The sequence below is a fragment of the Clinocottus analis genome, unplaced genomic scaffold (assembly GCF_023055335.1).
Source record: "Clinocottus analis isolate CAN_PGR_092001 unplaced genomic scaffold, fCliAna1.0.p SCAF_18, whole genome shotgun sequence".
Taxonomy (NCBI): Eukaryota; Metazoa; Chordata; class Actinopteri; order Perciformes; family Cottidae; genus Clinocottus; species Clinocottus analis.
The window spans coordinates 6799357-6862500 of NW_027175909.1; the positions used below are offsets into that span (position 1 = coordinate 6799357).

A 63144-nucleotide genomic window follows, 5' to 3' on the forward strand; every position below is an offset into this window, starting at 1 on the left:
CTTGTCATCCTGCATCTTTTAAATCTATTCACCGCTTCAAAACAACACAGGCAGACAGCAGGGCACGCAGAGGAAAAAAGAGAGGAGAGGAAGAAAAAAAAAAGATACAAATATTCACACTTTACAGACAGTATTATGTTTGCCGTTTGGGTTGTCTAGCATCAAAGAAATGCTGTCTTCTCTTCGATTTGTGAGCGGTAAAGGAGTGGTGAGAGTGCTGTCTTTAAGGCCAAGCTCCCATTTGATGAAATGCAGCTGTTCTCTAAAGTTTTAAGATAAATATGTTTTGACTTGAGTGTCGAGAGATACATTAGCTTGACAAGTCGGTGCTATGTTTTATTTAGCGGCGTGATAAACAGTGAAGCCCAAAAGCCTGAAAGTTGTATGTTGTCAAAAAGTAAAGATACATTGCTGCTTTATGATTGTGTTAGGTGTGAACACAAGGGAAGCTTTTTTGTTGTTGTTGTTGTTGTTGTTGTTTTTGTGATGGAGCACACGTTGACATGCCATCATCTTTACTGACCGCTGTGAGTGACAGATTCAGACAGGCAGGTTGACAATGGAGCGCTTATAGAACAGAGTATGTAATCAAAGACAGACCTTAGCTTTCTGCAAAGATAACAGGCAATTAGTGTTGCCACAGCCATGGAGCTTTGCTATTCAGCGCATGCATTTGACAATTCATTTCAACATCAGTTGTGATTGTTTTATCCTTCGGAACAGCGTTTGAGCCATTAACGTGGCGCTGAATGTACCTTGTTTTTGCGTTCTGTATTTATCTTTAATTGTTGCATCTGTTTTATGCCTCCTCTCCGGTGTTCAAACATTTTTAGCGAATACTTGATCGAAATGAGACAGAAAAAAGACTCGGCGACTGCACGCGAGGGTGCTCACCCTCGAGTAACTCTCTGTGTATGTGCGTGCACTCATGCTCACAGTGGTGCGTGTGCATGATTCGGAGTATGTATAGTGAACCTTGCCCCTCTCGCGAAGCTATTTAAAGCAGTAAAGCTGGAAAATCATCTTTGTGTAACATTAAGGGCCCCTGCACATTCCCAGGGATTTGCATACAGCGAGAAAGGGCTTCTTCACTCATTACTGTCTCTGTTCTATGATGTAAGAGGGCGAAAGTCCCCAGGATTATGGTTCGCTTCGAGCAGTCTGCACGACTGACCAGTGCGAGAAACACTGCAGCACTTAATACAAAAATGCTAATGCAAGCAGTTACTCCTATTTGTTCTCCATTTTTCTATGCAAAAAAAACTGTTTTGCAATTGATGATTGTCCCAAAGAATAATTAGACAGGTTTGCATCTTTCATGAGATTAATTCATGGGTTTCTAATGTGCGTTTTGTAACCTCGCACTGCATATATTCCGTGCCATATTAACATATTTGAAATATGTATGATCTTTAAGGAATATGCCATATGTTAGTAGCAGGCCCCGCACCGTGGGTTTAACCATGTGAAAGCAGAATGCAAATTGCCAAGTTTGTTTTGTAATATTAATATGAGAAGCTTTGGAGAAGAGTTGCGATGGAATTCTCACATGGACTTGTCTGTTCACGTTCATCATGAGCAGATCATATTCACAACAACATCCACTGCCAAAATCTGTACACGAACACGCATACATTATGAATATAGGTGCAAGCACACTCAACTTTCTTTAAAATTGCATGTCTATTAGGTGTGAATCTTCACCATTCGTATGCATGTGAGTTCGTGTGTGTTCGCATTTGAGCACACAGGCGTGTTTACGTTGGTGTGCGTCCGTATTTGCACACGAACCTAGTGTGTGTAGTTTGTCTGTGTACTTGTGAACAGTCACAAACAAGGAGGTGGAGTGTGCGGTGAAAGGGGAGAAGTGCTGAAGGACGAGGTGTTGGTAGGAGCTGCGACGTTGACGATGATATCGAGTCGTCCGCCTCTCCTCCTCCAGTGCCACCCAAATGAGAGGAATGTAGCAGAGAGGCTACGTGTGTTTCATATGGGCTGCAAGTGGCCTGCTGCCAGAAGCTCTGCATTTCCTCTCAGGGCTTATTCATCACCTCCTTCTCTCCCCTACTCGACTCCAGGGGTGCGAGTTCTCCAGGAGTTCTACTGGGATGGACCAATGCACGAGTGTCCGGTGGTACACGGCATGGCACTGACACCTGTCTTCGTTCAGTTTGTTGAATTTGATTAAAAGTAGCAAGAATTAGCTTTTAAGCTCCAAATTGTATTTCCTTAGAAAGTAACATTGAATGCTAGACTCCAACATTTTAGTTTAATCTGCAATATTTGGTTACAGTACATCAATTCCATGTTTAATTAACACTTTGCACGTCCGTCCCCAGTAACAAATAATAAATACAGGATGTACAGTCTCGAGAAACAGCATCTGCATTTTCATTAACACTCCATTAAGTCAATTTATGAAATGAAAACCCGGTGTATAAAAACCTTTAAACTGTCAAGTAATCAGACCTGAGGCATCTTTTGTAGCAAAGCAGCTGGAACATACTTTCTCACAGTGTGGAGGGAGTCTTTATAACCAAGTATGTGATGAATACGAAAAAAAAACTGTAATCTAAGGTATCTGATTTCACCTCCGGGGCAGGAGGTGGGGGAGCAGTTCTGTGGAGGTACAATATTTTAATGCTTTAGAAATTACCACTCACTATTTGTCGACTTGTTTGGGCAGTGAACAAACACTCGTGGCAAATATACCTCCTAGCCCCACCCCTCTCCTGCACCCACAGCTGCAACCACCACCCCCGATCGTTTTGATCTAATTTCCTATTTTTTTTTTCTTCTTCCTTTACCTTTCCTGCTGAAATTGATTTCTGCTTGTTTGGTTTGGCAGTAATAAGATCAACAGTAGGATCATGTTTCAATGGCATACTACCTTGAACCCCAGGCAAATGATTTGTCCAAACTTAATAATGGAAATACTTAGGATGTATTGGGAGATGTAAACAGTAGTTGTAATAAAACAGTGCCGGAAGGTAAGGGCTCCTTTAAGTTGCAAAGCCTTTCCACTTATGTTGGCCGTACACACCTCGGGCTCTCCCCAAACACTACGAATAAAGCGTATCCCCATTTAGCCTGGCGAAAAGTCACCCAATAAAAGCTATTTAACTGGAGTGCGGTCTGCAGCGTGGCATGTTCAGCCCACTGCAAAGTTTGACCGCCAATGACAAAGCTGTCAACACAACAGGAAACAGCTAATGGTTCACTACACTGACAATTAGTTTAAGCCTGTCAAACACACATATAGACACTTTATACTCGCTATAATGCTGCAGTGCTGTATTTCCTCTCCCAAAAGAGTTTTGTTTTTCTTTCCGCAAGAGGAGTCCAAAAGGAAAAAAAGGAGATTTGTACTAGTAGCATTTGTTGCAACTCTCAAGATTGATGTTTTTCCTCTTTGTAAACTGTTACACCTGTAAGGAACATTACAACGAGACAACGCATGGACATTTTTGGAGCAACTAGAGCAAAATTGTTCTCTCTTGCCTCAGTGTGAATGCTGGTGTACGAGTCCATCAGTCAACACGCCTTGTTCAGGACCGCAAGACCTATTGTAGTGTTAAGACCTGTCTCAACCCTCAAAGACTTTACAGTACAATCTCAGCCATTTGCTAAAGTAGCCAAGGTAGTAATGTTAGGTTATTTTTTGCTTTTCAAAAGGTATATTTTACGTGTGTCAGTTTCTAATTAAACCCTTGGAGAGTTTTGTTTACAGGCTGTCGCCTCACACCTTGTATGCATTGGCCCACTTACATTCCTCAAAGTGAATTAGATTAGTTTCACTCCACGCTGGATGGCAGAGTTACTCCCTGTCTTCTGCCGTAACCTGAGAATGTTTCCAGGAAACGCTCCCTCTCCTTTCCCACAGGTTTCTCCTCCATGTATAGAAGAGGAAAAAGATACCTTGGACATTCAAACGTAACCTAAAATGTAAATGTGCCTTGACTCTCGACGCCAATGACACTATCCTCAACTGTGCAGAGTGTGAGCAGATGTGAGTGGGGAGTGTTCAGGCCTTCTCTTTGTGGCTCTATTAACCCAAAATGGAGCGACTCATGCTGTGTCATACCCACTGTTGTCTGCCGCATGGAGTCTTGTGACCAGGCCACAGAATCAAGATATCAACGGCGGCAAAGACTTCTCGATAAGCTCTCTCGCTCCAACACACAAATCATTCTGCTCAGAGAAACACACATTCAAACACAGATGGCTTAAAAATGTGCAAATCAAACACACATTTAAAAAACTCAAGCTCATGTGGACAAAAAGGAAAATACATTTAAAAAAAATCAATGCTCAAACATACTGTATAAGTGCAACTGCAGTTGCCAATCGATTCTCCCAGTGTTTTTTCCTTCTAAAACACACACACACACACACGCACACACACACACACACACACACACACACACACACACAAAGACCCCAATGAACCAGAAGCCTTTCCCAGCCCACTAACATCCCTTCACCTTTGTCTGCCTGCTGCTTGCCGTTGTCCCGTGCATGTTCTTGCTCTCTTGCTGCTGCTGGTTTTGTCTTTCTGCTCGTATATCTTGTTGTTGTATTGCCCGATGCTGCTGTCTGCTCGCTACCTGCCCGATGCTTGTGTGCGAGACTGCGAGACATTTCCAAAATGCGTGTTGTCACTTGTAATGCTTGTTGTGTTTGTGGGTTTGACCTTGGTGTGTTGGAAATGTTTGGATGTGTGCTGCGTTTTTTGTTTACTTTTGGATATTTTTTTCCCCCTCAAGAGGCTTTGCCTTTTGCCAGGCCGCAAGTTGTTTCTAAGGACATGCCTGGTTATATAAAGGTTAAATAAAAGTACAAAAACTCCTGCAGTTGAGTTTCATGCCATGTGTGCCCTTCATGGCAGTTTTAATGCAGCTGCAGTTCTTGCAGCACTAATTCTTCTGATTAAAAGCGGCTCAGTCAGTGATGACAAAGAAAATAGTCATCATTCAGCTGCAAACGGACCAGTGTTTTTTTTATTATTTTTTCTCTCATCTTATATATGAGACCAAACCATGTGATTTGGAGCTGTCATCTCACCCGTTTAAATGTGTTGAACCCTTGGTCGGGAGTCAAAATGGAAGTTGGTGGAAATAAACAGCAGGCGGACTCATAAAACACCTGTTTGCAGTATGGAGGCCTGAAAGCAGGAGTTGTTAATAGCCAGCCATAAATCGCTCACTCCATTGTTCTGTCACCAAGTTGCAGGCCTGCATCTCTCTGTGGGATTCATGAGCCGAAACTTTGTTGAAAGTATAACGCCTCCTCCCCCCCTCGTTTGCTACTTTGACATCAAACATTTTAAAGCATCAATCGCTGGGCACGCCATGCAAACCTTTGAAACCGGAAAATACAAACTCCTGAGCCGTGAGCTTTCAAAAAACATGCAAATTGCCTTTTGAATTTCAACGTCTTTGCAAGTCATTTGGTTCCCTTCACATAATCTACGTTAAAAAAAAAAAAAAAAACATTTAATGAATTTGAATTAAAAAATTGCTGCCTTCTTTTGTGCAATACCATTTGACTCTACTGTAAATTAGTCACAGCTATTTAACAAGCGCTTTTTGGTGGAATGCTGATATTGTGATTAATGTTTGCACAGAAGAAGAAAAAACACGCTGATTTATCAGAATTTAGCTGCTGTTGACCTTTTGTGAGGGCTTGAGAGCGCCAGCAGAGAGGGGCCTTTTTTCCTAATCAGTCTTTTGACAACAAACACAAGCTGTTTGGCCCACAGAAAGCATTGAATGTGTGTGTGACGAGTGCATTCATGTCTGTGTCACCTGGACAGCCTGAGTAAATCCCCCACCCCTTTTATTTTAAAAATAAACCTGTGGACGCTTCGGTCCTCTCATTGATGCAACGCACATGTCTGACGAACAAAGGAGGAGGCAGAGGAATTGCATTAGGGGTAGGATGGGGGGTCAAAAAGAGCAATCGCCACGGACAAGTCTGGTCAGGACAAGAGGGAGACCCCTGGCCTTGCATCGGTCCTCCCTTGGAGTCTCCTTGGACGGGGGCGGCTCAGCTCACTGTAACAAGCTGCAAAAAAAAAAAAAAAAAGACAGCAGGAGGAGCAGAGGGGGAGAGCTGAACACCTGAGATCAGATCTGCTGATGGCTTGCCTGCAGTAAAGGGGTCATCTCTGCATCCATTCTCCTTTTTACGGAGCCGAGTCTCCATTGTGAGGGAACTACATCAAGGGTTTAAAGAAAATAGAGAAAGAGATGCACGGTGTCTCACATGCTATCATGTTGTTGTTTTTAGTTCTTGGTTGCAGTTTCGGAGAAGGGAAATTTTTCCGTCGCTGTTAGACTTTTGAATAAAGTGGCACCTGTCTATTTGATTTACTATAGATCCCATTTTAAAAGTGTGAAGACAGTGAGACCACCTCGAGCCCTGCTAAATGCTAGGTCTAGTATACTTCTGCTTTAAATGGCGAGTAAAACCGAAAAGACGAGGGCCACACCAGCCTTTCTACATTCTCTGTCTAGTTAATGTCGGGAGGCTCTAATAAAAAGCCACCATGTGCCAATTGAGCGCCTACAATTAACAGATTAGAGTGATAAAGAGGTTGCAGGGCTGCAAGGCATGGGGCCGCCTCCGCGGGCCCTCGGGGCTCCACGATGGGCAGGAGCAGGAGGAGGAGGGGGCTGAACCGCTGATGAAGGGCCCAGATAATCTCTTCCTCCCTCCCTCTCTCACCCCCCCCTCCCCTCCTCGCCGCCGACCCACCCCACCCCAATCCCTCGCTCTCTCCGTGCCCTGGAGCACCTTTCGCAAATACCTGCTCAATATTCTAGTTGGGGGTGCAGCGGTGGTGGTGGTGGTGGTGGTGGTGGTGGCGGGGCATGTGGTGTGTCTGCAGAGGGGAGATACAACACACACAAAAAGCCGCTTGAAACAAAAAGCGGAACATCTGCTAAAGCGATTGCGAGGTAAATATGTTTGACAATTATTGTTTACAGTGACAGTGGTAACAGTTTCAACACCCAAATCAAAACCCCACCATTTCTCTATTTGCAGTGAAACAGATGGGCCTACAGCGATCCATTAGCAACCTGTCAAACGCTTTATTCTCAACTTACTTTTATGTCTTTGCTTCTTTGCTGTGTGACTGAGGAGAGGCACTATTCGGGCATAATGATTATTATCTATTTGCCCAGCATAAATCAGATACCTACAGCTCATTTGTGTATATTCTTTTCTATTTTTTTTGTCTTGCTCTTTCTTTACTTTCTTCTCCTGCTTGAATCCACATTTGTTTCTCCCTCCTCACATATTATTGTATTATTGATGGCGATACACTCCGCGTTGCACTTGAAAAGAACCTGCGTAACGATTTCCCACTGCTTGTTGTTTTTGTTTGTTCGCTGCAGCAGTTAAATCTAATACATTTGGGGCATTTCTCATTTGTGTGAGTGAGATTATTCAACGGTACAAATTATTAACAAGCCGCCTTTTTTAAAAAAAAATCCTGCTGTCTGTATTCTCGCGCTACCTTGAGAGATCAACGCGAGCCGTTGTGAGCGAGGACTTTGAATGAAGTGAGGATGCTAATCAAATCCCTTGGCAGAGAGTTTGGATCAAGGACGTCGCAACCGGAGACCCCTTCCACCATTTTGATATTGTTTTACACACAAGCACTACTGTACGACACAGAGTCAAATTAGGAACACTTCATGCTACAGGAGGAGGCAGGAAGTTACTCCAGCTGCTTAGGAACAGGATTTTAAAAGTGTGCGTGTGTGTGTGTGTGTGCACGTCTGTCACTGTCTGTAAGTGTACATCAACACAGACGGAGGCGTTATCTACTGCTACCCCTCTCACCATGCTCCCCTTGCACTGTACTGCTCTAAATACGCTCAATCAAATAATGTGTTGGGAATAATTAACCCCAGAGCCCCCATTGGTTCTAATTGGCACCTATTAGAGAGCTGTATGATTCCTTGATAAACACCGAGGAGAGAGAGCGAATGGCAGCAGTGGTGGTGGGCGGAGGTTTGATTGGTAAGCAAAGTGCGGGAGCGATGCATACCGGGGGTAACCAACATTTAATTATCAATGAGGTTTTCGCAACACTTTAGAGAGGCCCCGGGCATCGTTTCCTTCAGTAGTAGTAATGGGCTCTTTTTAATGGAACTTGTGTTAAACACGGTGCTGCCACTGCAAAGCTTTGGCGTTCAGCCCTTAGTTGTGGCTGCTTTAATTTAGGTGACTACTGAAAGAAGACAGAGCTCATTTGGGTTGCACACTTTTGAAAGTGTGTACCAGGGCCATGGACGGAGATAAAGAGGGCGCCCATGGTGAATTCACATATAGGCTTCATTTACATTTTCTCATTTGTATCTGCTGTGCGAATTCTCGGGGACGAGGGTTATGGGAATGATTCATCTCTTTCCAGATTGCTTCGAAGAGCAGAAGATGCTTGTCCTTGTGTTAAAGAAAATACCATATTTTGCACTCAAATCAAACTATTACAAATTGTCGGATAACTTTTGTAACTTTCAAGCCACATCGCTGGAGCCGCGCTGTTTTAAATTACTGGTGGTTGAATGTCGCTCTGATGTCGAACTCCACCCGCTGTCACCACAGTCATTAATGTGGTTTCCCAATAAGACCAGTGAGAACTTTATGTCATTTGATTTCTCCACCGCACAAACTCGCCTCTATCCTATATTTGACCAATTTGTTTACCCTATCGTGTCAAAGATAGTTGTTTTTTTTCCTTTCCTTTTGAACGTGTGTTTTATAAACACTTTGGCTGGTCGTGAACAATATTATAGGAATAAACACACTGACAGTTTATTGTTTCATTTATTTAAAATCCAACTGCAGCTTCTTTAGAATAAGTGTGGACTGTATGAAGAACCATAAGAAACACACTTCACACTTAATGTCTTGTTTCAAGCTATTGCCTATACACTGAATAAGGACCAAGCAGTCACTGCTTCTAACCAAAGGTGACTTTAATTCTTGTATCTGCGTTTGAGAAGACTATACCTTATGATTCTGATTTGAAAAGGAGAACGGTCTACAGGATTGGAGTCCAAGTCAGTATCTGGCTTGGACTCCGGCCTCCGTTTGAGGCCTCGGGCTGGATCCTCCTCTTCCACAGCACTTGCATCGGGACTAACGCTGGGGTGAAGGGGCTCGGGGCAGCGCCAAGCCCAAGTCTGACCCAGTTTTTGGGGGTTCCTGGTAGCAGACGGCTGGCAGTCTGAGGGTGAGCCTCCATCAACACCAGCTCCTGTAATCCGGCCTAGCATGTGCCAATCAAGCCGAACGCCATGACAAGCTCGCGATGACACGGCCATCGTCCTCTCTCTTCTCTTTGCTGCCTGGACATCTCAAACGCAGGAAAACATCCCAGTGATTATGGCATTTCAGTGTCAACTGGCATGTTGAGTTTGGCCAGAATCTTGAGATTGACAATGGAGAGACAACATGTTTGTGAGCTTTGCAAAGTTTATTGGGAGAGGTTGAGGTTTTTGGCACACAAGTGTTCAATGGTATTAGATGAAACTTGTTTGTGGAAGCAAACCATCAGATCACATTTACATCCATTAAGCTTCCAAAAACCATGAACCATGAGGGGGAAAATACTTCCTCGCAAATTTAAAAAAATATATATATATATATATATATATATATATATATATATATATATATATATATATATATATAATCTCGACCGAAAAAGTAAACACACATAAGAACTGGAACACAAACTTCTACCAGATTTGAATATCAGCCGGAAAAAGCTTTCATAATAAGAAAGCCTCATGCAAGTTTATACTTTTTTTTCCCCTCCATTTTGAAAATGCTCTTTTTCATTTTCCAGCTGTCAGTAGGGAATCCTTTTTCTGGACACTCACATGTAAGCATACTGGGAAAGAGAGAGAGAGAGAGAGATAGTGAGTGTGAGACACAGAGGGAGAGAGAGCAGCACATCTGACAATCCACTGGCATGAAAGTGAGCCCCTCAAGCTAACAAATTCAGAGGGAAAATTACAGTTTTGTGCGTTTGTGTCAATATGCATGTCAAAAGGTAATTGGGAAATTGTTCTGCAATGTCAAGTCCTGTTGGCAGTGTTTAGCCTGTGGTAAGATCAAAACCATTTCTTCACAGGCTCCAAGAGGCCAGACCGAGCTCTCTAACTCTCTCAACCATATACGAGACTCTCCTTTAAGCTAATAACGTGGCTGTTTATCACAAAGTATCCGACATTACTATCAGCTGCTCACAGAATCTGCTGAAAATGACACAAAAAAACTGTATTGTGTTTCTGCACTGCATGAACAGTGCATATGTGAGATTAAGTTAAGCTAACAAGCAATACACATGGACTCAGTGCAGAATAGTCTTTTTCGTTCAGAGAACTCACACAGAGGATCCGGTGACGCTGCAATACTCTGGTGATCTGCCACGTTGTGTTCAAGGTTACATATGCACAGTTACAGTTTCAACAGCTATGGGCTTAGCAGAATAGATAAAAACGGTGAGAAAAGGATTCTCAAAGAATGGAAATTATTAAAGTGTATCTAATTCTGATGAATGATAGTGTGTCGCCCGAAATGGCAGATAAAAATGAACGACATAGATGTCATGTTCTTTTTTTTTCTAGCAATAGGATAATAAAAAAGGACTGTTATTCATTCAGTTCCAAATGCTGATTCATTATAAGATAATAAAAGGTATCTATCACCGTGTGAGTGCATGAGGGTCACTTCCTTTGAACAATATCTAAATGCTGTTTCGCAGGGTTATCCACTCTATTATGCGTGGAGCTAAACAATGGGAGCATCTTTAGCATGACAGGAAGTAGAAAGACATGGAAGACAGGCAGAAGAAATACAGCTGAGAAGAAAAATAAAGGGTAATGATTCGGTTATGGTCCCGCCTGTTTAGTCACACTTCTTCATGCTTAGATAAATGATTGTCATTTGTTGTCATACATAAATAAGTCAAAGTGTAGAGCAGCAACCCCACATGGAGAACATCTTCTCCATCGGTCTTCGGGAGTTTGTTTCACATTATTCAGAGTGTTTAGTGGACCAGGAATTTTGATATGTCATCTTTTTATCAAGCTTTAAGAACCAAAGGATAAAAAAAGGGAAGACATTATTTTTTTTCCAGATAATACATACTGGTATTTGTGGGAATTTAGCACCCATCATCACTTTACTGACCCTTTGCATTGAAGAATAAACTGCATAAGCGTTTCTCTCCTTGATGAAGCTGAAAGTGTCTGACCTGAAGGCAGAGCATCCCCATATGGACAGAATGGGCCCTATCACCTGGCATTAGAGTTTTAGGACCCCATCAACCTGGAAGCTGCAGGGGAAGAGGTCCACATTATGTTCAGTGTGTCCCGTTTCCTTATGAATTTCTTCCACTTCTTTTATTATTTCTGGGAAACAGATAGACATTTGTGTAGGAACAAAAACAAAAATATACTTGTCCTTGGATTCTGAGAACAGACATTTAGTGGCTAAGTTTTCCTCCTAAAATCGGTTTTGTTTCTGAGCAGCTGGATGGAAAAGTGCGTCCAACAAAATGCGTAGGAGGCAGAAAGTAAGAAAAAAATAGAAAATAGCCGTTCTGAATAACAACTTCGGGTGAGTAAAGTGACCTTATATATATATATATATATATATATATATATATATATATATATATATATATATATATATATATATATATATATATATATATACAGTATGACAGTGGATGATTTTTGCAGATTGTGTTTGATAATTATTTTTTTATATAGTATATGATCACTTTATCTCTCTCTATGTATATGTAAACAATACGACTTCTATTAGTATATAATAATATCAATAATATGTATTATTGTTATTATTATATGGTAATAACAGTGTTATTAATACAGTTTAGTTTGAGGCGTAAGGGTAAATAAATGTCCAACAAAATGTGCAGTTAGCCAGAGAGAGAGAGAAAGAAAAGGGAGACAGAAAGAGAAAAAAGAGAGGGATGGAGAAAGAGAGACAGGGAGGTGGGGGGTGTATACCAATCGTTAAAGGGCCAAGCCAGTGAGTTGATTAGGTTCGGGAGAGAGAGAAGCTGCTGCGGCTTTCTTTGCGCACAGACAGAGTATAAGTCCTTTATCATGGGGAGGCACCGGCGTGGCCCCGAGCTATTGCTGGCCCGAAGCAAAGTACCAGAGAGAAGGAAAAGAGAGAGAGAGAGAGGGGGGAAAAAAAGAAAGGAAGGGTGGGGGTCTATCATCAAACTTCATAATAACGCTTGGGCTTTGCCACAGCTGCGCAGTGACCCTTTTATTTTGCTGTGATGGAACAGATAGCTCACTATGAAATAGTGTGAAATTATCACGTCTATTAATTCAGTCAGACATCCACGGCTCTCCGCTGCTATCTCCCCCCCCCCTCCCCCAACTCTGTCTCTCAGTCTCATTCCGTCCCTTATCCGTGGAAATATGTGATTTCCTGGCAAATGCTCCATTTTACTAGAGTGAATTTTCCATCGTCGATTCACAGAAAATAAGGCGAAAGATGTCACGGGGTGTCAAAGCACCGGGTGTCTGTTTGTGCGGCGCACAGCAGCACAGGCCGGCGTGCACGCGCATCTGGCTGCTTCCCACACGTGCAGGAACAACTTTGTGTGTTTGGAAAATCATCAGAAACAGACAATTTTGTTTCCTGACCGAATCACTTTTTTTAATATAATGAAGCCAAACATTTAAAGTCAGATAGAATAACACTTGGCACTGTGGGGCGGAATGACGGGAGCTTGTCTCAGATGTCCCAAATGTTGCATTCATGTGCACTTATTCAGTCAAGGTAAATTCAGAAGTGTCTTTTTTGTTTTCTTATTTATTCTTTTGTAGTCTTGTTTCATCCTGGTTTTATTCTTTTTTTTCTTTTTGAATATATTTTATTATTTGGTTTACTTCTTCTACGTTTTATGATTATGATTATGATTATGATTATGATTATGATTATTATTATTATTATTATTATTATTATTATTATCATTATTATCATTATTATTATTATTATTATTCGTATTATTATTCGTATTATTTTTACTATTCTCCCTCTTTTCATTATTGTTATTGTAATTAGCAGTAGTATTATTATTCGTATTATTCATAATATTATTCGTATTATTATTATTATTATTATTATTATAACTGTTGTTAATATTATGACTGTTGTTATATCCTAATGCTTTTGCTAATTTACTACTGCAGAGTACAGCTTACTTTAAATTGGCCTCCAGCATTGTAGATTCCATCCAACCGCCTCGAGGTTTCAGTAACATCTGTGAAACTCCGCATGTCGTGTCATTTGTCACTCCATTCTTGTCTGTCTCTGACGCCACATCACGGCCACTGCTCTCAGTAAACAATGCACGTTATAATCAGCTGTGTCAACTTGGTGGGATGACCACGTATTTAAGGCTTCTTGCCTGAATAATGCTGGTCCAAAATAGTCACCAATATGTTTCATTTCCAATCCTAGTCATTGCTCATGCGACCGTTTTGCCAATAAGGCCTGCCAACGTGGTGCACTGTCAATATTAATGAAGATGGCGCTCCAAATGAGATGACCTGACAGCACCAACAACAAGAGGGAGAAATACTAATAAAAAAACCGCTATGTGGCTGTGTGTTATGAAGCGTGAGGGTCTGGTTTGATAAAAGGTCTGGGGTTTGATACAGAGAGAGAAAGCAAGAGACAGAGAGAGAGAGAGAGTTGATTGAAATGGCGTGTGCCTGGCTGACGGGAGCCAGTGAGGGACAAAGCCCCTGCGAAGCCACGGCCACTCGAGCAATTATTCCTCCACGCTGCATTTGGATTAGTGCAATGGAAAGAAGCATATGTTTGGCCCGGGGCGACACTCCCCCCCTGGCTGACTGCAGAGGATGCAGGGAGAGAGACACAGAGAGTGACACACAGTGAGAGAGAGAGCGACGGAAACTAGAATATAAAACTGCATGAGCAGAAACATTAACACCATTTTAATCCGCCTTTTTGTTCATATATTTGGGGACACAAAAGCCCCAAACCTTAGGAGCACGACAATGATTCCTGTCAAAAAAAAAACAACATTATTTGTTGTTCATGAAGCCTTTTCAAAGTGTCAAAAGAAATAGGTGTGTGTAGAGAGAGTTTGTACGCGCGTGCACGTGGAGAGGTGCAGCGTGTTCTCCCTTGCAGACGTCAACCAATCAAACGCCCCTCACTTTTTGTTTTGTGAATGAGCCGTATCGCCGTGGAGTTATTGAGCAGAGCCTATCATGAGTCCTTTTGTTTCTTCAAAGTCACTTAATGTTTTCTAATCGATTACCTAATGTCTCAAGTAATCATGGCTGATTTGATGATTTGATGGAGTCGTTGACCTCTTGGCTTCTGAGCCCTGGCTCACAGAAGTGGGCAAGAGGCCCACAGGGGGTCAACGCCGTGCAGGCCGAGGGGAGGGGGAGGAAGGGAGGAGGCGGGAGGTGGGGGGATGATGTCAGAGTTGAGGACAATTAGCCATTTTGCGCTTCATTGCAAACTTTAAAGTCGCATAATTCGATTGCACCAATAAGCGGATCAAATGTCACTTGGAGGAACCTGCGTCTTGTCCGAGCCTCTTACGATTAAAGCCGGCGGTTCGAAACGCGCCGTTACAACACATGCGACACACAAGTTGTAATAGACGGGCCTGTGTGCGCAGAAATGGTCTCGATAAAGTGACCATCTGCTCTCTATCATGTCAGACTTTTCTCTCTCAGTATTTCTGGAGCATCAACACGTGAAGTCAATTAAAACTCTCCATCAAAGCGTCTCTGTTCCAACTTTACAGCGTCGTGTGGACACCCATCCGTTTGTTTTAATGTATTTGTATCATCTTAAAACAAGGACTTCCATCTCCATCGCATCCCTGTGTTTAACCGTGAGGAGGGGCCATGCAGCTGGGCTTAAATCAAACTCCAATCACGCCGATGCGACACCCGCGGCAGTGCTGCCCGACATCTTCCCTCGCGGGCCAGCGGCTGCGCATGCCGCGTCGCCTGCAGTCCGCTGCGGCGATGCCGCCACGGGCTCGTCAGGACACGCGGACTCTCCTCTCGAACCGAGCGAAGACTTCAGCGGCATCAACTAAATACTTTCTGATCCGACACGTCACTGCCGGCGCGTGACGCGCAGGGGAAGCATGAGTACAGGACTGATGAGCGCAGCTGGTGGGAGAGGAAAAGTTATGCGCTGTCTGTGTGTGTGTGTGTGTGTGTGTGTGTGTGTGTGTGTGTGTGTGTGTGTGTGTGTGTGTGTGTGTGTTCACCAGACAGTCATCAATGTAAAATAAATTGGGATACAGTATATTTCAATTCCAGGTCTGAAGGAATCCTCGACGCAAACGTCGGTGCATGCAGCTTTAAATGTAAAGTACTGGAGCCGGAAGGAAGTGTGCACACAGCTGAGTCTGTCTGTTTGGCCTTCATTACATCTCTGCTACAAACTATAAATATCAACAGAGCGCCAGCCCACCGGCCCTGCCTTTACCAGCAGAGGGAAAGATGCAATGAACAGACAGCAATACACACTTCTAGCGCATCATCATCACCATGCAGAAGACGCTTAATCACACAAAGTGTGGGCTATCCCTCTAACCCCTAGCATATATTTGATAACAACAGGCCTAACACTTATTAATTACTATACGGAAATCAGCTGTAATTGCTTTAGTTGAGACAAGCAGCAGTTATGGATTGAATTATCCAAATTCAGCTGGGTATTGCTGACTGGCTCATCAAATTTCACTTCCTTGTTTGTTTTTTGTTTGTTTGTTTTCTTTTTTTCTCTTTTGCAAATGACTTTCACTGTGCGGCAATACTAGAAAAGAAAAAAAAACTAGCTCTACCTGTTTAAAATCAAATTAGAGCAAAATTACAATTTTGTATTAAAAAAGGTATGCAAATTATAGGCTGGTATCAGTGTAAACAAACAGCAGACAATGGGATTTGGAGTTTCTTTAACACTCCAATTCCATTACACAGAGACACAATTACAGGCCCTGCGATCCTCCTCATGTCGCACTAATAACACGCACAAATATCCGCCATTGTCACAGACACCCCTATTTCTAATGCGTTCGTTTCACCCTCAAAAACCTGTTTTCATTCAAGCAAAACGCCGATAAATTTATTAAACAACATTAGCATTAATGACACACGTGAGGGGGCTTCCCTTTTCCGCTAATACCAATGAATGCTGTTTTAATACGATTGTTTTCCCTTAAAGTGACTATTTATGCCCCCGCCCCCTTCACATCCACCATAGCAGGAGCAGCCGGGTAGTCTCTCCCCTTTATGAGTGAGCTATTGTGCCTGAGGACAGGATCCCACACACAATCTGAAGACTGAGCCAACAAAAACAGGGCCTGACAGACAATGCCTCGCTTCACCTGCTCCAGCACTGTGCATCGCAATTATGCCAAGGACATGTACAGTTAGGCTTCATTCACCCTCCTGCAAAACAACTGCCTCAGAATTAAACCAGGGATCGAAAGTCATGCAGATAATAAATATGGCTGCTGAGGATATTGGAGAGGAGAGAGGAGAGGAGGAGAGGAGGAGAGAATGAGGAGAGGGGAGAAGGGGAGGGGGGGCGGGGGGGTCGCGCAGTGTTACAGTATTTTAAACTGCATGGTTATCAGACAGTGAAATGGGGAAAGCAGGAAACAACAGCAAGATGCATACATCACCAGACTGATTCATGCGCCAGATGAGATTGATTTGGAGCTATAGGTGCCACGCCATCAATATACAATCAAACTCAACTCAAATGTTATGCAACGGCCTGCTCTCTGCAGCTCTGCACGCAAAATAAAGCAAAGGCCAGCATCAGATTTGTTATTACAGCTCCGCGTGATGGCCACATTTATGGACTCCCTCAGCCAAACACAACGGAATGAGACAGAATACCAGCTATGAGAAGAGGGGATTCTTTATGGAAGTGCTATAGGCCTAATTATATCACGGAATATGGATTAAAATCCAGCATACTGAGCGCTGATTGTTCATTGATTACACGGAGAGGCAAACAACAAATATTTGATGCATGTCTTTGAATAAGGCTCCAGCACAGAATGAACGGGGGAGAGCCAAATATAGCCTACAACAACCAAACATTGCACACCAGGCCTATATACATCTCAGAGGGTTTTAGCTGGAGGGGTGGCGCTGCACACTTCAAACGCGAGTGTATCCATTGTTGTGAGCCATTTGGCCTGCATAAGATCCTGTGCTCTGAACTAGGGAGTTTAAAGTAAGATATTTTTTTTTTATTATACTTGAGGGAAACAATGAGTTCAGCTGCTTATTGCAAGGAGCAATCGTCAGGGGAGACTTAAACTCAATTACTGTAGCCATTCAGAATGGGAGGGGGAAAATGCTAAGACCAAAAAGGAAAAAAAAATAAAAACATATCCACCCGGGCGTATCAAGCAGTGAATAAAAAAATAAAAGATATGAATAAATATCGAGATGAAGCGTATCAAATATTTATTTTTTTCATGGGCAACAAAGGACTATAATACATTGACAGGCATGGGAACTATTGCCAGCACATGTCTATACAATACAGCTAAAACCGCCTCCAATTTTGGACATTATCGGACATAACAAGATATCAGGTGGTCCCAAAAAGTGTTTTTTGAATGTCTTTCAACAAAAAAAGACAATATTCCATTTATTGCTTTTATGGTGCTTCAAGGAGAGAACAAGAGGTGAAACGTATTCTGATTGGCACAACACATAAAAGCTTGTATAAAAACGAAAAGAGGAACACAAAAACAAACAGTTCTCCTCAGGGTCTCACCTTATGCTCTGTCTCAAATAAAAAAATGAATAAGGATGATATATATAGAGAGAAATGGAAGTTTATTTCTATTCAATTTGTTCACTTGCTTCAATGTCGCCTCAACATGCTACAAGAGGGCTGAATTGAAATATCCCAGAGAAATAAAAAATACCCCAAACTTCTGTTTTCTAAGAACCATAAAATCACATGAAGAACTAACCGAATAATCAAACCCACTAAAACAGGAGGCACCAGATAAATAAAAAAAAAGAAGTTTCAACAGACGCACCATATTTACAATTCCCATTAAATTACACATAAATAAATATATACATACATGAACACTGATTCCCTTATATAACTGCGAATCGTGTTGAAATTCAAAAAGTTCAAGTTGGTCGCTTGGAGAGAGTGAGAGTCTACAACTGAAGTCATGACATGGAGCTCTGTGGAATTTCTCTTTGTTTTTCAAGTTTATTATTCACAATACTGATAAGAATTCATCCTCTTTTCGCTTCGTTTTTGTCACAATCGTAAAATTGAGATATAGAGGGGTCGCTGGATTTCAGTCCATTCGTTGCAGCTCATAAAAAATAAGGGGAGTACATAAAAAGTCCTCTGGCTGAGGCAATACACCTTTTTCCTCGCCCTGGAGCTGTTCCTCTGCAGCTTTTTTTTCTTTTCTTTTCTTTTTTTAAAAATAACATTTCATATGGTTCAAGGTGTTGGAAGAAGAAGAAGAAGAAGTAGAAGTAGAAGAAGAAGAAGAAGAAGATTCTTGCGTCGTTTCCTCGTGAATCCAAAGTGGGATGTAAAAACAAAACATGTAAAACCGCGCGAGATCAGGAAGTGGCACGTTTAACTTTATCAATAGTATTTATAAGGTATTTATAATATTTATATTGGATGGGTGGGCCGGAGTAGAAGAAGGGCCCTGGGGCTCGGCCCTCGGTGGAGGGAGGGAGGGATGGAAACATCACTTTCTGTGCTTCTCGTCTTTGTCGCCTTTAGTGCCGTTATCTGAGTGACTGTTGGGGTTGTTGTTGAGGTACATTTTGTCCATGGCTTTGATAGCCTCGGTCAGATAGTTCTGCAGGGCCGTGACTGCCGCGCACAGTGCCGGGGTCCCGAAGCCGTGCGAAATTAGACTGAAATGGGTCAAACAGCTCTGGATCCCGGGTTCAAGAATGGGCTGCGGCCGAGAGTTTCCAAGCGGCGTGCGGTCCTGGGACAGCAGGTCTGTGAACTCTTTGCACACTTGCCTAAAGGGATTGAGAGAGCGGCGCGTTAATGACCAGAATAGCATCAATATATGCATGCATATTCATGGTAAAGGACGAATACAATAATAAATCAAACCGGGCACATTGCAAAAATCGCCATTTTATAATCAGTTTTACTGTCGTACATTCTGAACTGTCTGACAGTGAATCGTGAGCCGCTTTAAGGTAAGAGAGCTTGTTTCTGCATATTATTTTATTTCAATCATTTTCTTATTTTGTTAGACAACATTTATTAGTGGACTGAAACTGTGTGTCTTACTCTGCTCTGTTTTCAGAATTTATCACTTGGCTAAAGAAAATGTCCCGAGGCTACAAACAGGTGGAAGTTCATCTCTGGGCTCAGAGGCTGGAGATCTTACTTTTATTAAGAGGATCTTAAGAGAAAACAGGAGTCCACGTGATTTGTCGGTGTAAAACGAACATTTTTTTTTAAATGTAAACGTTTAACTTATAGCTGATTAATAAATAGGCCTGAGCACAAATAACCCGATACAATGATGATAATCCATGCTGTTATTCCCTCAAACCCTCTACGTGCAGTACACTGTGAATGAATGTGAAATATTTGTAGTATTTTATTTATTTTTTAAAAGTTTCTATTATTGAACTTTACATTTCACAAGTGTTGGCATTTTTGTCTAACACTCAAAAAGCCTGTTTGGTGACAGCAGGCCGTCATCAATATTACATTACCATAAGCATAAAAATAACGTAACATGTGAAATCACAGAGGCACTAAATGCAGCTGCGCGCTGAGGGAAAGGCTCAGTCAACATACCAGCAGCACATCTATCTGCATGAGACGTTTTTTAATTATGATTTATCCTGTAATATTGAATCGCACATGTAGCCAAAATAATAAGAAAATAAGGGTCCGAGTAAAGTTCATAATTAACATAAATGTAACATGTAAAGGTTTATGTCTAAAAAATAAAGGCTTAATAGGGCTACGTAATAGTGGACTGATGTTGATTTTATCCTGTGCACACATCTGACAGCAGTGGATACAAAGTTGATGTGTTCAAAAAGCACTTTAAGAAATTATAACGCATACATAATTGCATTTTAGTCAAATAAAAAACAATCATGAGTTATCTGTGTATGTGTGCAAAATAATGTGTGTCAAATAAACACACACACATACACACACATACGCGCGCGCGCGCAGTGGCACAGACTGGGGTGCATGTGGCAGTGCAATGTGATAATAGCACTTACTTTGTGGCCAATAGCATGTTTTTTCTTTGGACTTGTTCGTTTGGGTCGGAATGCTGACGGTTTACATATTCAGCTACTGCCTTGGCTGGAAACTCGGTCTCGCATACATAACCAAAATCCCTGGCAAGATGAACCGCTTCGCCTGGGAAAGAAAAAAAAAAAAAGAAAGAAAAGAGGTTGAATGTGTTTGCTTATTAAATATGGTTACATCAAATTCAGAGCAGTTCACACACTCCCTGCTTGGACTAACACGTGATTAATCTGATGTGAGCGGCGCGTCCAGACAGCAGGGTTACAGCACATGAGCCTCCACAACAACACTAATGATGATAACAAAAAGGGTAATAATTAAATAATAATAATAATAAAACAGGCCTGCGAGCTGTCGATACACGTCAAGCTCTCGCTCTCTCTCTCTTTCTCTCTCTCTCTCTCTCTCTCTCTCTCTCTCTCTCTCTCTCTCTCTCTCTCTCTCTCTCTCTCTCTCTCTCTCTCTCTCTCCTCCCCCTCGCCCCCTCCCTCCCTCCATACCGTGAGAACGGTTAAAGATGGAGGGGGGAGAACATAAGTGGATATGAAATATAGCCGGAGCGTCATGCTTAACACCATGTCATTGATTACCAATGCCTGCACATTATTGAAAGTCCAGCGGATCACAGGGGCATGGGGAAGCAATTTTAAATGGCTATCCCTAAATCTCACTTTGTCTTTACATGCGGATCTATGAAGCATCACAACTTTCATTCTGTCCGAGCTCGCTCCTCTTGTTGGTTTGAAAATGTTTTCTTCTTCTTCTTTTTTTCTTCTTCCCCCGTGTCTTTTGCTTTTAATTTCCTGAAGCAGTTGACTTTTTTTTTTTTTTTTTACTGCGGGGCTTCCTGCCCATAAGCCTCCACTCCGGAAGAACGCATGCGCCAATTAGCATCAAAGCTCAAGTCCAGTAAACTCGTTTCCATAAAATGGAGCGGATCATAAACAATGACAGCACTTCTGCAAACGCAGTGTCCCTTCACTAAATACCCGGCTGCCCTGTCCCACCCTCTGCCGCCCACCACCCCACGCGTGCCACCACCCCTCTATTACCCGGAATCAAACATTTCTCCAGGCTCATTACAATACAGCAGCACATTTCTACGAAGCGCAGTGAGCGTTGCATTCGGGCCCTCTCCTGCAATAATGATTAACAGGGACCAGTGAACCGTCGCAGGCTTTCACCTTTGGAAAACCCACACAGCACACAAAATACCACCGCACTGAATAATAAGGTCGCAAAATGGATTCATCCAGTCGCGTAAAAATGCATCTTTTTAGCGACTAATTTATTCTTTAATAGGCCCCAAACATATAGCTCCCCATAGGTCAGCCCCCCACCATTTGCCTGCAACAAAACTCTTCACGGACAACCAAAAAGCATGGGAAGCTATTAACGAAAGAATTAAGTCACCATTAAAAAAAAATGCCATACCCAGGCTGTAACAATGTTTGAAACAATGCAGGGTTAATAAATCAATCGACTTCTCATCCATGAGGTGAAGCAGCTCAGCGGTGCCCAATAAACAAGCAGCACTCAATAATTAACTGGACTTCAACACAAATTCATCCAGTGTATAAACTAGGCCAGCCGTGGACCTGCAAGTGGGCTCCTGCAAGCGAAGGCCAAAGCCACGAGAATCACCAGTCTCTCTCTCTCTCTCTCTCTCTCTCTCTCTCTCTCTCTCTCTCTCTCTCTCTCTCTCTCTCTCTCTCTCTCTCTCTCTCTCTCTACACACACACGCACATCCTTCATGCTTTATTACTTGCGAGGCAAAGTCGGTCCACATTACACGGATGAGCGCATATGCTGATTTCCAACACAGAGAGAGAAAAAAAGCGAGGGAGGGAGGGAGGGAGAGAGAGAGAGAGAGAGAGAGAGAGAGAGAGAGAGAGAGAGAGAGAGAGAGAGAGAGAGAGAGAGAGAGAGAGAGAGAGAGAGAGTACGAAAACAGGTTTGAAGCACCTGGTATCGCGGGAGCAACAAGAGTGGGAACGTGATTTACGACGCACAGCTTACCTTCGACTAGTGACGTCAGCAAGGTGACGTTGGCTGCCTTGCGTCTGCCCGCAGGTAGATTCAAGCCGATTTTATCCAACTTCTCCCTTAAGGATCTTCCTCCATTCTTAGACTTGGCCCTGAGACAGAAGAGAGCAGACATTTAAATATACAACATATGCAATACGTTCGTGAATTTGTGGTTTGGATTTACACGAGGAAAAAAAGGAACATACACACGGTGAAATATTTGTAATGATCATGTCCTTTCCTATTACAATTTTGAGGATACTTCCCGCAGTGCATACATGATATTTACATCATATGGCAGTACATGTGGTTCAGCTCTTTGTCACAAATTAAAAGGTGAATGGACTGAATTTGTCTGGCTCTGCCCTCCACCTCATAAAAGCTATAAATAATACTAAAAGAGCAAAGCCTTTTCACCAGCAGACAAATACTGTACAAAATGAATAAATAAAGCCCTACTTAATAGGCAACACTATTACTGGCTGCGTGTCTGCAGCACTTCAGTAGACAGTTCACTGGAGACCAATGTTTTCATGTGTAATGCCTTCACTGGGCCTATAGAGCTGGGGTTGAAACAGACTAGGCCTACATTAATTTGAGAGAGAGAGAGAGAGAGAGAGAGAGAGAGAGCGAGAGAGAGAGAGAGAGAGAGAGAGAGAGAGAGAGAGAGAGAGAGAGAGAGAGAGAGAGAGAGAGAGAGAGAGAGAGAGAGCTAGAGAAGTTAATATGGAATTTAACAGACCCCTCCTGCTTTAAATGCAGGAGCTAGGTGTCATGGTTGGTCGATTTTAATTATTCTTGGTACAGAGGAGAGAGAGAGAGAGAGAGAGAGAGAGAGAGAGAGAGAGAGAGAGAGAGAGAGAGAGAGAGAGAGAGAGAGAGAGAGAGAGAGAGATGCAAGCTCACAGAGAGAATGAAAATGGATTGGAGCAGAGGGAGTCAGTTCACACTCATACAGAGAGACACACACACAGGTACAGAGAGAGAGGCTATTTTTTTTTGTTTTTTTTTGTGCAGCCTTCCAGTCGCACTCACCTCCTCAGCACCCCGCCCAGCAGAGAGGCGTTGAGGCACTCGGGCGGCGAGAGGCGTCTCTGCACCTCTGCCACTGTGACCTTGTACTTTGATGTGGAGCTGAGCAGGGACAGGCGACCCGGAACAGAGCAGAACACCTCGTTGGGGTTTACCACCCCTCCGAAAAGACCGTCCTTATTTACGGGGATGGAGGAGAGGTTGTTGTTCTTGGATAAAGACACTGGACCTATAGCCAGGGAGAGAGGGATGGAGAGAAGGAGGGAGGGGGTGAGACCGTGCTCAGTGAATTTCATGCAATGCAGAGCCTTAACTAAATGAGAAGGGGGGGATTTAGGCCCCGGATTTAGAGTTTAGCACCACATGTGTACACTTTAAGCAACAACGACGTGCAGAGAAACGCGCCTGATAGAGGCCTATACAGCATGACGATATAATAATATGAATATAGGACACATATGTGCGCTTTGTGGAATCAGTAACATCAGGAATTAGCCGGCATAATTCTTTCTCGCTACACTACACGTGTACACAATTGTTAATATTTCCAAGCCGTCTCTATTCTTTATCTGAAAAGCAACGCGGTGCACATCTTTGTGTCGAGATCTCGGAGGCAGACAGCGAGAATCTCCAGAATCTGAGCGCTCGTTCGTTCTATTTTTTTTTTTTTTTTTGCGCATCAAGGATCGACTCTGCACAAAGCAGCCACACACACACCAACCGAGAGATTTGGTTAAAGTCTACCTATTCTGACATATCCACGGTATCCAGCAAAATCGCCCGTGTGTGATATCAAACTGGGGGGAGCTGGGCTTTACACCGTTTTGGTGTGCAGTAACCGGAGACAAAGGGGACTGTGCGCCTTTGGATAGATCACTTGTGACATTAATGGCTCAGGGGAGCCTAATAGAGACAATAGGAGTTAAACGAACTCTTGAGATTACTAATATAAGAAGCCAATTATCATGTTGATGCGCAGATAGACAGACTCAAAATAGAGAGAATGTAGAAAAAGAGACAGAAAGGGAAAGAAAAATCGCCCCATATCTAGTCTAGTGAGTTCTAATTTGACCTGACAAAATGCTTTTAAATCAGAAGATGACACACAAAAAAGGCCTCGTCGTGTTGTATCGTGTAATTTCAACAGCAAAAACCTTGGCTTTATCCCTCAGTGCTTTTTACCAAGCCGAGTTGTGATTCCCTGCCCAAATGAGGGAATGAGTACCATCCTGCACACACTCAGCCCTCCATCCAGCGCTACCAACTTCCATTTTAAATTAGACCATGCAGCGTGATCGCAGCTATTGGCTTTCCTCACTGAAGAGCCGGGACCGTCTATAGGCCTGAATCTTTGTCCATCAATACCACGGGCCCACAGAGCCCACCAGCTCCACTCATCTCCCCGCTGCTCGGAAACGCTGACAGTAAATTCCATCAGCGAGAAAAGAAAAAAAAAAAGGTGCAGCCAGTTTGATGCACTTGGAAACCATGTAATGAAAAATAGGCTACTGCGTATTAGGATCAGTCAGGCATTACCGCATTGCATCGGGGTCTCTCGAGCAGAATGGTGAATGGTGTGTGTGTGTGTGTGTGTGTGTGTGTGTGTGTGTGTGTGTGTGTGTGTGTGTGTGTGTGTGTGTGTGTGTTCGCGTGCGTGTGTGCAGCTTGCAGAAACATGCATGATATCTCGGAGGAAATTGCTTACCTTTTTTAATTACAGTCTGGTCGGGAATGTGAATTCCTTGATCATCAACAGACTATGACACACATGCGGAGGGAAAAGGGAGGAAAAAGGACAATTTTTAGCACAAAGGCAGGAAAGAATATCAGCCTGAGTCGTGTGCAAGTGAACGCAACGCGCGGTGCTGAACGCACGAACAAAGCCTGACACAATTAGCCGCCACAATCAGCCAACATGGAGGCTCTGGAGGCCCATATACCTGTTATTATTGTCCACGGCTGCTGGCAGCGGGGTTACGCTGATGGTGATCACGCCAGATCACAAAGTCAGACTTAAATAACGGAGCTGTGTCGCCCCATAATCCTGACCTAATTTCGCCCTCATATTGGCTTCACTCACAAGGAAACTTCTAATCTAGATTGGGTAGTAATTACGGCGGCGCAGCCTATTAAAGGCCTATGAACTAATTAGAGGATTATTGGTGTTTGTTTCTGATTAAAAACTGGGGAGAGTCCTCTAAATAAGAATGAGGGTTATAGACAATTTTCTGCGCTCGTTTATCATGCGTGTTTAGTAATCGTGCAGCTATTACCTAAACTCAATCCACCAAACTCAATTCTCCTGGTCGGGGATCGTAATGTGATTGTTTGCAGCAGAGAATGGCGAATTTATCCGGTTTTTAAACTGAAAAATCAAATAGGAGTCACGCGACACCAGGAGATCCGCGAGTGGATAATACGCACGCCTTTTTTAAAAATGTATTTATCTATTTCATTTAATTAGAATTAAGCGATAGTGTGGAGCAAAAGCCCCAACGAATGTGGCAGCTGCAATAATTGTTCATGTGCAATGTTTTGAAAACTATATTTCATAAGTGGGAATGATGAGGCTAAATCGTGCTGTTTTATTCGAAATAATTATGACAGCATTGGGAGGAAAAAAAATGTCATGCCATTTTGTTCAAGCATAAAAAATAGCTCTGAATAAAAACTTGAATGCGTGTCATCCTTTTAACATTAATTAATAATAATAACACACACAATAATAATAATGATAATAATAATAAAGAAACACTTTTGCAAAAACCCATATCAAATACACAAATAAATAACCTAATTATAAACGGCGGAGTACTTTAACAAATAGCACTAATAACAATTCATTCCAAATAATACAAAAACAGCATTTCTGTTATTAGTACTTTAAGTGATTATATAAACTCTAAATATACTCGTGGTGGTAAACAACTGTGCCATTAACAATGGCCCCTTTATTATACGTTTTAACAGAACCGGCGAAGCCACGAAGGAGACTCGGGGAAACGCTGCCTCACCTGCACGTCGTCTAAAGAGTGAGGTATTCCATGGAGAGAGATAGAGTCCGACAGGCCCGTATCGATGCCGTGGCCGGACGGTAGGAGCACTTCCCTTCGGTACTCCCGGCACAGCTGGTGGGGCAGGCCGCGGTGCTGGTGCAGCAGGCCGCTCTCCTGGCTCTGCCGCTGGCCGGGCCAGCCCGGGTGCTGCGGCTGCTGCTGGGCGTGCAGAGAGTTGAGGGAGTACGGGTCGTTGACGTGCGAGTAAGGGTCCTGAGACTGCGGGTAGATGGGCTGGTAGGGCGGAGGGAAGTACGGGGGCTGGAAGTCCGAGTTCGGTGTGTGGGAGAGCGGAGGGGCGCTCGTGTAGGGACTCTGGCCCACGCCGCCCAGCTGAGGTAGCCTGGCTGTCCCATTGCTGGTGCCGTCGTGACGGTCCTGGCAGGGGGAGGACAGAAAGAAAAAGGGTTTAGCCTGAATACTGTTTTTATTTTATTTTTTAATTTAAAAAAAAACACACACACACAAGCGTGAATGATCGCATTTCGCCTCGTTGTTTTAACGGCAGAAGGCTCTGGGCTTATATCAAATATGGCCTGAGAGGATGACAGGAATTAGACCAAGTGTGGAGTCTGTAGCCGATTATATATGAAGAACTTGTCCTGTGGGTTTTAAACAATAAACACCACCAGTTCACTACTACTTGTCTGCAAAGTTGTAGGAATAAAAATAACGTGATAATGAACGGGTATAAATTCGCAAATAAAAAAAACATCGTCAATTCCGGACATGGGAATGCCCTCAAATAAACAACCGAGCCATGTTATTATTGCAACACTTCCCCAGTGTGTACCACCGTTCTCAAAACATGCACGATTCTCTAAAAAAAAAAAAAAACAGCAAATAAAAGCAGCATCACACACTCTGATATGCAAACAAGGTGCCAAGTATCTGACGCGGAGATTCAGCAACTTACCATTGCGGAAAAACTGTGCACTAACATTTTGAAAGGATTTTTTTGGTGCCACTCAAGGAAAGAATAATCAGTTCAAAAACACTTTGAGTGTTTTTTTGAAGGGGGGTGTGGGGGGAGGCCTGGGGGTGGGGGGGCGAGCAAAAAGGAATTAACCAGCAAAAAGAAAAAAAATGTAGCCCCCCGAAAAAGACTCTTTCTCTCCTGAAAGATCACGATGGCCCCGGCGATCAGATGCGTGCCACAGAAGCAGGACGATAATCCATCAGAAACAACCGGTTAGATCCCCGCTGCCCTTCGCGTGGGTCTAAAAATGCAGATATTCAGGCGTTGCTGGCGGATTCGGGTTGAAAAGTTTCTCTTGGTAAACCCTCTTCTCTCCCTGCTCTTCTATCACAGTGCTGCCGTCCCCTCGACTGAGCTCATATTAGCCAAAAGAGCCGCTTCTTCTTCTTCGTCTCCCTCTTGGACTCCTAATAGAACGCATTCATGACTATTAATTTTGCAGGAATACTTAATAACAAGGAAAAAGAATGGTCGGAAATCGGGCGTGAAGCGGAGGACGCAACTCAAGGCAGGAGTCTGCGCTTAAATGACGTCCATTGAAAGGAGGAATCAGTATATCTAATCAGAGATGGGGAGAGAGGGAGCGAGAGAGAGAGAGAGAGAAAGAGGGAGTGAGAGACTGTGGAGGGAGTGGAGAGAGAGAGAGACAAAAAGAGGGACACTCACTCCCGTCTGACGAATCAGAGAGAGAGAGGGAGGGGGGCGGGAGAAGGAGGGGGGCATTTTAAAAGGGTCCCAGGGCCAAAGCGCAAAAGTGAAAGAAAGACATGGGAATGACGGGAGCTGGACCACAGACAGGGGAGAAGCCGGGGAAGGAAGCACCGTGCACCTCTGAACGGGGTGGAAATCCAGCACACGGCGTTATGGCCACTGCGCGCGGCGCGTTCCCACCGCGCGCCTCTTTGTTTTCCTCCATGGCTCTCTGGAGTCTGTTCTCTTCTCTGTCTGCGCCGAATTAATCCGCCGGTTCCTCCTCGACTCCAGAGGCAGAGTCGCACCGGCTATAACTTTAAATGTTAGCCCGGAAAGAAATACTAAATTCCTTTTTCTTTTCTTTTCTTTTCTTTTTTTTTAAACTCCATGACAGGGCCGCGCGGATCCGGCGCTCCGACCAACTTTTACACACGAGCTCCTCCACTCCCCTTCCTCATCACACGCTTCTCCTTCTTCTGCTTCTTTTTACATTTATAAATAACGAAACACCGGGCTGGGACCGGATTTCGATTGCGCATTTTATTTGTCTTTGCATCCACCAGCGGGAAAACATGACCTGTCAATAATAATAATGAATTTAAAAAAAAAAAAAAACACCACAACATGAAGGCAGGAGGTGCCCCATGCTTTTGTTGTCCCAGCCCCGGCCGTCCTTCTGTCCTCTCAGGAGGGGAACACGCTCGACCGGCTTCTCCACTGCAAACAAGTCCCTGATATTACTGCTAAACTTTGTCTATGGACACAACAACGATCACTCACACGCATATTCTAACGGCTCATGTTTCCAATAAATTAAAAGTGAGGGGTAAACGTCCATGCCATTTGAGCTGTGCTGGCGCTTACATCTGCCATTTAGTCCACATATTAATTTTAATTAAATACATGGTGTATAATATTATTTTTTGTGTAACTGTCCACGTGTCATTTCATGTGTGGATATCATTTTTTAATGGGAATTCAAAAAAGAAAAAAATAAATAACTGCTGTGAATTTACTCATGCTATCACATTTGAAGTAAAGATGTTATTGCCATATTGCCAAATTATTATAATAATTATTTGTAGTATATTGTCGTTGTTGCAATTCTAATAATGTATCTTAATATTCTCATTTGTATTAATGTCATCTTGTAATTTTACTCTGCACAAATACACAAAAAGAAGAAGCTATGAAATTAATAACCTAAAAAAAATAGATCTATTTCTTTTCTGCACTCTAATTAAATGTGTCCACTAACAGCTGTCAAAAGAATGACACATTTGGATCAAAACAACACAACACACCTCTTAACATCATCATTAATACATTTCAAAAAGTTAAATTAAATGAAAGAAATCAAAGAGGAGCCCCTTACCTCGCAATCTTCATATTTAATGTTATCAGTTAATTTCCAAAGCATTCTCATGGATTGTTGAGGTGGATATTGAGTGGTATCGCCTTAGTCTTGTTTTCACTCAGTGAATTGTGCTCCCCGCTCAGAAAAACTACTTTTATTGAAGCTGTGGGCTTCTGTCTGTCTTGCGCTCTGAGGTCTCCCTCTAATGGTGGAAGTGAAGGGCTGGAGCAGCTCTGTAATAACACTGGCACAGGGCCTCATTAGCATATCAACAGCCGTTTGATTCCCCCATCTGCTCACACAACACCAATGGACGGCGCACAGGTAAAAACTAAAGCAGCAAGACGCTGCACATGCTTATTATTCCTACTCAGTGAGCTATGTGTGTGCGTGCGTGTGTGTGTGTGTGTGTGTGTGTGTTTGTGTGTGTGTGGGGAGGAGGAGTGTACAGCCATGCATGGGGATCTGCATGCACCTGGGACGGTTTCTACAAGTCGAGGCTCGAAAAAAAGCACATTAACTCCAGAAATTATATTTAACGTTACATTTGCATGATTCAAAAAAAGAAAAGAAAAGGGGGAAAGAGCTAATATCTTTTCTTGAACAACCACTCTGCTTTTGTTGAAGTGTATACTGACTCAGCGCGGCACATCCCAGTCTTATCCACTACTTCTCCACGGACAGCAGGCCTATGCTAATATACAACCCTGCCACACACTTTGTTGCCAACCTTAATTTTTTTTTTCTTCTTCTTCTTTTTTTAAACTCCCAAACTGTTATTTTAATCCCATTGAGAGTGGAGACCTTGAGAGGCTATTCTTCCACTGTTATGTTAAAGAGGTGAGCCATTCGAAGCGGCTCCACAGGTCCATTGACTACCTGTAAGGGCGCAGGGTTTGGGGGGAATGTAAATAATTAACACAACAACATGGCCTTGTTTCGTTTGAATGAGCGGTCTAGGGGAGCCTGCTCTGCCCTGTCGCCGGCAGAGCCTCCACCTCAGCAGGTCGTGGGTCAGCAGACAGGTCGCCGGCTCTTTAAGGCGTTGGCTCCTGTCGTTTAAAACCTGGATTACCATTTTTGGTGGAGTGCTTTTCTTCTTCTTCTTCAAACAGTTCGACTATTAATGGGAATTAAGCGATGAAACTGGCTGACAATGACAGCGATGATCTGACCTGGATGTCTGTGATCTAATTTGTGTGTTATTAGTATTTTTTTCTTCTTCCGTTAAATAAGTGAAACTAAAGTTTTCTCTTCCAGCAGGTCGTCTCTGTAATCTTCTGCCACTGACAACACAACGCCAGCTTCAGTGAAGCTCTTTAAGTCCACTGTGGGATGCTTTGTAACTCGTGACTTGTAATGTGAATGTGGAACAGCTGTGAATATGCGAAGTATAGGCTGCATTTATGAAAAGTCAGCTCTCACCTCGGAGACGCAACGACACGTTTTAGACGTAAAGGGCTGCGTTTAATTTATAAGAAATACACACATATCATGTCTGTTTCCACACACATCTCTAATGTATGATAAAACACATGTGTAGTCATCACAACCCATAGTAACATGCGATCAACATCCTCAGGCTCCCACGACACACGCGCGCGCGCGCACACACACACACACACACACACACACACACACACACACACACACACACACACACACACACACACACACACTGCGAGATAAGGCAACCGAGTTTTCCAAAATAAAATAACTTCTTTGTGATCTCCTGGCGGATTAAACATACGCCTCTAAACTACCTGCATCAGCTGTCTTTACAACATATTTAACCGGAGCAGCCTCTTCCTACAACAAGTCGACACTTTGACAGTTTCCATGGGTTTTCACCGCCGTGTCTTTGTCTTAAAGTGAGCAGCACATACCTGCCATTCCCCCATTTTGCCCATAATTGACATTCTTTGTCTTCTGCTGCCGTTGGTGGTTTTTTGGTCGATCCGGTGCCGTGTCTATCTCATTGAGCCTTCGGTCCCAAACTAAACCTTTACTTTGTTTTGTGTGTTGTTTTTTTTTACCTGACCGGATCGTCTCACCTGGACATAAAAAAAAGCGGTGTGGAGTCACCTGGGACAGCGCATGCGCAAAGCTCCGGGTGTGGACGAGAAAGGAGAAACTACTTGGGAAAGGTGAAATAGCTTATCTAGTCTGGGTGCTGGATAGGACTTCATAGTTTGTCTTTAAAGACAATGAAATGAGTGTTTATGAAACGATAAATGATAAAAAATAAAAATAAAAAAACACCCCAAAAAATCTCTAATCTACTTATTGTTGAGAAACTCTGAGATACCAGCCAGCACTAGCCCAAGCCACTACTATTAATAAGATTATGTATATATATATATATATATATATATATATATATATATATATATATATATATATATATATATATATATATATATATATATATATATATATATATATATGTTGTTAATTTAAGCTGTTAACATATAACATTTGTCACTTTGATCACTTCATCACATCAGGTGAATTTTCATTAAAAGTAAATTTCGTTTATAAAAAGTGAGAAAAGTGTATTGTGCTGTTTCAAGGTAACTGGTTTACCCTTAATTTATGGAAATATTGAATTAATAAATAACAGGGAGATAATTAAATATGGCAAAGCAAAGTTGTAGTAAATGATATGGATAATATTTGTCCTCGACTGATAGAAAACCTGAAGGACATATCTGAGAGTTATCTTTCCTTTTGGCTTGTTCTTCTTTACTGTTTTGTCTAAAAAAAAACATGAATAGTCAGTGCAAATGAAACTGTGTCAAGTTAAAAACTTGAAGGTTAACTGCCAACACCATTACTTCTTCACAGAAAGCTACCCTGCTATTGTGAGGGTCATTATTTATTTATCCACTGTTTATTTCTAATACATACTTATGTAGACCCCTCGGGCCAGGAGCGAATGAGCTCTCCCTCTCTCTGTCTTCCACACACACACACACACACACACACACACACACACAACACACACACACACACGCACGCGAGGAGGGGAGCAACACGTGCGCTCACAGAGGTGATAATGGTCGAAGCTTTGGACCAAAACCCCTTCTCTGTCCTCCTTCAACTCCCTGACGGAGCACACAGACAGCACGTCGCAGCAGCTGCACGTTGCTTCTCTCATACATCAAACACTTTATATTAAAAATATTTAGTGCGTGCACTGAGATTATGTGACAAACTTTTAACGGGAAAAATGCACCCCCTTTCGCATTTTCCCTTATAAATCCTTTATGGTTGAGTTTTTTTTTTTCTTCTTCCAATTGCTTAGTTGGATCTATAGATTTTTTTCTTTTCTTTTTGCGGTGTTAATATTTAAAACAAGCCTTCATGTTTGACTTCAAAGGCGAACACATTTTAACTGCACACACAATACCTGCAGCTATAAAGACCTCACCAGGCTGGACAAAGGAGAGGGGAGGAGGTGGGGGGGATCAGAAATATTGTTTGGGGCTCTGCAGCGCACTAAGGGAGGAGTAAGTTTTAAAGCAGAGCTGTCTGAGAGGGGGGAACTCAGACAGGAGCGGGGTCCCCTTTGGATATCCAGCCTGTTTGTCTTGGGCTGGGTTTCAACCACTTCCACCATCGCATCGCACTGGGCCTCCGGCAACGTTCAGCTTCCTAAAACTGCGAGCTGTGTTTAATAGGCGTCGGCAACGGCTGCACCCGAGGCCATTTGCACAGCTCATTCATATTGAGAATAATTATAATACATTATTATTGTTGTAATTGTTGTTGTAATTATTATTATTATAAGTTATATTTTCTGGATGCATTTTGGTATTGGGGCTGTGTACGTGCGTGTGTTTGTGTTTGTGTGTGTGTGTGTGTGTGTGTGTGTGTGTGTGTGTGTGTCGTTCAACAGCTGCACACTGCTGATACACAAAGTGCGTACATTGCGCAATCCTTGTCATTGACAAATATATTGCTGGACGTTTCTTACTATAGGTATTGTCTCTACTTTATCTTTGTTGTGTTGAATGGAGCAATTTCACCCACTATTTTGTCCCCAAGTTGTTTTGGAGGAGTTGGAAAATGCCCCGCTTGATTTTAAGAAGATTATTATTATTTATTTATTCTGCTGCAGACTCGCTCCAGCTGGACATGAGGACGCTGTCCCGGTACAGAAGCCCCATGTAGCTCGGTGAGATCATGCAATTGATGTCCGTTGAGTGAAAAGGTTTCAGGCCTATTGTATGAAACGCTGCTTCCAGCACGATAACTTGTATTATAGCGCCACCTTGCTTCCGGAAAGGGATTGAAGACAGTAATGTAATTGAAACCACATGAGAATGTGTGCGCAGCGAGCTTTCCAGTGAGGGGAACTGCCAAACCGACGTCAGTCACACTCAACAACAAAAAAGCAGGTGGCCCAAAGGAACATGTTCATAGTGAAATATAATAGCATATAGCCGTAGGGAATAACTCAGGTAAATGTCAGGTGTATCACTCAGGTTTTAAATGAAATAGACGAGATTATTTGGGCTAATTACGCGATCTTTTTTGTTTGTTACCTTTATCCACCTGTCTTTCTTTATGAACTCTCGTCACAATTGCGAGACCAAACCTGTTCATTTTCACGGTAATCACCCAACAAGACTCCAATACTAAAAACATATATTATGACGCAGTTACAGGTGATGTTTTTTTCCAGACATTTTTTTTCTGAATGTAAAGCAAAATATATATTTGAAAGAGGAAAAAAAAATCAAGTCCCATTAAAGCTCGGAGATGTTGGGGTATGGCTTAAACACAAGTTAATGTAATCCTGTGGTGCCATCTAGTGGTGGAATAAATAAAACAAGTCTGGCGACGATATCAACGGTCCTCGAGGTCATGCAAGGCCTGTTTAACTTCACTGTTATGTCATGAACTGGCTACCTGTTTGTTCCCCTCTTAAAGCATATAATTAACAATTATGGAGACATATCAAACAACAAAGGTCCTCTTAGATTAGATTCCTTCAAGCAAATTAATTCAACACCATGCTCTGTTGACTAATGCACATCCATGTGGAAACAGATGGGGAAGCCTTGCTCAGGGGTGCATAATCAATCTCAGGAGGTGGCAGTGTCAAATGATATGCTGCAAATGAAGAGAATGAGTATGTCGAACCTGTTAATGAATCACTAATCATACACACACAGTGATGCTTGTTGTGAAATGTACACTATACTACATCAAATAAAGATTAGTAATGGATATATATATATATATATATATATATATATATATATATATATATATATATATATATATTATTGATTTATTATTACCATCTATTATTAATTTATTATCACTGCCTCTACAAATTCCGCTTTTAATGAACGCAGCACTCACAAGCAACATGCCTACATTTCCCATCAGGCACCGCTACGCGTGTTATGTGCACCACTCATTTGTGCTCGGTGAAGAACCTGCTGCCGTTGCTTGTGACAGAGGACAAACTGAGAGAGCAAGGTTGTATATGTGGCTTCATTCGCGTTTTTAAGATGTCTTTTGTGACAATGTCAGACGTTTAAAGCTCAAATACTTTTACAAAGAAAATGGCGAAGCTATATATATAATATATATTCTGTGAGCGTTTATGTAAGGGACGCACCCGTGTTGCATGTTTGTACAACAGCTATCCTAGCTAGCTTCATCCAAAAGTCCAGACACACACACTTTACACTCGTGTGGCCACAATGTCACGATTCCTGCCCCCCCAACAAACGTTTGCGGGGGGCCAGCGGGGACACTTCCTCAGATGAAACAATGTTTCTATGTCTTCTCTTGCCTCGGCTGGTTTTCTCTAACTGTGTTGACCTGTCTAGGACTGTCCGAGTGTTGCAGCACTCGGGACAGTCCTTTTTTTGGTATTTTTGCATCTGTAAGTATCGTGTAGGTTTCGCAGCAGGAAGGCGTCTGAATTCAGTAGTTTCCGTGAACACGACATGAGGTCTGTTTGCTCATGCACGCGCTGTGGCCCTTTCAGGTGTCCAACATGTCTGCAGATTGGGTCGGATATGGATATGCAGCCCTGATCGCATCCGGGGGAGCCATTGGTTTTTTGAAAGCAGGTATGGAGAGCACATTTTTTATGATTGTAATATTTGCTGTGGTTTTTGCTTGCTTGTTTGATTTTCTTTTACATCACATTGAAGTCCTTCAGTTTATAAGTATGTGTTGTTTCTTTCAGGCAGTAAACCGTCCCTTGCTGCGGGTCTTCTCTTTGGTGGCCTCGCAGGTTTTGGTGCCTACCAGATCTCCAATGACCCCAAAAATATTTGGGTGTCCCTTGGTTGGTATACTAAGACTGTATTGCATAGTGTGTGTATGTGTGTTGCATGGAGATAATGTAACGAGTGTATACAGTAAATAAGTGACCACTGATGCGTCTCTATGGCCGCAATGCATTCTGATTTCTCTGTCCACCACACGGTGTCTTACAGCTACATCAGGAGCTCTGACTGCCGTCATGGGAAAGCGCTTCTATGGGTCCAGGAAGGTCATGCCAGCTGGCTTGATGGCTGGAGCAAGGTATCCGTTTCATACCATTTGTTTCACTAAACCTGTTTTGCACACACAATCTTATTCAAGGTGAGGGAATTAATATTTCTGGTAAGAATGACCTTGTGGCGGTACTCAATGAATGTGTCTGTGATGGGATCCTTAAGTAGATATTTATTGTGGATCCCAGATGATCATCCCTACTCTAAAGCTATTTGAAGTCTCTATCTCCCATCACTGAACAGGGATGTAATGTTTCCTTTTCTTTCTGGTTCCAGTCTTCTGATGGTGGCAAAGCTCAGTATGACATTGCTCCAGAAACCTCAGGAGTCCTGATGGAGTTGAGGTCCTGATGTGTGGCCCCGTCTTCGGTTTCAGGAGTTTACTGTCAGCATTTGTCATTTACTGTTAATGTCATTTTATAAAGGATGAAATATAGTACCTTGTTTATATAATACAAATGGTCGTCTTGTCTTTTTATTTTATGAATGCCTTGTGAACTTTCATGTATTTATTTCTATAAAATGTTTACAAAATGTTCAGTTAATGCATTGCATAATACAAAGTGGTTTGCAGTGGGACCCAGAATAAGTTGAAGTAATCATTCTTTGTAGCCATTGCACTGAATATTTAGTTATGAGAATAATAACAGAGGGAACATACCATTGCAGAAGCTGTTAATAAATGTCTGATTATGCTTTGTCATCAGTAGTAAAACAGCACTTGACAATGATAAAGTATAAAAATTAAAAGTTATGCAACATCACTAACAGCAGAATTGGCTCACACTGGCTCCTTCAGGAGCGCAGTGGGATTGTCAAGCAGTCTTGGTTCAGCATCATGGCAACCGTCATCCTTAAAACAGACACTGCATGCACACTTAGAGGCATCACTGTTAACAAAGTGATGCCTCTGTGGCAACAAAACTGTCTCCTTGAAGAACGTCTCGTGGGACAACTTTTTGTCCCCTACCTGATACCTCCAGATCTGTGTTTAGGGTTAACGTCCTGCCAAACATGTGGACCACCAGGTAACAGTCCAAGCAGGCCGTAGAAGCCGCTGAACTACCGATTCCCCCCATACTTGGATGACCAGTCCACCCTGCCATGGACGGGCTGCACAGGCGGAGCTCTGGTCAGCAGATTCCCGGACGTCTTCCCCAGGGCTGAGTAGCTGCTGCCCTTCATCTGAGTTCGGTCTCCCCTCCTCTTCCAGCCCTCGTAATCTGGAGGAACATGCCAGTCCGTCATTTTTGTCCATCTTCAATATATACAGTATGTATAGATTCATAATAAAACAACAACAAAAGCTTAATAGCACCCATTATAACGGCAATACCTTCATTAGTTTCGCTCAAAGATGAGTTGGATATGGGCTTTGGCTTTGCAGATTTCGATTTGTCTTTTTTATTATCAGGAGAAGAGGACAGATTGACTGAAAAAGTAAGGAAAAAAAGAGGAGAAACAGTCCCAGTGAGTGAGAGTTTGGATGGAGATAGTACAGGCCAGAAACTGGAAACTGAATAAAGAAGTAGGGATCGTCAGGCATGGCATGATGGCTGAGTACTGGACGGCTACACAAAAGAGGGTTATTCTTCCAGAACACATAAATGTTTAAGGTTTGTTGAGGAGTTCGAGCCGGATAAGTGGGGACGTTATCTGACCAAACATCAAGAAGCATTTAGTCAGCGACAGCGTCACACGGAAGGAATTAAAGCTTACTCGTGTGCTGTCCAGCCAAAGGGGCAAGCTGGATCCTCTGGCCCACCGAGCCCACCTCTTTCTTTTGGAATGAAGGGATATAACCGCCAGAGAGGTTGTATTTGGTGCTTACGAAGTTCCCTAAAGGGGGAGAAGGACATAGTTCACAGATCTTTATTTGTCACTGCCTCCATGTAGCCAAGCGGCATGCTGGTTAGGGTCATATTAGCTAAAATGATGTGCGCCATTTAAAACACAAAAAACATACAAATGAGGAAAACTTTCGTAAACACACTTAATAGATGTTTCTCACCCTTTGACTTCACTGATACAAAGGATATGTGTAGACATGTGTGAAGTGGCTACTGCATATGCAACAGCACTGAGCACTAAGACTAAGGCCTTGTGATTGAAGTTCTCCCGGCGCCTCCATCGATCTGCCTCACCAGCAGCCACACAAGGCCACCAGTATAATTAGTGGAAAGCCTCATTGTTCCCTTAGGAAGATGTTGTGGTTGTAGTGCAATTTAACATCTATTTAGCCACTGGAGGTCTTAGTTCTCTGCTTAAACTGTGTATTGTACCCGTGTCTCCTGCAGAGTCTTTAGCAGCCGCTTTCTTTCGCATGTTAAGTCACTGGGTGAATACCTGCAGCTTGTTTTATCAGCCAACACGCCAACTACAACTACAGTGCTTGTACACAAAGGAGCTTCAGCATAGCAACTTAGACTTAAGCCAATTAACAGCATAGCTTCCGGCTGTGAAATGCAACAAAGCAGTTCCCGTGAAGTCATCTCAATGAAATACCTTTGGAGAGATCGATTTTCTCCAGTATTCTTTCTTTAACAACCGTTTTCTCTGGTGGGCTATCCTCACTTTTAGAGGCACTCTCTTCTAGTCTCACACCAAATAGGAGAGTCAGAGGAGATGTGCGTGCATGCAATCAGAGAGAAAGAAGAAGAAGAAACATATCATGCACATGTTAGCACAGAGTGAACAGGAAGAGACAAAACTAAAAGAGAGTTACTACATTTTTGAGGATTTATATGCAGAAGAAACAATGCATTCATGAGGTGTATTCATATAGCTGTATCAAAACAAACGTTGTGTGTGTGTTTGTGTTTGTGCGTAAGTGCTGGGAGGAGGGACACATGAGCAGTGGGTTGCAGTTGAAGGCCATTTAAGCAGCACTTGATCTTACAGCGACAGCCTTAATCTCATGAATAAGCAACAGTGAGGGAGAGACAGTGAAAGAAAGAGACAGAGGAGGAGAGCACAGCGGGGATACATACTGTATTGTGTGTCTGTCTACATGACAAATGATTTATAGAAGTCTCTCTTCTCTCAAGCCGCAGACACTTCCGGCTCACCCCTAACCCTGCTTTGTCAATGGCTCCGTAACTACTGATCAGGAGACATTAGCTGCATCATTAGCATGTCGTGCCCTTCGTGGCGCAAACAGGACAGTGTCATATTATGTAACAGTACGTGACACTGACAGTCGCCAGGTTTCCACTGCATGGCATAAAGAGGTGAGTCGCGGTGTAAGCATCCCCCTTATCTCTGAATGAGTGAGGTTAATGTTTATTTATGTTGCTGGCTCGGTTATGGATTCTCAAAAAAGGCTATTTTTCCACAGTCCACAGTAGGTACAATGTGTTGTTTAAATTAAATATTCCCTAAAGCATGTCAAGCATGTTTTGTCTTTATTTTTATGAATCAGAAGATAACTCACGACAGTTGTTCTGTTCGATATTATTTCTTTAACGTGTTAGTGCGTCTTCCCACTGCACACTCCATCAAACCTCTTAACACCTCTACATCAGACATTAGTCCTTACCTGCGTTGTCTCTCGTCAAAGATAATCCTCCTCCGATAGGAGCGAGCGGTTTATTTACAGTGTTTGAGTTCTCCCACAAGTCCCGCAGCGTCAAACCACTCAACTCCTTATCTCCAGAAGTTTGATTCTTGCCGATCAACCCTTAAAGTAACATACATTTTGTTATGGAAAATAAAAGTACAAAACACATAAAACACCATGTTGCATTTTCTTGCTGATCAGGTGGCTCCAGATGAACACAATGGTGCCTGCTTGTTTTTACTTGATATGAGGATGAGGCTATTTTAAAAAAAGAAATTAAATCTACCAGCAGTCAAATCAAACGACACGGATATAAGAAAGCATTTAAATATGTACAAAATCGCATTTAAGATTGATGCAAAACTATAATGAGACTGTTCAGATTGCTTGTATAACACGACATTGAGACGACCTCCTTCCAGTGATACAGATTGCAGTCCTACCTGGCAAGTATCGGGACTGGCTCAGGTAGTGCTGCCGGGCAGCAGATCCTGGGAGATTAGAGTCCATTTGGCCAGTCTTAACATTGTTGGGTAGCTTAGTGACCGTGCTGAAGGAATACAGAGGTTTCTGCTCCTTGGGCCTTAAAACAGAAACCAGACAGAGGTCAGGGAACGGCATCACATGAAGTGTTCATCAAATTATCAAATAATCAATGCAGAATACGCAGAATATATATATATATATATATATATATATATATATATATATATATATATATATATATATATATATATATATATATATATATATATATATATATATATATATATATATATATTAAACTACACCATTTTGACAATCCTTCACAACTCTTAAACAGTGCAGGAGGACAACATGAAATGTTTTTTTTGCTCTGAGACTGAGGCACTGGCTGTGAAGATGTTTTGTTTCCTTACCTTACACATATTTTGGTGCTCTGCAATGCATTGCTACAGTGTCCATTCTTACATCAATTTTTTATAAATTGCAAATCCAGTCCTGTTCGGACACCAGAGCACCTACTGTGGGCGGTGCTCCTTCAGGCTCCCCTCCTCCTCTGCGTTCCCCAGGCTGGGTTTCTTGGAGTTGGAGGCGGTGGTCTCTGACGGGTCGGATTCCTCCCAGCTGTCAGAGGTCTTGGCCACCGTGTGGCCCCAGCGACGCCGGCCGCTCTTCACCACCCCCATCCCACCACCACCGACGCTGTTCTCACTGCCCAGCGGCGCTGCTTTCTGCAGATAAATAAAAACAATTTTTACTCCTTGGAAGAGGAGGCCAATATGATAAGTCAAGGGTCAGAAGGCTCTGATTTGCATGAAGGCACTCACTGCATGGCCTCCTGGTTTACTCTCAGTTTGGGGAAGGGGAATCTGCTGAAGAGGCTGATGATATTGGTTTCTGGAGGAGGATGTGGAGGCTTTGGACTCAGAGGAAGACTGCTGAGGATCAACCTTAGACTCCGAGACCTGCTTCTGGGCCGGCGGCCTGGCCTGGACCTTCTTGACCTCCTGGCTCTGAGGCCGAGGCCCTAAGATCTGGCCTACCTGGAAATACGGGTAACGCAGGACCTAGACAAGCAGAGAAGGGAAAACAGCATTGTTATTCAGAATAATCTGCAACCTTATGTCCTCCAGAACACGAGAGTCAATTACTTTAAAACCAGGACACACAAACAACATGCATTGTGTTGACACACAAGTATGTTAGAATCATGGACATGCAGTGTAGATTTTAACCCATTCAAATAATTATATTCTTCTTAAAGAGCATTTTAATTGTTTCCTTCAACCCGGCTAAAACTCGATGTGCCTCTTACACCTGGGTGCTTCGTAAGCAGGGAATGGAAAAGCACCGTCACTCCCTCTGGAAAGGTGTTTCCTACTAAGGGACCACAGAGTGATCCAACAGTGGACGGATAATTAAGTCTACCTCTGTAATGACCATGTGTTGTACATGATGTCATGAGGCAGCACAGAGCACACAGGCAAGTGGGAGAACATTTTGCAGCGACAGTGTGAAGGAAGTATGGTGTAAGCCCTACTTAAAATGACTGGGATTAAGATGCTAATGCAATCTAAGTATTGGGACAACATAATCTGCATGTAGTGGGGATTCCTGCACTGAAATTGAAGTTACCTCTCTGAGGACAGGTAGCTGTGTTCAGGTTTAAAAATGACTGTGTCCAAATAAGTCATTGGATCACAGGTAATAAACGGCATTTACATTGACCAGACGTAGCAAATAAAGGCTTGACTTCTTACTGCATAACCAGAGCTTTAGACTTGATTTTGCCTACCTGTACAGCAGTGGGTCTTTTTTTGGGGTCCCACTGCAGCAGGTCCCTCATCAGGGCGATGGCCTCATTGCTGGCATTCGGGATGAGGGTCTTCAGGTGGGTCGGCACACATTGGGGGAAGCGAAAGTTCATAGCAGATGCTAGTTGGTGGCCCTCAGACCAATCCGTCTTAGGGAAGAAACAATCAGATGTGATTCATTATTATGTCCATCAGTCAGGTGTTATCACATTTTCCCCACTGTCAATATTTTAGATTTTCAATAATTCATGCTACTTTGCTTAAGTTCCTTTTTTAATGTAACGTGTATCATTTGCATGTCTACATAAACACCTCAATTTATTGTTTCAGTGGCGGCAAATCTTTTTGTTTTAACAGTCTATGGCTTCCTCGATATGTACATCTTGTATGATGATGCAGTAAGAAGCCAACACCACCTAAACACACCTGGTCAGCACCAACTACCGCTTTGATGGAAGAGCTTAAAATACCTTTATACAATATATCATGAAATAGGCATGGATAAAAACGTGTCCCCTCTTGTGCCTGCCCTTGTGGTTGAGGTCACATACCAGTTCAAGACCGGGTCATACCATAATTTGGCTTTGACCACACAGTTAAAACCCTGAATAAAGTTCACTTATTTCCAGCTCACTCCATTCTGTTTCTTCTCACCTTTTTGACGGTGCCGAGGACTTGGCAGATCTTAAAGATCTCATCCACCTCACTGTTCCCCGGGAAAAGAGGCCTGAGTGTGTAGAGCTCAGCCATGATGCAGCCCACAGCCCACAGGTCGATAGGAGAGCTGTAGATAGCGGACCTGAGCAGGACCTCTGGAGCTCGGTACCTGGACAGAGAACACACTCAAATACACGTCCTGCACCTCAACATGAACAGAGAGCATAATGTGCACACTGTAATGGATGCATTCTCTGTGTTTCAGAAGGCTACTGATGCCTGGGCAGTCCTCTCACCATCTGGTAGATACGTAGTCTGTGTAGGGGGGTTTGGAGCGGATCTCTCGGGCCAGTCCAAAATCTGCTATTTTGACCAGTTCTGGACCCATGCACAGCAGATTCTCTGGCTTCATGTCTCGATGAAAGAAACCTGTGGAGAGGTTCACATCAAGTTGAGCCACTGTGTTGAGAGTCAACTTCAAATGACCAAACTGCAATCATATGCAACTATTCTATTCTATAAGTATTTTACATTCATTACAAATGCTGCACAAAACTCAGATAGCACAAGAAAGGAAAACTGGGGAGCTGCTGAATGGGTGTATATTTGCTTTCGACAGCGGTGGTCCAGATTTGAAGTATTCCAGTATGTTGAGTATTCGACACTGACTTCGTCAGTATATAACTGTGGCAACAGTGTTTTCTCTAACCTTTAGCCAAGCTGTTTTAGTTCCCTAATATCACTTGTCCAGTACTTCATTCACCACATATTCACACATTAAAAAGGGAGTGTCTCTAAATAAAGACTTTGTCAGTGCATTTAGCCGTTACAGTATTAACTGTCACAGCCTCGCTCCATCTTATTCCCCAATGTTTATTGTTCCCCTCTGTCCTGTTTCCACCACCTGCCCACATCTGTGCCTGTGTGGGCGTGGTCCTCATGGCCCTCTGAGGTGCACACGAAATTACCTTCTTTTTTTTGACAATATACACCCAAACCAACTACTGCAATACTGTACTACTGAACAGGTAAAGAGTAAGACAGAGTAAAGCCTCTTACCATGCTTATGTACAAAAGCCAACCCAGATACCACTTGAAACATGATGTTCCTAATTTCATTCTCTGATAACTTCTTATTCTCGCTGAACAGCAGCCAAAGAGGTACAACAACAAAAAAAGAAAGGAAAGAGAAATTCAAGAAAAGCAGCGAGAAAGAAGAGAAATCCTGAAAAGCATGTGCGCTCTTGGATGTGTGTAAGCATGTGTTGTAGGACAAATGAAGGCTGGGAATGTGCTCGTTTGCATTTGAACATGCACACGTTTGAATGAGTTTTCTGTAATATTCTTGAAACTTGCACACATCCATTAGAAATGCAGACCAATGAGTTAGATGAGGCAGTTATGAAGAGTTGACAAACTACAAGATTCTGATAAATGAATCACCAGTTTAACTATTCGGGTTCCTGGTTGAAAGTTTTAAGGTTTCTTCAAAGAATCTTGCAGAATGCTGCCACTCTCATGCAATTGCAACGCACGAAGGGAACACAGTGCACCTACCATGTTTGTGAATAAATGACAGGCCTTGTAAAATCTGAAAGCTTATGTTTCTTATCACTGATTCAGGGAACAACCTTTTTCTGTAAACATAAAATTGACAGAATTCTCATGAGCCTGCTAATGTAAGCACCATTACATAGACATTGTTGGACTTTGTACACACAAAACTAACTTGTAAAACAATGCTAAAAAAACAACGCAGATGACAAATTCATGAGGGTAAGTGTGGCGGACGCCTGGGATTTCCAAACTAGCAAAAACATCAGGGCTTCCCCCAGAGACGGTGTGTCTCGATCAAACTAGAGCGCTGTGTTATATACACCTTCTAAAGACATCAGCCTGGCAAAGTGTGGTATTTCTCTTCTTACCTGTCCTTCATAAGCTGGTAGAGGTTCTCCTTCATGTACTCAAAGACAAAGTAAAGGTGATCGTTCTCTCTGATTACCTCCTTCAGCTTCACCACATTCGCATGGTTCAGCTTCTTCAGCGACTGGTGTGACACATCGAGGAAAACGGTAAGAATGACGGCACTCGTGTGATCACACAAATACATGAAACTTCTGCATTTGTGAATCCGAAAATGCCAGCAGGTAGCTCAGGGTAATGTGAGGTAGTTAGTGTGTGTAGAACTTTAAGTGCACAATGTAATGTAAATGTAAAACAGCAATCATTGCCAGTTCAGTGTTTGACATCAAAGCATGTGATGCAAAGTTGATTTGCAATATTCTAAATGCAAAGATACACAAAAAAGGCCAACTGTCCGTTGTGTTCGAGGAGCTGCTGCGCATTCTTGCTTAAATCACACAGATTTATCTTCCAAGAAAAATGTATTTTTATTTCTGGAAGTGGCCAAAAACTGTCCCATACCAAAGAATCACCATCTTACCTTGACCTCTCTTAGGTTCATACATTCTTCCCATGAATAAAACTTCCTCTTCATTCTGTAAAAGACAGAACCAGACATTAAGTTTGGAGCACAGATCAGATATACAGCACTACAGAATGAAGGGCATCACCTCTACAGGGTATATAATTTACACCCAACATACAGGAGAGTCCCCGTCTTTACAAAAGTCTTTTGTGTGTCTTCATCAATAATTCAGCTTTTTTTTTTAGGTGTCTGTAATTTCAGCTCATTTCATTTCAAGACAAGCAAACGCTCTAGAAAGTAAAGTGATGTTAATTGCCACTCTGGACCATATCGCTTTATTATTGTTGTCTTATTAACTTGAATTTACTGTGAAATATACATCTCTCTCGATGACCGTAATGTCAGTTATTTTGAGTACAAGTTACTATGTACATTAAAAACCATACGGGACGCCTGTACGATAGCGTGTCTCCTCCAATCAACGTTACCGCTCGCTCCAACTGGAGTTATTTAAGAGTTACAGAAAGTGCAGATATCTTTTTTCTTCTTCTCTGGGCACCTTCCAGTTTGGTTGGTTCCTTTCACAATGTCAGCAACCTGACACACTCCCTCTACTTTCACTCCCTTTCACCGTCACCACTTGTATTGTCTTGCATGGTAACCAAATGATCAACCAGTGGACACATCTCCCCGGTTTCTCATCTATTATTGAACCCTGCTGCCATGCTGCTGAAACAAAGGCATGTAAGCTGGTTTGTTTGGCCTGGTGATGGCAGCAAACAATAGTTGTTGTTTTTTTGGGGGTCCGTGGGGGTGTATGACGTTTATCCAGAGCAAAGTATAACATATTTTGTAATATTTGGTACTACTAAATCTACTTCTATAGGAGTAAAGGAAGTCCATCTGCTTTGTAGAACTGTTAAGGTAGGTCAACATTAGAGAAACATTATTACATAAGGTCATAGGCCAGAGTTGACTTCCTACGACTAAAATACTCTTGTGTTTAGAATGAACATACTTGGAACGTTTGAACAACATTGGCCTTTTTGACATGTCATTGCGGAGGAAAGATGTGTAATTAATAACATGAATTATGGTCTTGCTCATGTATGCCCTGGTATTGTGCAGGTCGGCTCACTGGAACGGCTTTTAACACACAAATTATTGTGGCCTTAATTAATTTTACCAATGAAACGGGTGTTTACCCTGCTTTGACATGTCAACATGGCTGCAGCCTTTTTAATTAGAGAGAGTAAATATTAAAGCTAGGTGACTAGCTCCATTAAGCTAACTACACGACAGTCCTATTAAATCAATATATTGCCCTGCTTAAACAGCGAGGAACTATGTTTACATTGAAAATATAACCAACATCCTCACCTCTTGATAGCCACCAGTTCTCCCGACTCGTTGCTTCTCCCCATCACCACGCTGCCGTAGGTGCCATCACCCAGCTGCTTCAGGGTGGTGTAGCGATTCATAATCTCTCAGGATGGTGTCATCAGTATGTTAACGTTCCTTCTGCATAAAACACGTTGAGGAAACACACTGCCGATTCATTGATCAAAGGTCTTTTCCCAAGGTGTCTTTCAGTTGGCCAGTGTGTCAGGATGCTCACCAATTCTTGAAGATCCAAACTCATCTGGTAGTAACTGATCCTCCGTTAAAGAGGATGGACCCTGGTGATCAGCCAAGAGTTGACACCGGGCCTTTCGGACCCTTTGGCGACAGTAAAGAAAACAAACGTGAGCAGCAGCAGGTGGACGCCAATCAACTACAAATACAGAAAATCGCACAACAGTGAGAAACGCTACCCACTCCTGGATAATCCCCACTAGAAAGTATGTTTAACAGATCTGAGGACAAGGAAAAGCGACAAACATTTCTTGTTTTCCTCCCAGTGAGGAGGATTAGGTGTGTCTCACTAGCAGGAGGCTCCAACATGACCACCCAAGGGAGATGACAAAGCCAGCCCTAGGTAGATTAGGCCAAGAGGGATGTAAATAGGATGTTACATCACCATCATGCTTACCGGCACCCACTACCTTTCCTGAAGCACCTTGCCTGTCAAGAGGATTTGATTGACGCCACAGTGATCACACTTGCGTTGAATATTCAGCCAAGGGACTACAGGAAACACAGACTTTGGTCATGTTGATGACATGATGTGCTTCATTTTCCTTTTAAATGCATAACTGGTCACTGTTATGTATCTTAACTGAAAAAACCTGAGCATACTCTGACATAATAAGAGTAATGAAACAAAACCCAGGTATTTTTTTGCTAAACAATTGTCAATGGATATCCTGGTTGTAAAGAGTGAAATGCACACACATGCGAAGCCTGAAAAGCCTTATGATTGTGAGGTGGGAGGATTTTCACAGTGAAATTAAGTGCAGTCCTGTCTCCTGACTAACCTGCTGTATCAGGTTAAAGGAAATGCCGTTGCAGATAAGCCAGGGACAGCTAAACAAAATGATATATATATGTTTGTTTCATGGGATGAGGCCAGGAACGCCAATCCAAAGACAATGCCCAACTCCTGATAATCTGAACAAATCATCACAGCAACTACGAATATGTAAATGTTTAAAGATGTGTCATCATTTTTGCATGCCGTATAGTCTATAAATACTCCTCAATGTATCCTTTATGTTCCACTGCAAAGTAGAAATGACTTCTCTAAACAAAACCCTGCTTGATATTCCGCTCTCACTGGAACAATAAGCCACAAGACATGCCGGGATGCTAGCCAGAGGACTGCTGGCTTGTGTTCAGCCTTCACATATGGCAATCTGTTGTAGAGGGATTTAAAGGGAATTAAGATGCAGCCTATCCAAGCCACAGGACATTAGGAGGCTATATTCAAGGTCAATTATATTGAAAACAAACGCGTACACAAACCTGACAGTGGGAAGGAAACAGAGTTACATTTGATCATGACCTAAGGCGTACTTGATACAATAAATGTGTCCTTCATTGCTTCCCATAAGTAGCTCGCATACACACAGCCTACTTAACACACAGCAGGATATCCATAAAACAAGACGTCAGCCTAACTGAAAAAAATACCAGCTTTGATGAACCAGCCTAAACTTCTGTAGCCTATAATAAACCGTGTAACCTTATTTTGTGTGATCAGGAACACATAAAAACCAGAGAAACATGTGTTATTGACATGTCAGCCTTGACGGTGCAACTCCCTGACCCTCTTTATTCAGGCCGAGTCTTCTGTCTGCAATGTGCCGCTTCGTTCTTCATCTCAACTCACCATCTCGGGATGCATTTCCTGTCCTCGCCCGTTGTCTGGGCCTGCCGATAACGCCACGATTCTTCAGTTAAACTGCACGTAGTACCGAAACCAACTTCTTAACGATAAAGGCGCGTGTAAGTGTGCGCGCGCGCGTGACTGCTCACCATGGCAACGCACACACAAACGGTTGGTCCAGGTGACGAGTGGCTTTGCGGGCGCACTGCATTGTGGGACTACCAGAAGTGTAAAACCTTGCCCGCAACGAAATTGAGAATTTAGTTTACTTTGAGTTGGATTGAGAGTAAAATTCCGTATGTAGTCAGTTTTGCAGAAATATTATAAATGGCACAATCCACAAAACAGGAACCATAGCCACAGATTTGTTTTATATGCAATCTATGCGATTAACACAGTTTCCAACCGAAAATGACATGGATGACTATGTATCAAAACATAGCTACATGAACTAAATAAATAAATCTCCTAGGCATTTGTCCCTTTATTCTAGAGCCATCACAACACTAATGTTTGGGATGACAACATTAAAAGTGACAACGTGAGCTCTTCACTCCAGCGCCTCTCAGCACACAGTTGTAATACACGCGCTGCACCAGTAGATGGAGCTGTCGGGTTGTGGGCCTTCACGTCGGCCAATGCCGAGCGACGAAGGCACGTTTAAGCAGTTTATAAATGGCTTCATATTGGTCTTTGTTTCTATGTAGGTCTATGTAGGCTTTACCTCTCGCGCGCGCGAGACAGGTAAAGCCAAGAAGCAGGAGAAGGGGATAACAAGGAGAATTTTGCTCTAAGAGGATTATCACGATCGGTCCTGGCAACGGATGCCTGGTTCGCCGGTTGGAGAACAGCACACCGCGACGCCAGGCAATAACCTGCCGAAACCCAGGCGAGGAAACGGGTCATAGTCGCTCTGGTGCAAGTCGAAAGACGTCGTTAACCCTGAGCTATATGTTGCCTGGATTAACTGAGACAGTGCAGGATGGCGCGCGGTAATTTTCACCTGCTGGGAGCGCACGGGAGACCGTCACCGGGACTACGTGCGCGCCGAAAAGCGGTTTCTTGAGGCGGGGATTGTTGACAGGCTGATTCTGATATGAAGACCCGACCTGCGGGGATCGGCAATGTCCATGCCGACTGGATGGGTTCGCTCCCCTCCAAGCTCAGTGCCATGCCCCTCAAACACCTCGCCGTGCCAGGTGAGCACCGTGCTGCATGCGTAAAGATGTTGGTTCATCAGAGAACACTTTGGGAAGATAGCAAGAAAGCTGCACTGTTGAAAAGGCATGAGGTCTGTTCATTTTTTTCTTTTCGATTTTCTCATTCCAGGGTCTCATGACTCGTTTACCTACTGGGTAGATGTGCACGCTCCTGTTGGACCCGACCAGAAAATATACGTGAAGTACCTCGCCACTATGTTCAGCGTTTTAGCCAAGAAAGTCATGGTGAAGTGGTCCATGACCCAGGTACAGAGTTCAGAGCAGTGAAATATGTAAGCCTACCCATCTCTGGAGTCAGATAGCATGCAGATGACATATTACATTATATATTTTTGGCCAGAGCATTTACAGCGTAACAGATGTTTTGGGTTTTGCCAGTTGTCATAATGCAATATATAAAACTTGTGTTCCTAGAACCTGACGTTTAGAGAGCAGCTGGATGCAGGAATTCGCTACTTTGATCTGCGGGTCTCCTCCAAACCAGGAGAGTCTGGAAATGAGATCTACTTCATCCACGGTCTGTTTGGCCACAAGGTGAGCAGTGCAGTACTGACATGCAAACGCTTCATCATTCGGCGACACAATGCACCTGCTCTTTCTTATTGTGAGCTCACAGTCGAGTAATATCCATCAATGTGTAACGTGTATGTCTTTCTGGATAAATAATCCAGAGTACATTTTTATGTTTTTGTCCAATATTTCAGCCTGTTCAGATGTTGGTCCTCATATTTTGTCGAGCAGATGTCAGTAGTGGGATGGATATAGCCAAAGGTTGTGAGTTTAGTTTTAAGCCTCGGTCTTCAGAAATGGGTGATTTTGACATGTGTCTGTCCCCCATGTGACACAGGACCTTCAGGTTTGATGCAGTAAATGACCTCCAACCTCTAACTCCACAGGTGTGCGATGGCTTGTTAGAAATCAACACCTTCTTAAACCGGCACAGGAAAGAAGTGAGACACACTTTTAGTATAGTGTTCTTTATGAAACACAATTTGAAGAAACACAGATATATATATGCATTGCCATGGATAGAACAAGTTGACACACTTATGTGTTTTTTTTACATTTGATTGATTTAGGTTGTGTTTCTTGACTTCAACCACTACTATGCCATGGGAGCAGAGCATCACGTGTACCTCATCAACATGCTCAAGGAAGTGTTTGGCTGCAAGCTCTGCAACAACTGTGCAGTGGAGAGCGTCACTCTGGACTACCTCTGGCGAAACAAATACCAGGTGAGGTCAGAATTCATACGTGAATGTCCTCAAACGATTTCTCAACAAATATTGTCCCACTTCCAACCATGTCTATTGAGTCCAGTGATCTCAGACTAGTTAAAGCTCATATACTGTACATGTACAAGTAAAAGCAGCACGGATTTATTGGATGGCCCACTTAACCCCCCGTGGACAGGTAATCCTTGCTTCCTGTGACTCTCCAGAACAGAAATTAGTGGTGACGTCATCCCATTAACTCTTCTTCCATCATCCAACCTGCCTATCTTCTTTCATGGTATTAAGCATTGATCCCTCCTTCACACCATCTTTCCCTTTCTCTTTCCTCACATTTCTTCCTTAATTCCCTCATCTTGCACTCTTCTTCTTAATCTGTCTTCATTCTCTTCTTTTTATATACACACATCCTTACGCGTTGACACAAGAAGCTCCATGTACACATTCACCGGCGTGTGCTTTCTGTGTTAAGTGCGATACATTTTTATTTCCTCATGGTTCTCCGTTCATGTTCGTGTCTCATTCCGATGCTATCACTTTAACTCCTGCTCGTATGACCCTAATCTGTGACTGGCTTAGTTGGCAAAGGAGAAGAAGAGAGAGTGCAGACAGAGGAGACAGTAGAGGAGGACAGATTTGCACGATTACCAGCTCCAAAGGGAGCCGGCTGTCTCGTGAACAATGTCATTGGACGAGACACCCAATCGGTGGTGCAGTCTTTTAAACGTATATCTATTCACAGCCTTTCATTTACTTTTGTTCCTCAGGTGATTGTGTTTTACCATCATCCAACAGCTCAGGGCATTCCTGTCATGTGGCCGGGAAACAAGATCCCCGCTCCCTGGGCGAACACCACACAACCCGACAAGCTCACACAGGTCAGAAAACAACATGTGAAAAGTACCCACAAAGCATGAAGGCCTCACGTATCCTCCTTTCATCTCATCCAGATATACAACTTGATACTTCTCAAAAAAAAATCTGCATTTTAGACATACAGTTACACAAGCTAAGTCCCCACTACCTACACATCTCACATCAAGGGATGCTTTGATGACATTTGCTGTGTTTCCCCTGTTTGTGTTTGACATTCTCCCATCCAGTTCCTGGAAAACACACTGAGGGAAAGAGCCAAGCAGGGCTCCTTCCACGTGTCTCAGGCCATCCTCACACCCAGGGCCAACACCGTGGCCAAGGGCCTGGTCTGGGGGCTACGCGACTACCTGGTAGAAAGGTCAGTCACTGTGTTTGAGGTGTTTTATGAAGGTCGTGGATGTCTGGATACATGCATTAGAATGTGGGTAATATATTAGCCTTACATATATCTTCCTATTTAGCATGTGTCTAAGCATGCGTGAGCATGCACCTTTGGACCTTGTCTGCTTTTCTTTCACTCAACTCCATTTAATTACTTTGGCCTGTGGCCAGTAGAGGGTGGTACAGTAAATGCTGCAGTAAAGTGGGTCGTCATCTTTGCTCATGCCCTTGAAAAAGAGCATTATCAACAAGAGCAAACTTAACACTTGGAGCAAAAAAATTTCAATAAACAATTGTTATGAATCACTCCTCGGCCAGTCAGTGACTGTGTATCATTACCTTCGTGACAATGTGTGTTTTTCTCTCTAAAATGGCGTTTCATGTTCTATTCTTGATGTTTGACGGTGTAAATGCTGTTTGTGATGTGACCATGACATGTTATGGCATGACATTCACTAGAATTAAAACGGAAATAGATTAGGTGGCTTCCTCAACATTCTTTCATGAAAATATATTATCGTACAATTTAAACAGATAAAATGCCCTCTGTGTCTGACTGTAGTTTTGTGTTGCTGTGCGTTCATCGTGCCGTGTTGCATCCTTCTAGACTACGATAGGATTTCCTGAAGAAGCCCCCGTACATTTGTTTAACTACTCATGCTTCTCTGTGATTGGCACCGCTGTCTCAGAGCTACGAGACCAGTGATAAGCCTGTCTGAGAGTGTGTCTGTTACTCACCACACCCTCTGATGGAGAAGGCAGTGGTGAAACCAATGTGGATGTTTCTTTTACTTTCAACAGGTTTAACGCCTATAAAAATCTGTCTGAGCATGCATCTTTAAGTCCGATGTCTCTGTTACAAAACTCTGCCACTTCACTGGTTTATTTCACTAAGGATTATCTATAATCCTTAAAATCCATTTCCACATGATAGAGGATCAAACACAAACACAATTCATTGCTCAGAAAAGAGATCTTGCTTCCTAAGCAAGGACCAAATTATCTGCACAACGTTAGCAGTCAACAAGCTCGCTAAACCAAAGTACGTACCACCATGCCCTTAAAAGTAAGAAACAGCCGCTGATGCTGGGGTATAAAACTTCTGCCCGGACTCTCTGGCGAGACAGGAGGCGGCCTAATTTTGCACTTCCGAGGAAATGGGATTGTTTATCACCGCTGGTTAAACATTTGACTTCCTGGTTTTGTTCTGCCGGCGGCTCAAACACGGTGTAGACTTTTAGGGTGTTGGAAGTGATACAGCTACAGTGTCATGGCATGTGTGTGTATGTGTGTTGTGTGTGTGTGTGTGTTGTGTGTGTGTGCCTCTGTGCCATGAACCATAACAGCACAACAGAACGTGTTTGTATGCGAAGCAACGATTTTGAGACAATGGTGGAAAAGAACTCAAACAGACAGAAACATCCCTTCCTTTAATCCATTTTCCATTTGTACCATTTTCTCCCAAGTCAAGCTATTTTATCTCAAAACCTTATCAGCTGCTTTTCCTAAAATATGGTTGACAGACAGACATTAAGCCAGGGAACAACTGATTAGAGTCTGGCAACGTTACAGCCATCACAATAACCCTCAGAGACGGAAACCTGGGGCTAGATATTTTGAGTATGTTCGCAAGGCCAGTGAATCATGTTTAAATTGAAGTGACAGCATGTTCAATGGAGCAAATAGAGATGTCATTTTTTTTTTTAAATGACTTCTAACACAAACTCTCTTCTTTGGTGGCTCCAGAAACCTGCCAACCATCATGTCCTGGGTTGAGGCTCAGAGGCCGGGGGTGGAGGGGGTCAACATCATCACCTCTGACTTTGTGGAGCTCACCGACTTCGCCAACATAGTCATCAAACTCAACAACCTGCTGTTGTCTGAACAGGAGCGCAAACCCAGATGACACGTTTGCACAATGTGTGTGGACCCCGCAGTGTGATGGAGGTCGGACGACAGATTCCTTCATCATTGTTGGATAAATAGTTGTTCCATAATGCTCCATTATTTTCAATAATAATGAGTGCTTTGATACATCACAGTGTGGGTTGAAGACGACTTCATCACCCTCAACATCATCAAGTCCAAAAGAGGGAAATAAGCTGGATCTCAGATTACCATCGTCATAATGTTGATCAAACGCTGTCATACCACAGCGTTAGCTTCTTGGTTCATTTCTCTAAATTCCCTTTAGAGGGAAAACTGGACATATACCACATTGGTACTATTTAGAAGCGATGCAGCACAGGTCAGCATGCAGAAAAAGACTCCCATTGACCTGGACAATGATTGGAAGACTCAGGGATTCACTTTTATGGTTTAACTTCTCAAATATTACAATCTTGTCCTGTCTTTTTCATGTTCTGATCACATTACAGATTTTTTTTTTTACTATGGTGAAAACCAGGAGCCTGTTTTGCACAATTCTTTTGCTTATTGAAATACTGTAGTACTATGTATTTAAGCTATCGACTGCATCAGAGCGAGTGTACACATCAGCTACAGGAATGCAAACTGATCTTGTTTACAGACTAAAATACATCCAACAATATGTTAGATTGTAGGACATTAAGGCAGTGGATAGATTTACATTGCATTCACCATTGTTAACACTTGGCCAGTAGATTGCAGTGACAAAAGCTAAAGACCTGGGGACCTTGTGCCACGATACTTATAAAATGTGCACCCACACAGCTTCAAATGTTTTTAGTATTTTTGCTCAGTATTTAATTTCATCGGACATTAAAAGTCGGGGAAATGCATTAAAGCATAGAAGAGCACCACTTCCAGGATACAACATATTACTATGACCATGTGTCATGTCTGCATCACATCCATAAGTGATAGCAGTCTGAAATGCTTCTGTGTGTGTGTGTGTGTGTGTGTGTGTGTGTGTTACTCTCCATGTTCTGTGTGTGTGCTCTGTGGGCCCTGTGATTATGCATGACATGGAGTACTGCAGTGACAGTCGCCGTGCATTCCTGTGGTCAGAATAGGGAAGGAGAGGAGGAGGCGAGGCGGCCTGCAGAAGAGGACGCAGGGTGAGTTACAAAGCAGAGGCAGTAAGACGGCAGAAAGGAAAGTAAGAGAAATAGAAACAGAACAAATGGAGGATGCAGAGAGAGATATCTGAACAGCTGTTGTTTGTCCTTTCAGCAGCAGCAGCAGCATGTTAGCGTCTAACAGGGAAGTTAAAATGTTTTCTTTTCATATCAACTCTGCCCTTCTTCTTCTTTCACTCCCTGACTCACTTGTGTGAAATAGCCTGATCTGTCCAGGCCACATTGTTGACATGGTTGGTGGTCACACACACACACACACACACACATGGCACAGGCACTTTAATTGTGGAGTAATTACACATACCATTGCAGGCAAGTGGGAGAGCAGAGCAGCTCCAATTGATGGAGAGCATTCCGTTTGTTGTTTGTATTCGTCCTCTTTCTTTCTCTCTTTCTCTCTCACTCCTCTGTATCCCTGCTGGCTTCCAAGGTTTCAAAGGAGTAAACGACAACTCAAGCATAATCCCCCAATAAACCCCTAAAGCGATCATACTGTATTTGTGTTTGTGCCTGTGTGTGTTTTGCCAACCAAGAGTATGTTATTCTCCAAACATTGGCACACCGCTCTCCAGAAGTATTTTGGGATTTGTACGGCACCACAGTCAAAGCAGATCTGCGACTGCACTTTCATTTTTATATAACATTTAGGTCCCATAATTAAATTTCTCCCTTCCCTTTTTTCCACACTTCCCCACAAGTTTTAGCAAACAGTCTCTTGGGTTCATCACAGCCAAATACATGGTTTCCAGCCTTCATAAGATTTAGTTTTTAGTCGTAACACCACACTCGAGCTCTGGCTGCTTTGTGTGTCTGCGTTAAATAAAGATGTGCAACTATCCTTGGAAACCCATTTACGTCCGCATCAGCATCAGAAAAGAGTACCCTGCAAATACACTCGTGAGTAAACCAAGTTCTAGTTCATTTCACCACTGTGATAATTCTGGTGTAAGTGATGTCAGTGACCCGAGGTCAGTGACATCCATTGCATACAAATTTGTGAGTGTTCCCTTTTAGACTGCGATGACAGTATTGAACCAGCTGTGAAAACACATCACACTGTATCTTACGATGATCCTGCCTGGAGTAAAGAGAGAGACCTGACAAGACGTGAGGAGCTGCACCACCAGACGACTGAAAATACACCTTGCTTACCCTTAAGGCCCAAGCGGTGTCGATGTCATGCAATTATCTGTCATTAAAATGATATTTAAAAAAGCATGCGGTGAGTAGTTTTACCCACTCGAGTCCTCAAAGCCCTACATCAATGATGATACCAGGGATGAGCTGTCAGAGTAATGGTGTTAAGTGGTTCAGATACTGTTTCACAGGCTTTCCAGTATACAGTACACTTGAATAAATAAGTTATGCCTGTTAAAAAAACAAAACAGTAATGTGCATTTGTGTAAATGAAGCTGTCTCCCCTCTGCAGGGTCTCTGAACACCGGTTGGAATTCGTCTCCAAACAGCTCCAGAGTTCCTGCTCAGCCTCCCGGGATCACATGGGACTTGTGGAATTCCCTCGGGAATGCTGTCAAACTTTCAGCAGGCAATGTGATGATGTCAGCGGGAATGCTTCGCAGCTCTCGTGCTAGCAAAGCAACCATGGAGACATGGTGGCTTTATAGCTTCTGGAAGCACTTGACAACAGAGAAAAGTTCAAAGGAACTGCAAGACCATTTTCAGGGAGCATTATCCTGTTAACATTTAGCTGTTCCATTGTGAAGGCTTTTTGAAGACCTAAAGGGACCAAAAAGCATAGCGTGTGGCCACATGGAAGCACACTTTATTGGTTGACAGACAAAAGCTGATGTATTATAACAGAAAGCATTCATTTCCCAATAAACCTTTTTCTATTTTTTCATCTGGCCGATCCCATGTTGTCTCCTTTCTTCCTCTCCTTTATCCTTGAGGATAGCAGAGTAAACACAGTTGGGTGTGAACGTGTGCATTCTAATTTGCAGATTCACACTTTGAAGGATATGTAATTCTGTGGGTTCAAACCCTTTTATTGAGTCTCTCTCTCTTGGCCAGCAGATTTGGCTGCTAATGACATAATGTGTGTCCTGAGGAGCACTGGAGAAAGTGGAGCAGAGCCGGGTGTGCACGAGCTCTCTTCCTGTTTATCCACAAAGAGATCCAAGCGGTGCCTGAGAGATAAGATAATCCTGCTGGGGGAGGGGGGGGGGGGGGGGGTCCTTGCCCTCTTTAGCCTCATTGTCGACCCCTTTGAAGACTATATTTATCATTTTCCAACCACACCAGGCATTAGGCTTCACTTGAGATCCGTGTGTATAGCCTAAACAAGATTCGGCATGACTTAGGTCGTAATATAGTTCTACATAATGCACGTTGTTGTTTTACGTAACCTCTGCTGTGAACCGTGGAGAATGCACAAACCTCTGCCAAAGGAAATTACCTACCTCCAATACAGTACGACTGGCTCCATGATGTCTTCAGACCGACGCATGACCGTACATGTAGCTTTCCAGAGGGTGCACATAACTTATACAAAGAGCAGCCATGCTTAAATACTCACAGGTCCACATGTGCAGCATGCAACATAGGATCAAGATTCAGGATAAATTGACCAATGCACTGTGGGTTTCCCTGTGGACAATTTCATTTTACAATGCTAACTGGATCAATTATAATTTATGCGTTATTTGTTTTGTGTGTGTGTGTGTGTGTGTTTTTATTTGTAGCTTGTTGTTCCTTCCTGCCATTTAACCCTACTGTATTTCACATGGATGTGTTTGGCCATCACATTCCACATAGAGGAAGGCCAGTTTTTCTATCCACCAGTCTAGGTCTGTCTTTAAAGACTGAATGAATCAACACTATCAGTATAGTGAGACTGCATTGTGTCATGTGAATGGACCACATTCCTGTTGTAATATCATTAGCTAAACACATCTTATCATGGTCTTTTATCATTGCTGCCAAGTAGGTCTGAAGGAATGCTCCCTCCCTCTCTCTCTCTCTCTCTCTCTCTCTCTCTCTCTCTCTCTCTCTCTCTCTCTCTCTCTCTCTCTCTCTCTCTCTCTCTCTCTCTCTTTGTCCCTCTCTTTTTCTCCTCTTCTCTCCCTCCCTTTGTCAGCCTAAAGGGTTCTCTGTCTGAGCCAGTGAGAATGAGAGGTCAACTGAAGGTGGTCTGTTAACACCTGCACATTAGTCTCTGTGTCTGTGTCAGCGTGTTTGAGAGAGAGAGAGAGAGAGAGAGAGAGAGAGAGAGAGAGAGAGAGAGAGAGAGAGAGAGAGAGAGAGAGAGAGAGAGAGAGAGACTCCCTCCTCTCGCTGGCTCTCCAGCTTCACTTCCAGCTGTTGCTGCATTCCTCCGCAGGTCGCGATTGGCTTTTTTTTTTTTTTTTTTTAAACGTCTGTGTACGTTTGGAGTGTGTGTTCGTGTGTGTGTGTGAATGTCACAGAGAATTACAAGTATCTCGCAGACATCTCGCGCATGCTGCACGGGGGATGTATTCGCTCTCGAGAAGGAGAGAGCGACCGCAGCATCGGAGGAAGTGACAGAATATCTTCGGGACCTTGGAGCAGTGTTGCGATGACAGAAGTGGCCAGTCCTGCTTCAATAATGGTGAGCGCGATTTTATGGGTATAAAATACGCTTTTTATGGGGGGTGGGGGATTTAAATGTGTGTGCCTTAATGTATTCAATCTCTTTCATGGCGTTTCAACAGCAACTGGTGTTTAATCCACAGCTCAAGGAGTTCTTTACACTGTGTTTATGAGCTGTGTAAAGATAAACTACTATCTTATCCGACTTTAAGTCCCTATTTTGTTCTCGGCAAAAAGGGAAGGTTGTGTTTGTTTCTGGGCTACTGATTTGATGTCCCCAGTTTAGAATAAGTATAAGATATATACTGAGCATAAAGAGCAGCACTACTAGAATGAATACATTGAGTCCTCTTGATATTCTGAAGTTGGAGCCCCTTCACAAAATTAGAAATAAAGCAACATTTAATCAAACACAACAAGTAAATCTAAAATAAACATTATATTCAAGGCAAACACGTTCTACATAAAAATAAAAAGTTAGAACAACCAAGGATTAGAATGCATGATTACGGATGACCTAGATATGTTTATATTGGAAAGATAAAGATATCTAAATAAGGAGGCCCGTAAGAGGACAAGTCAGAGCAGGGACTGATTTTAACTGGTCATGAGTGATTTGGCATATTGTTAGTGTGTGAGTAAAGCTCTTTCCCACATTTGACACAAACAAACTCAAAGAATACCTTCGTGGATCAGGCCATGGTACAAGCTAGTATTATTCTATGACTCACTTGTTCTAGCCATGAGTTCATCGAAACACTACGTGTTGCTTCCCCTCTAATGCAGCCAATCATGTGGCCGAACTTGGAAATGTTAGTCTTATTACCACGTACCACTTTACCATGGCAGACACACTGCATAAGTAAGCGAGTGTATACGAGGATGCTATTAAATCGAGCCGTGTGTGTCTAAATGGATCTGACACCGTATAACCTTTGACGACTTCCCAGTGAGGAAATTATATACGACGTTACACTCGGGTCATGTTGATGTTCGGCTTGTCAGGTTTGTTGGAAACCAGTAATATGCTGCATATTATGGCTCTGGGTCCCAGTGTAATTATTAGGTTGTGGATTTGTCCAACCGCAGCACTTTACAGCAACACATCTGTGTTTAGGATACTAAAAAGAACGTTGTTTTTTAACATGTAGAATGATAAGCTATGTTAAAACCATTATACTGGTCAAGCTGGCTCTGTCCATGAAGTGGACAGCAGGAGGATTGTCACACGGACTCAACATACCAACAATGTTATGAGCTACTCACACTGTACCCGACCCAACCCTAAAGAACTGTGATAGAAGTGCACATGCAGCACTTGTGAAGATATCTTGTGTGCTGAAGCGAAATACTTTTCTACTCAGTGTTGTCAAGTTTCCCTCCACAGTGTGTGCTGCTGATGTGTTTTGGGATGTGCTTGGACTTCCGTCAGTGCAGAATGGGATCCCAGTTTGTTTGGAAGACCAGTGGTGCAACTTGAGGAGACTTTTTTTGGTCTACCATTAATATCTTTCCCTTCCTCTCTGGATTATTTAGTCTGTGATTTTATTTATTATTATTTATTTGTTTTCCCTGGCAGACTCTGTTGGTTTTCGGCCTCCCGCTTTTCTTCTTCCTCAGCACTCACAGTTGATTTTGTTAAAAGTGGGTTGTTTATGCCCCTCGAGCAGTTCACCGTCCCTCCTGGTCTCTCTGTCACATCCGGCCATTCAGGAAAACCCAAACATCAGTCGATCCTCTCCATATGGCAGCAAAGGTAATCTGGGCTTTCCCAAAGACACACACACACCCTTCCATAGAAATTCAGGTTTCCTCCAATTTTTAGTCAGCTGCAATAACAATGGACTTTCTTTCCTGTGAGGATCTTGCCTTGGGGTGAATGATCGAAAAGAAAAGGTTCATTTGAGTGTGAGAGAGTTGAGGTTGGAGAACAATGCAGCTGGATGTTTGTTGTGTTACAGCAGGGGTTCAAGGCTAAATTGTGTTAATCAGCATGCAGAGTTTTCACTAAAACACACATGCATGTGTTTGTTGTGTGTGGGGGGTGTGTGTGTGTTGACGTCTGTGGTGTGTGTGTGTGCGTAGGGCATACTTAAAGTTTTGTTGAAGAAATGATTACGCACAGAAGACAGAGTGTAGTGAGAAGAAGGGAGGAAGATCACCCCGTTTAGCCTCACAGGCTGCTCTATAAGAAGGACACAGAGAGAGGGACTCCATGTTAAACAGCATCTGTGATACAATGTCGGCTTTGTCAGGTGGGCGGAGGAGAGGGTAATGCTGGAATGTAAGGGGAGGGGATGCTAGTGAGACACAGAGGGATGGAGAAAGAGAGAGCAAGACAGAGAGAGGAGTACAGGGGAGGATACAGGCAGCGTTCAATGCTTGAACAGCAGATGAAACACGTCACGTTCATGGGAGTGGAAACTAGGTGGGAAGATAGAGTATGCAAACAATTGAGCTACAAGTATTATTTCCAAAGAAAATGGACAGAGATGGATTTCTTCACAGAAATGGGTCCACTGATTGATCAAGGTGCTGACATGCACCATATGACACTCAAACATGCACATGGACACTGTAAAATTACACAGATATTAAGCACATTAACTCAAGCTATGCATGCAATCACATAAATCATACTGCATCACATACTTGCTTCCAAAATCCAAAGACACTGAAAACATTTCCCAAACCAGCCATCGGTTGTCTTCATGCTGATGGAGTCATTTCTTAGGAGGTTTGATGGGACAAAAAAAGATACAAACAGGAAGTGACATATTCAGCCTGTCAAAGTCTTGCGAAAGGTGTTGAGACCAAATAAGTAGAATACTCGAAATCCATGTGGTGCGCTTCACAAAAGTGTCTTTTTTCGCATGAAACTACCCAGATTTGATACCTGTAGGGAGTGCAAGCTTAACAGTCACCTTGACTGCAGCTCGATGTAGCGTTATCCGCCCCCCATCGCCAATAGTTGGTCAATATATCATCCCGTGGAGCTGCCTGGCTCGAAACTCCCTCTAGCTTCTAAGGACAATGTATAAGCTACTTAAATAAAGCAGGCACACACACACAGAAGAAGCAGATGGCCAGCATGGAATATCTGCAGTTAAAGTAGAATAATCCTGACGATTTGTCTGTAGCACGTTGGACTCTTCTTCTATTCATTTCATCCAGAGTAACATATTCACAATTTAGTCCAAAACCATGACCTTGGTGTTTTTGACTAAACCATCCCAACGAGTGCTAAAAAAGTTATTCACAACACGCTGAGATGTCCTGAGCTGTGGTTTTAAAAATGTAGTCTGCCACAGAAACAGACAGCGACAACAACAAAAACAATGGAGAAAGTAATTGAAACCGAGAGAAAGAAAAGACAGATGTAGAGGAAATTCAAACAGAAGGATAAAAGCAGAGGATGAAGAAAATAATGAAACAGAGAATTCTTGAAACAGAGAATGTCCTTCTGGTTTTATGAAGTTTTTTTTATGTATTTCTTGCATCACACTCTTTTTCTCCATCACCCCATTGTTTCTGTCTCCAGCTGCAGGGCATGCTAAGCATTTGGGGAGGCTCAGCTGTCCTACAGATGGGATCAAAGAGAGATGTGTATGTGCACTTTTTTTTACTTAAGTCTTAGGGATTTTAAAAACATTATATGTATGAAGTTGTTTAAGATGGTTTTTTAATTATTTAAAGGGCTAGTTCAGGTGAAAAACAGATTTGGGGTTAAGTTACCATTAAAAGTGGGTCAGAACTGTGCAGGATATATTTCCATGAAAGGAAATAAAACAACCGTTAAAAGTCTAACACCATTCAAGGAGTTAGTTTGTGATGACATATTATCACCTGATCTCATAGTTGTTATCATGACGATGCTAGCAAGCATGTTGCCTACGTACTCATCCTGCAAGCGGAGCAGCATTAGCATTCATTTGAAGTCCTGTTTCTGGCGAATGTCAGGCCAATATTAACTCTCTTTTAGCTTTGTTTTGGTCTCCACCACCTCTTTAAAATGATCCGTCTCTTTAGCAGCTACATGCTACACCATGTTCACTAGCGAGTTGCTATCTCATATACAGTAAATGCTCTTTGATGATGGGCAGGTGAGTTTATCGGAGCTTTTTTGCTTAAAAAAACAGCAAAAAGTTGGACAGCTGCCATGTGGCAGGAAATGAGGTTCATGAGAGCGGTAGGCTGTGACATCAAAAGAGGTGAAAAACGCCTTAAAGCTCCATAGAGCTGAGGGGAACAGTAGAGCCACAACAAGCGATAGTTATCACATAAGTCATTCACTCGCAATGTTATTGACAGGAGCAGCTTTAAAGGCTGGTATTCACTATTTTATTGTGTGTTCACATGTTTCTCTACAAACCTGCAAATACCTCGGCCATCTAGGAATCTCATAGCTCTCTAATCCAGTGGTCCAGATAGCATCAGAGTGATTGTGACCCCTCAGAATGCCAGAGTTAAAATCTGAAAACCTAAAAGGGGGGTTGACAAGCCTCGCTGCTCTGCTTTAAGTAGA

At 42.8% G+C, this 63144-nt stretch overlaps 4 protein-coding genes across 15 annotated transcripts; 2 read left to right on the top strand and 2 right to left on the bottom strand.

Annotated features, from left to right (window-relative positions):
- Positions 1–17556: 17556 nt before the first annotated feature.
- On the bottom strand, positions 17557–29776 carry tfap2a (transcription factor AP-2 alpha). Of its 2 annotated transcripts, none has more exons than XM_068581555.1 (7): positions 29558–29776; positions 26469–26888; positions 25160–25211; positions 23458–23683; positions 22414–22532; positions 20364–20505; positions 17557–19124 (listed from the first exon to the last, which is right to left on the bottom strand). In XM_068581555.1, exons 1-7 carry the CDS (start codon positions 29606–29608, stop codon positions 18839–18841), a joined length of 1296 nt encoding a protein of 431 aa, XP_068437656.1. In that variant the 5' UTR covers positions 29609–29776; the 3' UTR covers positions 17557–18838. The 2 variants fall into 2 exon arrangements, with proteins under 2 accessions (XP_068437656.1, XP_068437657.1); XM_068581556.1 differs by lacking the exon at positions 29558–29776 and adding an exon at positions 27427–28056.
- Positions 29777–34963: 5187 nt separating this feature from the next.
- tmem14ca (transmembrane protein 14Ca) lies at positions 34964–36513 on the top strand. The gene is made up of 5 exons (XM_068581558.1): positions 34964–35035; positions 35553–35637; positions 35757–35858; positions 36010–36097; positions 36346–36513. Exons 2-5 carry the CDS (start codon positions 35562–35564, stop codon positions 36401–36403), a joined length of 324 nt encoding a protein of 107 aa, XP_068437659.1. The 5' UTR covers positions 34964–35035; positions 35553–35561; the 3' UTR covers positions 36404–36513.
- A 17-nt stretch (positions 36514–36530) lies between these two features.
- mak (male germ cell-associated kinase) lies at positions 36531–48414 on the bottom strand. 11 transcript variants are annotated; one of them, XM_068581548.1, is made up of 18 exons: positions 48282–48413; positions 47043–47137; positions 46629–46729; positions 46391–46558; positions 45026–45080; positions 44508–44629; positions 44140–44219; positions 42879–43011; positions 42580–42751; positions 41907–42074; positions 40939–41178; positions 40634–40842; positions 40072–40211; positions 39608–39748; positions 38575–38661; positions 37789–37908; positions 37406–37501; positions 36531–37292 (listed from the first exon to the last, which is right to left on the bottom strand). In XM_068581548.1, exons 4-18 carry the CDS (start codon positions 46489–46491, stop codon positions 37132–37134), a joined length of 2025 nt encoding a protein of 674 aa, XP_068437649.1. In that variant the 5' UTR covers positions 46492–46558; positions 46629–46729; positions 47043–47137; positions 48282–48413; the 3' UTR covers positions 36531–37131. The 11 variants fall into 11 exon arrangements, with proteins under 11 accessions (XP_068437649.1, XP_068437644.1, XP_068437646.1 ...); XM_068581543.1 differs by having other exon boundaries at positions 46391–46531; positions 48282–48412; XM_068581545.1 differs by having other exon boundaries at positions 46391–46531; positions 47043–47153; positions 48282–48412.
- A 484-nt stretch (positions 48415–48898) lies between these two features.
- Positions 48899–56177, top strand: plcxd2 (phosphatidylinositol-specific phospholipase C, X domain containing 2). Its single transcript, XM_068581788.1, has 8 exons — positions 48899–49477; positions 49608–49744; positions 49913–50032; positions 50395–50448; positions 50578–50733; positions 51498–51608; positions 51834–51964; positions 53734–56177. The coding sequence occupies exons 1-8, from the start codon at positions 49375–49377 to the stop codon at positions 53891–53893; spliced, it is 972 nt and encodes a 323-aa protein (XP_068437889.1). The 5' UTR covers positions 48899–49374; the 3' UTR covers positions 53894–56177.
- The last annotated feature ends 6967 nt before the right edge of the window (positions 56178–63144 follow it).

Coding starts and splice junctions, on each gene's coding strand:
- tfap2a (XM_068581555.1), bottom strand. CDS start 29,608: ATGAGAATGCTTTGGAAATTAACTGATAACATTAAATATGAAGATTGC. Junction 25,212..26,468: donor ACTCTTTAGACGACGTGCAG/GTGAGGCAGCGT, acceptor TGTGTGTCATAG/TCTGTTGATGATCAAGGAAT. Junction 22,533..23,457: donor CTGGGCGGGGTGCTGAGGAG/GTGAGTGCGACT, acceptor CTTCTGTCTCAG/GGCCAAGTCTAAGAATGGAG.
- tmem14ca (XM_068581558.1), top strand. CDS start 35,562: ATGTCTGCAGATTGGGTCGGATATGGATATGCAGCCCTGATCGCATCC. Junction 35,638..35,756: donor CATTGGTTTTTTGAAAGCAG/GTATGGAGAGCA, acceptor TGTTTCTTTCAG/GCAGTAAACCGTCCCTTGCT. Junction 36,098..36,345: donor GGCTTGATGGCTGGAGCAAG/GTATCCGTTTCA, acceptor TTCTGGTTCCAG/TCTTCTGATGGTGGCAAAGC.
- mak (XM_068581544.1), bottom strand. CDS start 46,491: ATGAATCGCTACACCACCCTGAAGCAGCTGGGTGATGGCACCTACGGC. Junction 43,012..44,139: donor GTCATTTATTCACAAACATG/GTAGGTGCACTG, acceptor ACCTCTCCACAG/GTTTCTTTCATCGAGACATG. Junction 42,752..42,878: donor GACTACGTATCTACCAGATG/GTGAGAGGACTG, acceptor TTCTCTGTCCAG/GTACCGAGCTCCAGAGGTCC.
- plcxd2 (XM_068581788.1), top strand. CDS start 49,375: ATGAAGACCCGACCTGCGGGGATCGGCAATGTCCATGCCGACTGGATG. Junction 49,745..49,912: donor TGAAGTGGTCCATGACCCAG/GTACAGAGTTCA, acceptor TTGTGTTCCTAG/AACCTGACGTTTAGAGAGCA. Junction 50,449..50,577: donor TAAACCGGCACAGGAAAGAA/GTGAGACACACT, acceptor TGATTGATTTAG/GTTGTGTTTCTTGACTTCAA.